Source organism: Callithrix jacchus, chromosome X (genome assembly GCF_049354715.1).
Source record: "Callithrix jacchus isolate 240 chromosome X, calJac240_pri, whole genome shotgun sequence".
NCBI classification, from domain to species: Eukaryota; Metazoa; Chordata; class Mammalia; order Primates; family Cebidae; genus Callithrix; species Callithrix jacchus.
This window is the reverse complement of record NC_133524.1, coordinates 145,987,777-146,059,301: the sequence shown is the minus strand read 5'-3', so window position 1 is coordinate 146,059,301 and position 71,525 is coordinate 145,987,777. Positions and strand designations below refer to the sequence as shown.

The 71,525-nt window shown below is 44.6% G+C and overlaps 2 protein-coding genes across 12 annotated transcripts in view; both read left to right on the top strand.

Moving 5' to 3' along the window:
• Positions 1-5,282, top strand: part of LOC118150577 (uncharacterized) — a 16,148-nt gene extending 10,866 nt beyond the window's left edge. For 6 of the 10 annotated variants that reach the window (XR_013531778.1, XR_013531780.1, XR_013531788.1 and 3 more), the window contains one exon: positions 1-2,126. This exon is cut by the window's left edge and continues 2,406 nt beyond it. The gene's annotated coding sequence lies outside the window, so the exon portion shown is untranslated. Of the gene's footprint in view, positions 2,127-2,165; positions 2,228-5,049 lie in introns of those variants that run through there. The other 4 variants (XR_013531779.1, XR_013531783.1, XR_013531781.1 and 1 more) reach the window with 2 other exon arrangements.
• A 22,970-nt stretch (positions 5,283-28,252) lies between these two features.
• Positions 28,253-52,254, top strand: IDS (iduronate 2-sulfatase). Of its 2 annotated transcripts, none has more exons than XM_002763356.5 (9): positions 28,253-28,524; positions 29,202-29,338; positions 30,044-30,221; positions 32,814-32,902; positions 34,903-35,103; positions 36,693-36,863; positions 42,290-42,416; positions 45,625-45,798; positions 48,210-52,254. In XM_002763356.5, the coding sequence occupies exons 1-9, from the start codon at positions 28,422-28,424 to the stop codon at positions 48,680-48,682; spliced, it is 1,653 nt and encodes a 550-aa protein (XP_002763402.2). In that variant the 5' UTR covers positions 28,253-28,421; the 3' UTR covers positions 48,683-52,254. The 2 variants fall into 2 exon arrangements, with proteins under 2 accessions (XP_002763402.2, XP_078220282.1); XM_078364156.1 differs by having other exon boundaries at positions 47,113-52,254.
• Positions 52,255-71,525: the final 19,271 nt, after the last annotated feature.

Sequence of the window (71,525 nt, the reverse complement as noted above, 5' to 3'; positions counted from 1 at the left end):
CCATATGTTAGAAACTATTTCCTCTCTTCTTTCCCTCCTCTAACCATTCCTGCCTTCTTCATCTTTCTAACTTTCCCAAGGCATTTTACATCAGATTTCCGATATAGAACAATGGATGTTAAAACAAACCCAAATTCCTAATGCTTGTTATCGTGAAAACGTGGCAACACAGTTCACATTTTCTTTTGAAATGGCCTATACGGGTCAGCACAGGCATTAACATAGGAGCTCATTGTTTGCATCCTCTGGGTCCTTGTAGTTCATATGCTGGGCCAATGTATAGAGGCATACAGAAGGGCTGAGAATGTGGCCATGAGGTATGTAACAACAAGGCCCAAAGCCTGGGCTTTGGTGTCTAGCAGACCTGGGTTTGAATGTTTGTCTTCCTGTGTGACCTTGTCAGCTACTCGTCTCTCTGTGTCTCCCTCTCCTCTCCTGTAAACCAGGAGGCACAAATGCCACTCATGTCACAGGGCTGTTGCTGGCACACACCCTTGCACCTTGTGTTCTCTTTCTGGGATTCAGATTCTCAATAGTTGCTTCTACATTTACAGGTTGGAGATTATTCCAGAAACACAGATGAAAGTTTTTTTTTTGGGGGGTGGTGTTTCTCAGCTTTGAAAATTTCAGAGATTTCCAGCAGTGTTCAAGGGACTGTGATATGATCTTGGCAAAATCTCATATACTCTTTGAAGGATCTCAGTTATGCTACCTTGAAAATGAATTGGTTAGTCTGGAACATGGTTTGCGAGCCTATGTGGACAGAGAATGTCATTTTGGAGAGATACTTTCACAGGATGTAAGAGTATGAGTTGAAAGTTGGGTTTTTTTTTTTTTTTTTGAGACAGAGTCTCTCACTCTGTGGCCCAGGCTTGAGTTCAGTAGGACAATCTCGGCTTACTGCAATCTTCACCTGGTTTCAAGCATTTCTCCTGCCTCAGCCTCCCAAGTAGCTAGGTTTACAGATGCGTGCCACCATACACAGCTAATTTTTGTGTTTTTAGTGGAGATGGGTTTTCACCATGTTGGGCAGGCTGCTCTTGAATTCCTAACCTCAGGCGATCTGCCCCCCTCAGCCTCCCAAAGTGCTGGGATTACAGGTATGAGCCACCACACCCAGCTGAAAGCTATTTTCTTCAAGCCCTTGAAAACAGTTGTGCCGCTTCCTTTTGGTATCCATTGTTTCTGATGAGTAATCCCCTTTTTTGAATCATTTTGTCCGTATAGGTAAGGTGTCATTTCTCTCTCATTGCTTCCAAGATTTATTATTATTATTATTATTGTCCTTATGCTTTTAAAGTCAAGATCTCACTTCATTGCTCAGGCTACGGAGCAGTGTTGCAATTATAGCTCACTATAACCTTGAACTTCTGGGCTCAAGGAATCCCCCTGCCTCAGTCTCCCAGGTAGCTAGGACTACAGGTATGAGCTGCCATGCCTAGCTATTTTTGTTTGTTTGTTTTTATTTAATAGTTCTCAAAACTTTAACTCAAATGTTTTAATGTAGATTTCTTTGGATTTATTCTGTTTGGGGTTTGCTCAGCTTCCGAAGTCTGTAGGCTATGTCTTTTGTTAAATTTGGGAAATTTTCAGGCATTATTTCTTTGAATGATTTTTCAGTCTCATGCTTTTTTTCATCTCCCCTGGAACCCTTATGACACAGATGTGAGATCTTTGTTCATAGTCCCACAGGTCCCCAAATCTCAGTCCATTTTGTTTTCCCGTGTATTTTCTATTTGTTTTTCAGACTGGGAAATTTCTGTTCTGCCTTCAGGTTGACTGGTTCTTTACTCTGTTCTGTCTATTCTGGCAGTGATTCCTTTATAGCATTTTAAAAATTTTAGTTATGGTATTTTTCAGTTCCAGAATTTCCATTTGGTTCTTCATTATATCTTCTATTTTTTCTTTTTTGGCTGAGACTATTTTTAATTTGTTTCAAATGTCTTCTTCATTGCTCAATGAAGCATTTATATAATGGTTGTTTTCAATTTGTTTTGCAGATGAATCTGACATGTTTGTCATCAGTGTTGATATCTATTGATTGTGTGGTGTTATTCCATTTGAGATCTTCCTGGTTCTGGGTATGATGTGTGACTTTAGATTAAAATCTCGACATTTTCATTTTATATTACTAGGCTTGAGGTATTATTTAAACTTTGTTTTAGCTGACATCCTCTGACATCACTCCAGCAGAAGAAAGGGGAGGATTGCGCTATATTACTGCATGGTGAGTGTAGTAGTCTACCTTTCCCACATGGCCTCCATTGATCCCTGAAATGGGTGGTGGGGGCCCTTGTTTCTTCTGGGTAGGAGTGAACTTTTTAGATCTGATCTTGGGCAATTGTAATACCTCTGTGGCTGGGAGGGTTTGATATTATTCAGCACTGTATCCACCATTACCTGCACAGACACCTTGGGGGATGGGGACTTGCTATTGCCTAGCAGGGATGAAAGTGCCAGCTCCCTAATTGGCCACCTCCAACAGCACCAAGGTAGACAGGAGGGATGTTACAGGTTAGCAAGGATGTTACACTGAGCCCCCTAGTTGGCATTTACTGATATGTATGGAAGTGGGGATCAAACTATATTTCTGTGGTGTTTAACTAGAGTAAAGAAGTTTGCTGTCTAAAAGTTTCCTATTACAACTTTCCTGGTCCTTTGGCTTTGGTCCTTCTTTCTTCCCTCCGTTCCTGCCCCCCTTTCCTCCCTCTTTTCCTTCATTCCTTCTTTCTTCTTTTTTCTGTGCCTGCTGACATTTCTGGATCTCAGCTTCTTCAGTTCCATGCCTGGTATATATAGGCAAAGAAAGAAAAAAGAAAGAGAGAGGGAGACAGAGAGAAAGGGAAGAATGGAAAAGGAGAGGAGAGAAGAGGGAAAGAGAGAGAAAGAGAGAAGGAAAGAGAGGGAGGGAAGAAGGGAAATGGAGACGATAGGGAAAGAGACAAAGAAGGGAAGGGAGGAAGGGGAAAAGAGGAGAGGGAAAGAGATGGAGAGAGAGAAAAGGAAGAACAGAGGAAGGGCAGAAGGAGAGGAGCCGGGAGGGAAAGAGTGAGGGGGGGGAAGGGAGGAAGAGGAAAGGAGAGGAGAGGAAAGGGAAACAGAGTGTGTGTGTATGCCCCCGAGTCTGATACAATGGGAGATATACAACTGCCCATGTAGTACAGGTGTCAAAAATGTTTACCCTGAACGAAGTCATGCAAGAAGAAACCAGGCTGTGGGACGCTGTATAAGACACCTGGCTTGGATACTTATAAAAACATGAGGTCAGGGAGATAATGGAGCCAGAACACGTAAGGCCACTGTGACGACTTCTACTCAGACCGAGAAGGAAACATAAGAGGCTCCTGGTGCCAGGCTGTGACATGACTCCACTTGGGTTTTAATGGGATCACTGTGGCTGCTCTGAGGAGGAAAACCTAAAGGGGATCGAGGGCACAAGCAAGGAGACTGTTTAGCAAGCTGTTATGGTACTTCAGCACAAGATAGTGGCAGTCTGGACCAAGGCGGTGGCAGGGGAAGTGGTGGGAAGTGGTACACACAGAGTCTGAATGGAGTGACAGGCTTGCTCACAGCCTGACTATTGCGTACGGAGTAAGAGAAAAACAGGTGTTGAGATGATTCCAGGATATTTTTGGCATGAGCAAGGAGTCCCATTTCTTGAGGACGAGAAGAGTGTTGAAGGAAAGGCTGAAGATGCAAGATGGGAAGTGTAGCTCCGGACATGTTAGACTGGCCAAGCGGGAAAGGCTGTTGGAAACAAAAGTCTGAAGTTCAGGGAAAAGATGCAGGCTAGAGATAAAATTTGGAAATAAACTGAAAGGCAGTACAGTTACACGAATTTCTGAATTGCTGAACACTTCCCAACAAAAGTTGTAGAAAAGATTCTCAACCAATCAGAAGATCTTTCCTAGCAAACAAAGGGCTAACATCATGCTTTGAAACTGTTAACCTTTCTGTCAATGACGTGAAAGAAGACACGGGCATGAAGTGCACACATACCAACTGTGCAGAAAGTAAAACTGGGCAGTATAAAGCAAGTTCAGAAAGCTCCAGGAGGCCAGAATGATGGTCCAGAACCAAGACAAATTTAAATAGGAATCAGTACACAGTACAGGATTTAGATGTTAAGGATGGATCAAATGCCTAAGTCCAGAAAGGGGGCAGCCTGGTTTAGTGTAGTTCATAGAAGAGGCACTCCAGAAAGAGCAAACGTCATACATCATGTCAGAGAGAGTACACAGCTTGTCTCTGAAATGCACTGGGAAGATCGAGTCGGGATAGAACTCACAAGAACCCACACAGGTTGCCCGCACATCCAGGAAGGGTATCTGGTCCAAGTGATATTCTGGAAGGGCTTTCTCACACGGAAACTTTTTGGGAGACAGAGACCAGGACAACCACGGGTCTAAATACTACCTTGTGACGAACAGGTGAAGGACTGGGGATTTCAGCCTGGAGAAGAGAAGGTATTGGTGGAGGGATGGGGTAGGGGTCATCACTGCTGTTTTCAAAGCTTTGAAGGACTGGCACATGGAAGTCAAAGTAAACTTGTCCTTCACTGCTGGGGAGGGCAGAGTAGAATCACCTAGTAGATTTCACAGATCTAGCGGTTCACCAGATTGACGAGCTATCAAAATGGAAAATGTACCCCCCACAAAGAAGGCTGAGTCCCTACCAAAAGGGTGTAGCCAGGAAATGGGTTCTGTTCATCTGTTATGGGGGCAGCCCCTTCCTCTAAGCTCTGGAGCAGACTCCTGTAGACTATACCAAGCCCTCCCCATCTTGGAGATGCACCTGATCCTTTGTCCATCATCATCCCACAAGGCTCCTTGTGGACAGGGACCATACTTGTCAGTTCTAGTTCTGTCACTCTGTCCTCACCCAGAGCATGAGAGATGCTCAGGAAGCATGTGCTGACCACAAAATATTGAGAAGAAATTCCAACACAAGGCAGGAAGGGGGGTCTGTGTAACCCCTCAGCCTGTGAGTCGATAAAGTGGTTCGCATATAAAGTAAAGGCACTCTTGCTGTCAAGCACTATCATTTCAGCATATTTGATACCTGGCTCCATCAACTCTGAGGCGGAACGAAAAGGGTCGACATAAGGGAAAAGCTTCTCATCTGCCTCCGGAAGTGAAGCCGTCCTTCCAGGAACGTAGAACATCAGCGGAACACGGGTAGCAACGTCAAAATTGCTGTACTTGGCCCATTCTCCGTGTTCGCCTAGAGCCCACCCTAGTTCATAAAAAGCACAGAATCATAGAAAATGAATAATCATCATACCACAGCTTGTTTATTTTAGAAACCATTTCACTTCCTGTTGTAAAAACAAGAGGAAGTAGAAACTCATCACCTAGAAGAAAAAAATTCACTTGGAATTACCACAGAAAGGGTAATTTCAACTGAATGCTGCTTTACTCAAAATCAGCTATTTGTCCTCAGTGAGGAAACTTTTAAAAAAGAAAACATGATTAAATTCCCAAACCCAAATATCTTAACAAACTACTGGCAATGAATGCATAACGCTGGTCTCTCAGGTGGTCCCCACACAGATGTGCCCCCGCTGCTGAGACACCCTCATTCTTGACCGGGTGGGAACCCTGAAACCTGTAGTGTCACCACCGCCCTGCCCTGTACCTACCGATCTTTTGACTCCTGCCCTATGAGGTCAGGTTTTCAGTTTTGGGTATGTGCCACCTAAAACTGAGCTGCGGAACTGCAACACAAGCATCAAACTCAAAGCGGCCAAGGACATCTTGGTTGATTTGTAAGACATACCATAGATAAAGTAAACCAAAACCTCTGATTCCAGATCCTTAACCCCGATTGAAAACAACTCTTCCGGCCTATTTAAAACATCCCTTGCAAAAGATGGTTTGAATACTCCAAGTTGGAAATGCCCAGTCTTTTAAAGTTACAGCACCCTTTTTGATACAAAAAATGTGCTTGACAGAAATTGGACACTGAGCAGTGTTATAAAAATAACCAAACACACCAATGGCCGCCACGGGTAAATTAGAGAAAGTGTTGAAATATACCGTTGCTGGCTCTGAGTAACAGATGACACTGGGGCTGCAAATGGTGTCCCAGCCTCCCAGGGTCTGTGGTCTCCAGAACAGCGCTAAAACCTGTTCTGAGTTGACAGTGCTCTCCTAAGAAGACCCCAATTTGAGAGGAAGCTCTTACCTACCAATCAATAATCAAAGCAGACTTGACACCCGTCAGAGATGCCCAGTGATTGTGGTGAATGCTTCCTCCCTCTGACTGTCAGTACTGGGGAGTGCAGCGGGAACTTTCGGATAGCTCGGTGGAGCTCAGGGAGAGAAGGAGTTCCCCCCCACCCCGCCCCAGTCAGTCAGCCCCGTGGGCCTAGGAGTAGCCCCACTGCTCGACCTCTCCACTCTCTCCGGGAGGACGAGGCAGCCTTGACCCACGAGGGCTGATGAACGGGTAGGTTATCGGCAGGCTCCTAGGGCACCAGCCTGGAGGTCACATTGTCCCTTTTAGATTCAGTGTGGCGGGAATCTAAAAGGTCGAGGATTGAGAAGCCTGCAGGATGGCAAAGTGAGGGACCCCAGCGGTGGGACCTCAGGAATCCACCCCCAGAAGTCTGACTGGGGTACCCGTGGAGGCTCTGAAGGTACAGCATTCAGGCACTCTTTGGCACTCTGAATACCGGCACACAGCCTTCGGCCTCTGCCAGCTATTGTGAGCTACCCCGCGCCAGGCAGAAGTGGCCCCTAGGCCCGGCACAGAGCCTAGCACATGGCACATGCTCCAGAAATAGCTGTGGACTGCCTGACTGCAAGATCGCATTGACCTATCTCGTGCCGGGCCTCAGCCTGTGCTGCTGCAGCCAGGAGCAAATACAGGGAAAAGTCTGGCTAAGGAGAACATGTGTGTGTGTGGGCCCCAAGGATCCATCTTGAGATCAGGAGGGACAAGAGCCCGATGACCTTGACAGGCAGCTCAGGAGGTTTCTGGCTCCTGCCCCAGAGGCCCGAGATGAGGATGTGCCAACACAGGGAGGCCCAGGGAACGGTGAGCTTGAGGAGAGGTGGCCAGACCACCGGAGACACTTGTTAAAGTGTATTATCCCGTGCCCAGACCTCTGAGCTCCTGGGAGCAGGTGCAGAAAGCAGATTATACTCACCATTCTGACCTAATTCACAGAGTGGGCAGCAGCCCTCACCTGAGCAACAAGTCAGCAACTGAAATGCTGGCCATATGGGAGGCCCTCAGATGTCCTCACCTTTCCCCTAGGTTTGCTGACAGGTACCCTGCAGAAAGGAGGGTGGGGCCCTGAGCTGGACTCCACCCAACACTGCCACCTCCCCAGTCTGTGTCCTTTCTACCACCCCAGGAGCTGAAGGACAGAATAGCACACCTCAGTGGTTTATGAAAGGAAATAAAACTCTTTTTTGAGATGGAGTCTTTTTCTGTCACCAGGCTGAAGTGCAGTGGTGTGATCTCAGCTCACTGCAGCCTCTGCTTCCTGGGTTCAATCGATTCTCCTGCCTCAGCCTCCTGAGTATCTGGGATTACAGGCGTCTGCCACCACACTCATCTAATTTTTGTATTTTTAGTAGAGACAGGGTTTCACCGTGTTGGCCAGGATGGTCTTGATCTCGTGATATGTCCACTTCTGCCTCCCAAAGTGCTGGGATTACAGGTGTGAGCCAGGACACCCAGCCAGAAGAAAAGCTGTTTCTACCCTTTTTCACTTTGGGTGAGAACTTGTGGCTGAGTTGACAAGTCTGTTTTTCAGAAAGGAAGCACTGAATAACAAGGTGCTCCCAAAGCCAGAAGAGGCTCTGCAAAGACAACCCCCATTCCCAGGAAGATTCAGGCACCACGGAACAAGAGAAGCCAGACTCTGGACATGGAGCAGTACCAGGACTAAAGACTCTTCCCACCGACATGGTCACATAGCCATTGTTCTTGAAGTACTGGGGGATGGTAGAGAAGTTTCCAGTGTGTACCCTCCGGTAGGAGTTGAAGTCATACAGGCAGGCGGTGTCTGGTCTCTTGCTGGTGAGAAAGGACACGTGGCTCGGGAGCACACTGCTTGCTGTTAGGGAGCAGAAGCAGAGGTAAATGTCTTCACAGCAAAACAAGTCTGCCACCTCTTAGGTAACCAAGCAACTGCCCTCCTGAGGCCCCTGGCAAACAGCTTGGTAGCTGAGTCATGCAGCTCTCAAACCAGCCACTGGGATTTGGTTGTTGCCTGGCAACAGAGTCTTCCCGGAGAGAGAAAGGGAAGCAATCAGCCCCTCAATCCAGCAGATGCTTGTATCCTCCTACGCAATGACCTCCCCAGGCTCTTATCATCCTACACAATGATCTCCCCAGGCTTTTATCCTCCTACGCGATGGCCTCCACAGGTTTTTATCCTCCTACGTGATGGCCTCCACAGGAACACAGAGTAGTCAGTGTTGCTGGGGGCAGACTCATGAGGAAGTTTAGGGAGCAGAGCCACCGTGTCTGGCTCTCACCTGAGGCTGGGTCGGTAGACCTGTGGGTGGCCTTCAGCAGCACCCCTTCCTTCTGAGCACCAGGCAAGTCCCTGTTCTGGAAGAAAGCTGGCCAGGGCTGCTGTGAGCACATTAGGGCCAGGGCACCCTTGGAGGTCAAGCTTTCCTATGAGTGGACGACCAGATGTTCTCGACCACCATTTTCCAGACTATGCTTCCCTCTAACAAGGAGATGTCCCACACAGTCCTCGCCACCTAACAATAGCTGAACCTCCCCAACTGTCAGCGCATGAGGAGGCGCACACCCACACCTACAGGTTCTCAGACATACCTGCGCAAAGGCATTCTGGAAGAGGAGGCTGTGGGATTCCTTCACTAGTTTTTCCCTGCAACTTGAAAGGATAGGGCATGTGCTCTTGAAAATAACACTTGTAACAGAGTGAGGTAAGTAAGAGTTGGGAAGAAAGTGGAGTTGTGGAGTTGTGGAGTTGTGGAGTTGTGGAGTTGTTCTATGACGGTTGAATCAGAAGTCTCAGTCAATTCCTCAGGGAGTTCTGTGGTTGGGAAGATGCTGTAGAGATATTGCGAGTAGAGGCTGGAGTCCAGGTGATGGTACTCTGCACCTTTTATTGACCCATTGACTGATATTCGGAGAGACTTAGCTGTGTACCATCATCAAGCAACACCTTTGGCAACCAGGAGAATGATTACCTCAGCCATCAGGCAGAGCTGTGGAACTATCACAGCATCTACTACAGCCCATGCCTTGCAGGCCTCAGATGGACTTGCTTCACACAAGATGCTCCCCTCATTTGGGAATAACTTCTCCAGGATTTGGCTTGGCCCTTCTCTATGGAGGTGGTTATGAGGCAGGGTAGTGGGAAGGTGTATGGCCTGCATGACGGCAACTGGCTTTGAAGCCACAACTGATGCTCATGGTGTTCCTCATCTATGCATCCTAGAGTACCCTCAGTCTCAGCCACTATGTCTGCTGTTCTCAGTGACTTGCCTGGTTGAGTAACACAGATCTTTATCCCTGAGGGTTGATTCTGAGCCTGTGGTCCCCATGCCCTTCTCAGACTGGAAATTACATATGTTCATTTACCATAAAAATTGGGCAAGGAATGATTAGGAAACATTCAAATGGATCACCTGGGTGCCAATATATTCTACTCTGTTCACAGCGTATAAGAGCCACCCTGCCTTCTCCTGATAATCAGAGCCAATACCCCTGACAGGATGGCTACTCTTCTTTATGCCTGCTAGTCCCACAGCATGAGGAACCCAAGGTTCCCATGACTTGTAATTCAGTTATCAGCCATGGCTCATAGTTCAATGGGACTCCTACTGTGTCTACTGGTGGAAGAATTCCCATTTAAATAGCTAGGATGCACTGTTGAATAAGGTAGCCACTAGCCACATATGGCTACTGAGTACTTGAAATGTACCTGATGTGTCTGAGGAATTGAATTTTCATTATCTAAACTTCAGATAATATATAAACTAGTTTTATCTTAATTTAAACTTAAATAGATGAATTTGGCTAGTGGTGACTGTATTGAAGGGACAGGAAGTACAAATTCCCATGTGGATCACTAGGAGAGATAATAAGTGGAATCATTCACCCCTTGGTCCCCTGCTTCCAGACCCAAAGAGGCCTACATGGCATTGTGCTTCCTTCTTAGTGGTAGGAAGTGTGAGATACAGTCTTTTGCCTCTGACTTTGGAGAAATAGTCCTACCATGCCCCTGACCAGTAGCCCCTTAAATACTTCATTGATATAGCAGTCCTCTCAATCTTTGCAGGCTTAATCTACCACCCTCTGAAGTGCTAGTGTCTTTGAAAGGCCTCTAACATCCCTACCATGTCTTGCTCATCCAGTTGTTAACATGTCATTGATACAGTGGACTTTGGAACCTAAGTAGGGACACACTTCTAAGTGATCAATTGCTTCACCTGTGGTATGCAGGCCAGATCAGTAAGCCTCTACCATATCAGGGGTGGGATGCCCAGGCTCCTGGTTGTTGGAAGGGCTCTACCTTGAGTACAGAAATCCATACCAACTCACTTCCTTCTCCAAGGGGACCCTCACCCTGAGGAATTTAACTGGGCCTTGCTAACTGGGAAACTGTCCCTGAGAAAAAGAGCAGTGAAAGCACACATGAATTTCGTGTTGCATCCCTACAGTGTGCTGGAAACAAGACCATTGGATTTTTACCTCGTACTTTTGATGTTTGGCTGGCATTGATTCCAGTTTTTGGGTGAGAGAGGTGACACATGTATTGCAACCTTTCTTGGGGATTGCTAGTCTCAGGGACAAACTGCCAAAATCAAGCTAGGCAATGGTGACCAGAGCTATGGGATGGAGAGCGAGGGACAGGACATAGAAGCTGACAGCAGGAGGCCCAGGCAGTACCCATATTAGAGTGGTTGGGGACAAAATAAGAAACCAGAGTACGTGTAACAGGAGCAGATCACAGAGTCTGCAGAAAGAACCTATGGCTCCTAGGAGAGCTTACAGGGGAAGCACTCCTTGAGTACTCAGATGCCAAAGAGATTGGCAGAGGCAGGAAGAACATCTTCCCAAGCAAAAAGTAATAGCAGCTAATTTTGATTTCATGGAAGGTGCAAGCCCAGCTGTGAGTCAGAATAGGGAGACAGGCAGTGAACAGAGTACAGAATGATGACCTGCAGTGCTGGGAAACAGGCCTATCCGTGACTTGGTCCTCAGTCCCTGCAGCGAGGGTAAAAAGAGCTAAGTACCCAATTTCTGCAAAAGGGCCCCTGCCCCAGGCCAGGCCTGGGAAAGGGCATATAGACAATCCCTACCCCCAGTTCTCTTACAAACACATCTGCCTCAAAACTGACATATTCTCAGCTGATGGAAGCATCCAGGAAAGATAACACATGGCCCCATGTGCAGCTGCAGGGCACTGGGGGTGCCACTCTGGAGACACAGAACTTGGACAATGTTCCCCAGCTTCTATTCTTTTTTAAAACTGTGGTAAAATATATATCATATAAAAGTCACTATCTTAACTATTTTTAAGTGTCCAGTTCGGTGGCATCCAGATGCCACCATTGATGCCCCACTAGCCCCTATTATTTTTTTAAAACATTTAACTTTTATTCGTATTTTAGATTTAGAGGGTACATTTGTGGGTTTGTTACAGGATATATTGCATGGTGCTGAGGTTTGGGGTTTGATTGAACCTGTCACCGAGGTAGTGAGCATAGTATCTAACAGGTAGCTTTTTAACCCACATCCTCCCTCCCTCTCCTCTCTTGCAGTTCCCAGTGTCTGTTATTCCCTTCTTTATGTCCATGTGTACCCAGTGATTAGCTCCCACTTATAAGCAAGCACATGTGGTATCTGATCTTGTGTTAGTCTGCTTAGGATAATGACTTCCAGGTCCATCCATGTTGCTGCAAAGGACATGGTATCATCCTTTTTATGGCTGTGTAGTACTGATGGCATAGATGCACCATATTTCTTTATCCAGTCCATCACAGATGGGAACCTTAGGTTGATTCCATGTCTTTGCTATTGTGAATAGTGCTACAGTAAACATACCAGTGCATGTGTCTTTTTGGTAGAACAATTTATTTTCTTTTGGATATATACCCAGTAATGGGATTGCTGAGTTAAATGATAATTCTGTTTTACGTTCTTTGAGAAATCTCCAAATTGCTTTCCACAGTGGCTGAACTAATTTACAATCCCACCAACTGTGTGTAAGTATTTTCTTTTCTCCACAGCCTCACCAGCATCTGTTGTTCTTTTGACTTTTTAATAATAGCCATTCTAACTGGTGTGAGATAGCGTCTCATTGTGGTTTTGATTTGCATTTTTCTCATGTGATATTAAGCATTTTCTCATGGTTGCTGGCTGCTTGTATGTTTTCTTTTGAGAAGTGTCTGTTCGTGTCCTTTGCCCAATTTTTAATGGGGTTATTTGTTTTTAGCTTGTTGATTTAAATTCCTTGTAGATTCTGGATATTAGACCTTTGTTGGAAGCACAGTTTGCAAATATTTTCTCTTGTTCTGTAGATTGTCTGTTTACTCTGTTGATAGTTTATTTTGCTGTGCAGAAGCTAGTTAGTTTAACTAGCTTCCTACTCATCAATTTTTGTTTGTGTTGCAACTGTTTTGAGGATTTAGTCATGAATTCTTTGCAAAAGCTGATGTCCAGAACAGTATTTACTAGGTTTTCTTATAGGATTTTCGTAGTTTTAGGTCTTACATTTAAATATTTAACCCATCTTGAGTTAATTTTTCTACATGGTGTTAGGTAAGGATCCAGTTTCATTCTTCTGTATATGGTTAGCCACCTTTCCCAGAACCATTTATTGAATAGTAATTCCTTTCACTATTACTTATTTTTGTTGACATTGTCAAAGACTTTGTTGTAGGTGTGCCTCATTATTCCTGGGCTCTCTCATCTGTTCTATTGATGTATGTGTCTGTTTTTGTTCTAGTACTATGCTGTTTTGGCTACTATAGCCTTGCAGTATAGCATAAAGTTAGATAATGTGTTGCTTCTGGCTTTATTCTTTTTGCTTAGGATTCTTTTGGAATTCTGTCTTTTCTTCTTCTTCTTTTTTTTGTTTCATACAAATTTTAGGATAGTTTTATCTAATTCTGTGAAAAATGGCATTGGTAGTTGGATAGGAATAATTTTGAATCTATAGATTGTGCATATATGTACATTTTAGTGATACTGAGTCTTTCAATCTGTGACCATGGAATGATTTTTCATATCTGATCTACAGTTTCTTTCATCACTGTTTGCAGTTCTCCTTGGAAATATCTTTCACTTCCTTGGTTAGATATGTTCCTAGGTATTTTAAAATTTTGTGGCTATTATAAATGGGACTGTGTTCTTGATTTGGCTCCCAGCTTGAACATTTTTGGTGTATAAAAATGCTATTGACCTTTGTACATTGATTTTGTATATTGAAACTTTACTGAATTCATTTATCAAGTCTAGGTGCCTTTTGGCTGAGTCTTTAAGGTTTTCTAAGTAGATAATTATCTCATCAACAAAGAAAGATAATTTGACTTCTTTTCCTTTTTTTTTGAGGCAGAGTCTTGCTTTGTCACCCAGGCTGGAGTGCAGTGGCATGATATCGGCTCTTTGCAACCTCTGCCTCCTAGGTTCAAGCAATTCTCCTGCCTCAGCCTCCCGAGTAGCTGGAATCACAGTTGCCCACCACCATGCCCAGCTAATTTTTTGTATTTTTAGTAGAGACAGAGTTTCACCATGTTGGCCAGGCTGGTCATGAACTCCTGATCTCAGGTGATCTGCCTGCCTCGGCCTCCCAAACTGCTGGGATTACAGGCATGAGCCACCTCGCCCAGCCCTTCTTTTCCTAATTAGATGCCTTGCATTTCTTTATCTTGCCTGACTGCTGGCTAGGACTACGAGTACTATGTTGAATAGGACTGGTGAGAGTGGGCGTCCTTGTCTTGTTCCAGTTCTTAAGAGGAGTGCTTCCAGCTTTTGCTCATCATGAAGAGATGTTAGATTTTTATCAAAAGCTTTTTCTGCATCTGATGAGATGACATGGTTTTTGCTTTTACTTCTGTTTATGTGGCGAATCACATTTATCGATTAGTGTATGTTGAACCAATCTTGCATCCCAGGAACAAAGCCTACTTGATTATGGGCAATTAACTTTTTGATGTATTGCTGGATTCCGTTTGGTAATGTTTTTTGAGTATATTTGTGTCTACATTCATCAGGGATATGATGAACATGTCTTTCTTTTTTTTTTTTTTGAGACAGAGTCTCACTCTGTCGCTCAGGCTGGAATGCAGTGGTGCAAGGCACAATCTTGGCTCACTGTAACCTCTGCATCCTGGGTTCAAGCGATTCTCACGCCTCAGCCTTCCAAGTAGCTGGGATTACAAGAGTGAGCCACTGTGCTTGGCCTTCTTTTTTTTTTTTTCTTGTCATGACTTTGCCAGATGTTGGTATCAGGATGATTCTGGTTTTATCAAATGAGTTAAAGAGGAGTCTTTCTCAATTTTTTGGAATAGTTTTAGTAGGATGAATACCAGCTCTTTTTTATATATGTCTGGTAGTATTTGGTTGTGAATCCATTTGGTCCAGGGCTTTTTTTTGTTGGAAGATTGTTGTTTTTTCTTTTAAGACAGAATCTTGCTTTGTCACTCGGGCTGGAAGTGGTGTGAACTCAGCTTACTGCAACCTCTGCCCCACAGGCTCGAGTGATCCTCCCACTCAACTTCTCAAGTAGCTGGAACCATAGGTGCACCCCACCACGCCTGGCTAATTTTTTTTTTTTTTTGGTCTTTTTAGTAGAGACAGGGTCTCACTATGTTGCCCAGGCTGGTCTTGAACTCCTAAACTCAAGTGATTCGCCTGTCTCGGCCCTCAAAGTGCTGGGATTACAAGCATAATCCCCTGTCTCTGTTGTTAAAAAAAAAAAGAAAAAAGAATAGTCTCTGAGGATTTATTGTATTTCTGTGGGATCAGTTATAGCGTCATCTTTGTTATGTCTGATTGTATTTATTTGAATCTTTTCTTTTTCTGTTTGTTAATCTAGCTGGCAGACTATTGATCTTGTTTATCTTCAAATAATAAACTTTTTGTTTCATTTATTCTTTGTCTGGATTTTGAGCCTCAATTTCATTTAGTTCTGGTCTGATTTTATTTCTTTTCTTCTAGTTGTGGGATTAGTTTGTTCTTTTGTTCTCGTTTTTCTAGTTCCTCTAGCTGCAAGGTTAGCCTGTTAATTTGAGATCTTTCTGTTTTCTCAATATAATAAGCATTTAGTGCTATAAATGTTTCTCTTAACACTACTTTTGTTGCAGCCCAGAGATTTGGGTATGTTGTGTCTCTGTTTTCACACTTCGACATATCTGCCTGCCCCTAACTCTATCATGCCCTGTGGGCACCTTCTGTTTGGACATTTACAACCCCACCTAAGAAAATGGTGGAGGACTCAAATATCACCCCCTGCTTGAGGAATACATGGACAAAACAGAATTAGCAGGGTAGTTTACCTATGAGTAGGGAAGAGGGGTCCTGTGTCATTGTTACACTTCTCTGTTTCTCCATTCTTGACTTCCTACCACCACTTCTCATCTCAGAACTCATAAGCCCAATTCTTGTAGTCAAATGATTATTTGCTTCTACATCTTTCTACAAAGGGTAAGGCCAGAACCTGGTTAAAGGATGTATTTGCTTCATGCTGTGTCTTGCCAAATATCTCTTTTATCACCACAGCCTTTTTGTGGCTACAAGAAGAATTTGGCTCCTATGACTGAGCCTGTCCTGGAGTTGAGAGAGATGGGCTCTCTGAACAGCTCTTCCAGAAACTGCCTGGGAGATGTAGGCTCCCAATCTGTTGGAGGTGCGTGTGAGTATAGGTGTGTGTTTGTGAGTCTATATGGAGGTAAAGGAGGGATCATCCCTGAGACTGAGTTTCTAGGCTTCTCTAAGTCCTTGTCAGGTTCTTTAGCAATTTGCCTCCTGCTATTTTCATGAAAGGCAGTGGTCACTCTGACAGATGAGGTAAAAATCAACTCATGATGGAAAGGAAGATGGTGGAAGAGGGGCTCTGCTTTGATGGAGGTGCCTGCTTTTCTGCTAACCTGTGCCACAAACCTGGCACCATCAGTTCAAGTTCACTATGGGATTACTGGCAAGGGAGCTTTAGAGATTTTGGTAAACTATGAGATTTCATCCATTATCTGTAAAGGAGTGTGTGTGCGTGTGTGTGTGTGTGTGTGTGTGTGTGTGAGAGAGAGAGAGAGAGAGAGAGAGAGAGAGAAAGAAAGAAAAAGAAAGAAAGAAAGGAAGGAAGGAAGGAATCCACCCAGATAAAGGTAGTCAGGCTCCTGTCCTCCTCTACAAGGGAAGCAGGACAGGAGGCACAAGCTTTGTCTATAGTTATAAACCTGGAATTGACCCCTGGCTCCATCACTTAATGGTTGTGTGACTCTGAGAAAGTCACTATACCTCTCTGAACTACAATTGCCTCATCTGGAATATGGGTACAATATTACCCACCCACCTGCAGGAGTAATGAAACTTCTCAGGTTATCTTCTGAGGGTGATGAGATTCCGGTGGGAATGATCTGTAAACTCTAAAACACAATATTACTAATAGTGGTGAAGATACATTTCTATTTTCCCGGGAACAACCTCTGGAATAAGTGTGTGGGGGTGCTGGCCTGAGCCTTGAAGCCTGTAGATGGGAGATGGGCAGATAGTGAAATGAAAAGCCTCCAGCTTGGGACGAAGGAAGAAGGGCCGTGAGACCATAGGTTTGCAGTCCTGAAGGTCCTATAGGATATGGCCTGATTGGGGACTTAGATTCCATCCATAGATTTTGACCAAATATGTGTAGTGGCTCCTGGGGCCAATAGGAAGGCAGTGAGAACCAACTTGGGTAAACTGACAGGTTTGAAAATCGAGGGCTGTTTCAGTATCAGGAATCTATAAGGCTGGAAGCCTCTTTTTTGATCTGTGTGGAAGTTGATGCCTAGGGTAATACAGACCCATGACCTGTTATCCACAAAACCCTAATCCATAAAGCTCTGGCAAGCAAAAGGTTTTCCATAAGCTGTTCTAAATTCTCTTGGTAGTAAAACCTAAAATGGATGATACCAAACCATTTATAGAATACTGAATTTTCTTCATTTATCATATTTTTATGAATATTCATACATCTCACTGCTTAAATGTCAATGTGTTTGCTAGACTCAGTGAGGGTGTTACTGATCTGCATACCTCATCCTCTTTCTGAATTCTGAAAACTATCTGTGCATAAGTGATATTACCATCAGTAAGAGCCAACATTTGTTGAGGGCTGGAGTTCCTGGGTATGTGTTTTTTTCGCCAGCCTTTATCTCATGAGGATGCCCTTCCCAGGACAGGTAAGAATGAGGCCCTGCCCCAGGTCAACCTGGATGACTGGTTACTCCACCCTCTGGCTAAATTGCACCAAGTGGGTAAAATTTCATTTAGTTCCATCCACAGTTTTCCCTGGAGGAAATTGACTGAACATAGGGCTAAAAAAATAGGAAGAGCCCTAGGCGAGCATGTGTGTACATTTACAGCAGTCATTTCAGGTAACTGAAATCTGCCCATGAAGTCTTCTGTCAGGAAATCTTGTACTCTGTGTGGTCTCCCAGTGCAATCATAGGGAGCCTGGGGCTACCCACACAATTCTGGGGTGTTACTTGCTTTAAGAGTCTGATTTTGAAATGTGATCATGACACACACTTGGTACTGTCATAAAGTGTTCTTCACAGGTGCCGAGTGGGAGGCACAATTAATTGCAGGAGGTGAAGTCACAGAGTGCCGTGCGGTAGCCTTCTCAATATTACTCTGCTGGCAGCTCTTCCTGTCCTTAGGAAGCTTCTGGTTAATTTTTGGCAGGATGGAAAGATGCCTGAAAGCAGCTTTTTAAGGGAAGTCTTGCTTATCTTGTTTTTGTGATCTCCATTTTTTTCCCTGAGAGGAGTCCAAATGGAGACCTTACCATGACTAGCAACTGACTTGGGTGAACATTAAGGAGGCAAGGTGGCTAGGTGACACCAGTTGGCCTCAAAGCTGAAATAGTTAGCACAGGGTCTGTCTTGTAGCAAGTGCATGGCCCAGGGTCTCTTTATGGTGCTTATTGTGGTGATACATTCTGTTGTTTCCTTCTTTACCAAATCTGTGTAGAACACAGGGGATAAGTGAGGTGGCTTTTCACTAGCTGGGACTGGGTTTGAGTCTTGCTTTTGTCACTTACTAGCTGTGTGACCTTATACAGCTTACCTTCACTTTCTCATTATGTAACATAAGGATGGTAGAACCCACATCCCAGCATTGTGGGGCCATAAAGTCCTTTAGACAATGGTGCTCAGGGCTTACTCACTCAGACTTTGTAGCTAACAGTAATAACTTAGAACTAATCTGGACCCTGAATTATAAAATGCACTTTTCCCCCGTGTGAAATTGGGGTTTTCTGACAGAGTATGATCTGTAAATTCTCTTGCCTGTCCATCCCCGCTCTCAGCCTTGTGACCTTCCATGTCCCCTGGTTGCCTATGAGAATGTATCATGGTTACCCTTACAGCACAGGGACTAGTAGCCTAGACCGGTGCCTTGGCTTGTGGCAGTGTTGCACAGTGGTTAAGTGAGATATTGATTACTACTTGTGGAGGTCTGTCTTGCAGACTTAACTTAGCGGTGGATGAATAAATACACTCAAACATACAGAGTACGATGATTGAGTGGGTTAGGGAGGTCGTCAGCTCTCTGAGAGGGCCATTGCAGCTAACTGAACTGACTTTTTTTTTTTTAGAATTTATTAAGCAGTAATCTCAATGTTTATCTTTACAACGTTCTGCCCCACAGCAGATTCTACATACATCTGAATTTTCAGTTGATTTCACCTTGCAATAGGAAAACGTTCCATTTAAAAATTGTAACTAACTAGGGAGGCTGAGGTAGACGGCTTGACCCTGGGAAATTGAGGCTGCAATGAGCTTAGATTGTGCCACTGCACTCCATCCTGGGCAATGGAAGACCCTGACTCTAAATAAATAAAGTATAGGTATGTATATATTTATAACAAAAATGAACTTAAATGATTCAAGCTCCATCTTAGTCACAATTCAGGAAAATTATCTGAAAATTAACTGACTGACTATTAGTTGTTTCTCCTCACTTTTAATCTGTATATATTTAGTAATAGAGGTTCTAAGTCAGCGTGCTTGTGAATAATTAACATGGTTAAAAGAGTGGTTTTACAAATGATAAATGCTTTTGGTTTGGGGCTTAGAACAAACACTGCTGAGCACCTGCTGTGACGATCATGTCAGGTCTCACACCGAGGCACTAGCTGTGGTGTTGGTCACGTGGGGATCACCTCCTGAGATGTTGATTATTACTTGCAGAGGTCTGTCCTGCACTTTGACTCAGCAGCAGATGAATAAGTACGCTCAAACACACAGTACAGTGATCGAGTGAGCTAGGGAGGTTGTCAGCTGCTCTTAGAGGGTGATTGCAGCTAACTGACTTTTTATTAGCTGTTTCTCCTCACATTTATTCTGTATAAATTTAATAACAGGTTCTAAGTCAACACGCTGTGGATAATTAACATGGTTAAAAGAGTGGTTTTACCAATGATAAAAGCTTTTGGTTTGGGAGCTTAGAACAAAACTTTTAACAAACAGGTAATCTTCTTTTGACCTCCCCTCAGAAGGCTATCTAGCACAAAGTTTGCATGAGTAAACAGAGTAGAGACAAAAGAATGTGAGATAAACAGACTTAACTGGGGAAGCTTCTATTATCTTTAATCTTCACTTTATGACTTAATGCTTTAAGGTGAAGAATAGCTACCTTCAGCCTGACCTATTAAAACTTTTCAGCTTTCTAAACAGCTTGAAACTATAATCTTAGAACTTTCATTACTATTTCCTTTAATATTTTGCTAACTGCCTCAAGTGAATCTCAACAGTTAAGAAGCCAGGGGCTAAGTTCCAGCTCTGCTGGCTATGAGACCTTGGGCTAGTGATGACCCTCTCCCAGCCTCAATTTGTACATTGGTACTCTGGAGAGAAAAATAGTGCATGGTCCCTTGGGCAGCAGCAAGGATTCAATAAGTTGAAAAGTCTGGGATGAATTTGATCCACACAGGTGTTGTAGGAAAAAAGAGACAAAACATTCTTGGTGTTGGGGTGTTTTGTGTGACTTTGGACCCTACTATGGACTGACAGTGGTATGAGGAGTGCTAATGTCACCCTGCTTCCAGCCTGCTATTGTATCCCAATGAGAACCTAATTTTTTTTTTTTTTTGAGAAGTGCCTCACTTGGTCACTCAGGCTGGAGTGCAGTGGTGTGATCTTGGTTCACTGTAACCTCTGCCTCCCAGGTTCAAGCGATTCTTCCTTCTCAGCCTCCCAAGTAGCTGGGATTACCAATGTGCACCACCACACCTCAATAATTTTTGTATTTTTAGTAGAGACAGGGTTTCACCATGTTGGCCAGGCTGGTCTCAAAAGAGAACTTATTCTTTAAGCAGCTCATTGTCGATGTTGAAAACAAGTTATGTTGCATGATAGTAGCCATAGATGGGGTCCTCATGAAAATGTTCACAGAGCCCTGGAGCCTAGCCAGATGCATCACCTGAGTGCAGGCTGAAAACCCCACATGCCATAGGCTGTGGTGTCAGAACTGAAAATGTTTCACTGGCCTTTTGCATCTCTCTGAAGTTCACAAACCATGACATGAGCCATGTGGGGCTCCGGAGAGCCAGCAATTGCTGCAGCTTTGCCCCAGCTGGGCTGGAGCTGAATCAGACTGAGAAGGCTGGGACTGGAACTCCACAAGCTAGCCTCTGGCCAGGCAGGCAGAACCTGCTTCCCAAAGCCTCAGTTGATTGGGTACCTACTGGAGGCTGGGAATGGGTCCCTCCACTGGCTGTTTGTGGGATTCACATTTCCTGATGGGGTCCAGGGAAGTTTAGCAGTGGCTCAGGGTCACACAGGAGCCAGGGTTTAAATCAGGTCTGTCTGATTCTGAGTTGATATTCTTTGTTGTTGTTTTTGATACAGAGTTTTGCTCTTGTTGCCCAGGCTGGAGTGCACTGGGGAGATCTTGGCTCATTGCAACCTCTACCTCCTGGGTTCAAGCAATTCTCCCACCTCAGCCTCCTAAGTAGCTGGAATTACAGGTGCCCACCACCATGCCCGGCTAATTTTTTTGTATTTAGTAGAGATTGGGTTTTACCATGTTGGTCAGGCTGGTCTAGAACTCCTGATTTCAGGTGATCTGCCCCCCTCAGCTTCCCAAAGTGCTGGGATTACAGGTGTAAGCCACTGTGCCCACAGAGTTCATACTTTTTAGAGTGCTCTATCATATGACTGCTTAACCACCATCAGTCAGAAAGTTGGGACCAGGCAGCCAGCTGGGGGCAAGCTGGTGGTTTCTGCATTGGTATACAAAGTAAGGGTTAAGACTGGGGATCTCAAGGCTTTGCTTCTGCCCAGGATTTAATGGCAATGCTTAGGCTCCAAGATTCAGTGGAAGGAAATTCCAGCTGTGGGCTCTGAGGACTTTGGGAAACTGCGTTTCATATGTGAATACTCTTGCCCTTTCGCAAGAATCTCTGCTGATAAGCCTTCCTCCTGTGTTTTTATTGGTCCCTTAGAGAATGGTAGAGAAGTTCCCCATTTTGATAGACTTTTTAATGATGTTACAAAAATATCAATTCACACCGATTCCACAAGGGGTGAGTGACATCTGCTGCTTCCAAAATGCCACATTTCTTCAAATAAAAAGCCGAAGATAACATGCAGCACCTAAGGAACTCATGTCTCAGTAAAGACAAAATTGAAATAATTAGTCTCATGTCATAGAAAAGAAGACTGATTTTCCTTACCCAGCAAGTTTGCTCTTCTGGCTGTACTTGTTTGGCATAAACTACTGACTTCCTGTGAGCACTGATCTGAAGAGGGCCATGAAGAGCCTCCTACACTTCTATTTGTTCCCTTGAAGGTGTCATATTTCAGGCTGTGTTTAGTTGTTCCTTTGTTGATGTGTCCGTTCATGCCTGAGAAATGTCTCATAACACACTTGTGAGAGGGGGCCTTGGAGGAACATCACCAAAGGCTGAGGAGCAATGTCTTTGCAGTGTTTCCCAGTCCATCTTGTCCTCTGGCTTTTACTTAAGAAGGGACACTCCTGTCTTGCTGGCAAGAGGGAATGGGTTCTGCCTTGGATTCCAGCCGTGGACTCTGCTTTGCAAGATATCTGCTTGTCAGAACCTGAGACTGCAGGTGTTCAGGGTCTGCTCTGTATGACCATGGGACAGGTCCCAGGTATATGACTGACAGGCCAAAGGGACCAGAAGCTCTTCCCCTTACCCTAGCCCAGTACCCCTTCCCCTTCCCCTTCCCCTAGCCCTTACCCTAGCTGTGAGAGCACTCCTTTATTCCCAAACAGCTATCATTGTTTCCCTTCACGAGACACTTTATAAAGACATCTAGGGGAGTAAGCATAAATCCTTTCTAGATCAAACAGAAACACCAAAAACCGGGAGAAAAGGGGATGACCAATGTATCCACTCCATTGAGATGAATGCAATCCAAAAGGAAAAAGAGCCAGTCATGCCTCACTCAGTGACAGTACAATGCAATACTTCCAAAGATCTGATTAGGTGCTTCTGTTTTTCTTATTTTGTTTCAAGTTTATGCTTTACAAAGTAAGGGTTTTTTGTTGTTTGTGTGTGTCTGTGTGTGTTTTGTTTTGTTTTGAAGAAATGAATCGCCTTTAAAGTAGAGGGGGTAAAACACCAGAGCTTAGTGACCCCTGGTGGAGGCTTTTATAATTCCTCTACTTTCTGGCTCTGATAGCACTAACTACTAGGTTACCTGCTCTAAGCCTGGTCTGTCCGCCCACCCAGAGCTGAAGTGGCTGAATCACTCCCTGACATGACGGGAAAGTCTGAACTTGGGGGAAGAAAAGGAGAGAGGAGAAGAGAAGGAAGAAGGAACAGGGAAGAGGGTGGGGCAAGAACTGGAAAGAAGAGGAAGGAAGGGAAAGATGGTTCAGAGGATGATGCAAGATGTGCGTTGGCATATGGGACTGGGACTAACCTCTTCCATAATAAGAGAATATCTCCACTTACAAAGTTCATGACATAGTATGTGACCCAGGGTAGGAACCCAGCAAATGTCAAGGCTTCTGTGATGCCCAGCCCCTTGGCTGCCCCCTCATACTCCATGGGGCTTCATTTCTACTTCCTGGGAAGTAAAACAGAATCAGATTCTGGTTTTGTTGAAATTACTTTTCACTCCTCTGGAACCCCAGGGAGCCTAGGGCTGCTACTGCTGCACCTTAATCCTCAGGGCAGTCCAGACGTCGCTATAGAGCTTAGATGCCTCTGGATGACCGTCTGTACTCTCCAGACAGCTTGAGAGCAGCATTCTAGCATGCTTCCTCATGCATCTTGAGATAGTCTCTTCTGGGAACAGTGCCCTCTGTGCCCAGCACATTTGGTGACATTCACAGCCCACGTTAGGCTCCTGCTTAGAATACCATTTCATGTGCCCACAGAGTCCAAGGCCCTGCTTGTGAATCTAGGGGAGAGAGCCCTCAGTGGCACTGGGCTGAGGACAGCCTAGGACACTCTCCTTTCTCATCCGGGTAATTCTCATCATGGTTCTCATCCCAAGTCCTTGAAACCCCATGAAGGTACTAGCCCTGGAGATACAGTAGTAAATAGACAGGACAAAGCTTGCCCTTGAGGAGTGCCCATCCAATGATCCCTAGACTTGGAAATGAGAAACAAATTTTGATTTCTCCCCTGAATTCTCATCCTACCATTGTGTGGGAATATATACCAATTTGCCAATGTGCTTTGTCCCCTTCTCCTAGAGTTGGGCTCAAAGGTGGGGGTAGAGTAGAAGCCCAGGAGCAAGGGGACTCCCTTTGCTGCATGGTACCCTAAAAGGTCTAGAGTCCTAGAACTCCCCTCATACCAAATCCACATATCTTAGCTGCAGAAGTGTCTAGGGCAGTCCCCTGAGCTTTCTGTCACACTAACGTGGCATGGGAAAGCAGCTGAATTTTCCTGTGCCTCCAAGGAGATAAGAGAGGAAGGGAGAGGGAGAGAGGGGAAGAGAAAGAGGGAGGGAAGGAGTGAGAGAGAAGGAGAGGGAAAGGGGGAGAGAAAGAGTGAGAGAGAGCATGCCTCCAAAAAATGTCACAATAGAAAGTGGCATGGACTGTGCAGCTAGGAACCAGGTTAGAATGATGACACCACATTGGAATACAGCATGAAGGTATGCCATCTCTGAGGGCTGGATAAGATTGTACATTGGAGTGGATGCTGGCATGGATAAGTTGCCAATTTCTTTCTTTCGTACTCATGCTCGCTCGCTCTCTCTCTCTCTCCCTGAATTTAAGAGCCTTACAGAATTTAGGCTATAGGCTGTGGCAAAGGAGACAATCCTGAATTGCTTGGTAACAATAATTGATAATTAGTAAGGCAATCCTGAAGTAACTGGGAAAATGTGGAATTGACTAGATTAAATTTTCTGTTATCTGTTGGAATTGAAACTCAAGATAGGGCTCTTTTGTGGTAGATGCAATTCTAGGTGGCCCCCCAAGTTTCCTGCCCCCTATTGTATGTGACCTCTTGCGTATGGGTAGAATGTACTATGATCAGCACTCCTTATCCTTGTGTTCCACATCTGTGGATTCAGCCAACTGGTGAATTTGAAAAAGATGGATGGTTGCCTCTGCAGTGAACATGTACAGACTTTTATTTTCCCTTGTCATTATTTCATAAATAATGCAGGATAACAACTGTTTACATGGCACTTACATTGTATTAGGAATTATAAGTAATCTAGAGATAATGTAAAGTATATGGAAGGATGAATGTATGCAATCCATAATCCCGAGCTTTAAAAAGTGAGAATGCAGTCCTTCACTGCAGCCTTTTGAGACCCTGAACATAAGACCCAGCTTAGCTGTGCCTGGACTTCTGACCCACAGAAACTAGGAGGTGATAGATGAGTGGTAATAAGTAATGAGTGATAAGCTTGTAGTCGTTTGTTACATAACATTGACTATGTAACTTATCCCTCATTCACTGAAGACTCAGGTACCAGGTGCACAGGCTGCCTTGGTACCCTGTGTCCTGTAGTCATTCTGGGGGACTGCGGTGTATTCATCAGCAGCCTGTGCCACTCACAGACTCTTGACTTCTTCCTCCCCACCTCAGCCTCCCACCTTCAAGGCCACATCCTTGACCTTTAAATCACCAGGATCTGTTATACCTCAGAAATCTCAAATTTTAGGATCCCATTCTGGGACTAAAACCAGTTCTCTCACACCTGTACTGTCTCTCTACCTGCTTACCCATCTCCTAGAGCTTTGTCCTCAATCCACCAGTCTTCTCAACCACTGTCAGTCACCTGAACTCCTCTCTCACTGGCTCTCTCCACTTGCTCCCACGCTAGTCCTTCTGTTGCTATGAGCCCCAGCAAAACATCGAGCTTACACCAGAGCAAACAAACAACAAACACACACACAGTTGTGCCAAATGGCATATGTAATTTTCTATCCCAGATGAGCTTCTCTGTAGCCCATCAATCTTGTTAAATTTTGAATTGTTTATAGGTAGTGTTAGGTTTCTAGGGCTGCTGTAACAAAGTACTACAAACTACGTGGCTTAGAACAACAGTACAGTTCTGGAGGCTAGAAGTCTTAAATCAAGGTGCCAGCATGGCCATGCATCTGCTGAAACCTACAGAAGAAGAATGTTTCCTTGCCTCTTCCTAGCTTCTTGTGGTTTGCTGGCAATCATTGGCATCCACTGGCTTGTAGATGCATCACTTCAATCCTCTGTCTTCACGTGGTTGTCTTCCCTCTGTGTGTTTGTGTCTGTGTCCAAATTTTTTCTTTTGATAAGGACACCTGTCATATTGGATTAGGGCCCAACTCAATTAGCTCATTTTAACTTGATTACCTTGGGGAAGACCCTGTTTCCAAATAAGATCACATTCTGAGGTACAGGGTGTTAGGACTCCAACATATAAGTTTTGGGAGAGGACACTATCTAATACTTAACAAGTCAAAAAAGACCAAAAAACATGTCATACAAAGCAAAGGCCCTCTGCCCTATACTTTCCCTCTTCTGTTCTCATTTTAAATGTTTCTACTTTCATTTCTTTTGATAGATTGTCCCCGTTTCTCTAAATACTGTGCTATTTCTATAGTAGCTTTCTAATGTCATTTTCAACTTTAGACATTGCTGACTTCTTCCTATGATAGATGAGATCACTTATACCTTCCTCTTTTTACTTACATATACATTTTTAACCTCAGATTTTGGAAATAAATCCCAGGTGCTCATCAATGAACTTCATTGGTAATCAACTCATGGAAAATTTTGTTTCATCTCTCCCTACCATTTTCCCTTCTGTTTTTTTTTTTTTTTTTTTTTTTGAGACAGATTTTCACTCTATCACCAAGGCTGGTGTTCAGTGACATGATCTTGACTCACTGCAACCTACACCTCCCGGGTTCAAGCGAGCAATTCTTCTGCTTCAGCAGATTAGCTGGGACTACAGGTGCACACCACCACAGCCGACTAATTTTTGTATTTTTTTAGTAGAGACAGGTTTCACTATATTGGCCAGGCTGGCCTCAAACTCCTGACTTCATGATCCTCCTGCCTTGGCCTCCCAAAGTGCTGGGATTACAGGCGTGAGCCACCACACTTATCACCCCCCTTCTCCTTTTAATATATAGATTTATTGCTATTTTTAAGTTTTCTATTGGTTACTTTCGTATCTTTAATATCCCTAAATCAGTATTTCTCTTTCTATGAACTGGAGACGACAACTATTGATATAATTTTTTTACTTTGTGATCAGGATATTAATGTGCCTGCACTTCCTGCCATCTTCCTTCCTCCTTCCAGCTTTCTGTTAAGTGTTGTTCCAGGTGAGGTTCCCAAGGAAGCCGACTAAGATGGAGAGTAATGTACAGGAAGTTTCTTAGGGAGTACTCTTAGGATTAACACCTGTGGAAGGGGAGGATTGGGGAGGGGAGGGAAGAAATCAGAATTCAGCAAATGGAGAAAGTGGGCAGTCTCAAAAAGGCTTCAGTTAACCCCACAGGGAGCTCTGAGGCTGGTATGGCCTTTCAGAGATGTCCCAAGTTGGGGTAAGAAGCTGGACCTCTATACCTTCAAGTTGAATCATTGATGTGGGCTTCCTAAGAACAGGGGTGACCTTGGTTGAGGGGCCTATGTTTTTCTAAGACAATTTCTGAGGAGGGCTAACGATAGCTAACAGCTCTCAAGCCAGCTAGGGAAACAGAATTTTTGGTCTTGAAGGGAGATCTGGGCAGTGCATTACAGCACCATCATGGCTGTATTTGTACCTTCCCATTGTCCATTGTTGTTTAGTCATGATTAAGTCATCTGGGCTTTGTTACAGGTTGATTCTCAAAGCTGAAAATCAAACTGCGTTTGCAGTATTAGAATGGTATAATAGCATTTAATACAGTACAGTGTAGGGCTAAGATTCCATCTCCACAATTGCTGATCTGTTTGGTGCACCCTTCTTGCAGATCTCAACGAGGCTTGCTCCCTCACTTCCTTCAAAATTTTGTTCAAATGTCACTTCACTAGTGAGGCCCCGCCTGATCATCCCATAGAAAATAACAAGCATGCCCCCATACCCACGCTTTATTTTTCTTCAGACTGGGTATGCCCGCCGACATTCTATTTGTTATTCTTTTATTTATTGTTTTAAGCTCCACCAAGGCAGGGACATAGAGCCCCAGTGCCACCAACAGCGCCTGTTATACATATTTGTGATGCTTAATAAGAATTAGTTGAAGAAATGAATAGGAAAGGGAGTCCTTTTAGATGGAGAAAGAGACTTTCTCAAACCGCCTCATCGAAGGAGTATGGCATTGGGGCTGGAATGCAAGAAGTGTGTCTTTTTTATAAAGATAAGAGGGAAGGGCAGGGCTTCCAGGTGAAAGTCATAGCACAAGCGAAGGCAAAAAGACGGGTAACTGCATTATTAAGGGCAGTGACTGAATCGCAATACCCTCAGCAGTTCTCCACCTAGGGGCCTACGGGCCGCTAAGTCTGTGAAACTCGCCAAGTAGCTGGCCCGCCCCAGCTCTGCGCTGGTCCCTCGGCCACGCCCATTGCCGCAGGATGACGCGCACCCCAAGGCCCCGCCCCCTAGGGGAGGGACGCAGGGAAGAGACGCACAGACGCATTCCTGCTGCGGCCAGCGCCCGGGCCTCTGGGCCCGGGCGGCGGCTGTGTTGCGCAGTCTTCGTGGGTTCCCGACGTGGAAGTCTCTGTGGCTGCGGCGGCGGCTGCTGAGCGCGCCGCCTGCTGCAGCCTGTCACCACTGCTCGGGAGCGGTCGAGTCGAAGCCGAAATGCCACCGCCCCGGACCAGCCGATGCCTTCTCTTGCTAGGTCTGGTCCTGGGCTCCGTCTGCGTCACCCTGGGATCCCAGGCACAGGCCAGTTCGACCACAGGTGACACTCACGCCTCCTCTGCCATTTCGTCTCCATCCATCCTTTCTTCCTTGATTATATTCATTCTTTTTACCCTCTCTCTCTCCTACCATTCCTTCTTTCATCCATCCATCATTCCTTCCCTCCCTCCATTTTTCACTCCTTCCTCTCCTCCATCCCTCCCTTCCCTCCTTCCATCCGTTCATTCATCCTCCTGTCCCACAAGACTTCTCTTCCTCTTTCTCTTCATCTTTTCCTTCTGTATCAATTTTCCCCCTCCCCTTTCCTCCCTCCATTAGTTTATCCTTCCTTTTCACCTTCTACCCATTCATATTTCTCTCTCCTCCCCTCCTCTCCATCTTTTCTTCCCTTCAGCTATTTCATCTTTTCCTCCTTTTCTTCCTCTATCCAGCCATCTGTCCTTCCCTCCATACATCATTCTCTTTCTTCCTAAATTCTTTCCTTTCCATCATCTTTCATTCACCATCTCACTCCCTCACCCAGGTTTGAAGCCATGGCCAAAGCATAACCCTGCCACCCAGCACTCAGGCTTCCTCCTGGAGCCCCATTCCCACCCTTGCTGAGGCACAGCTCCCTCCCTGGCTGGGCTGTTCAGGGGCAGGGTCCAGCCTTGGGCCTCTTAGTACCCTGGCGGTGTCAGTGCAGGTACCTCACCAAAGCCCCTCCCTCCTGTGTAGATGCTCTGAATGTTCTTCTCATCATTGTGGATGACCTGCGCCCCTCCCTGGGATGTTATGGGGATAAGCTGGTGAGGTCCCCAAATATTGACCAACTGGCATCCCACAGCCTTCTCTTCCAGAATGCCTTTGCACAGGTATGTCTGAGAACCTCTAGGTGTGTGTGTGTGCCTCTTCATGCTCTGACGGTTGGGGAGGTTCAGCTATTGTTAGATGGCGAGGATTGTTTGGGACATCTTGTTAGAGGGAAGCATCGTCTGGAAAATGGTGATCTAGAACATCTGGTTGTCCACTCACAGGAAAGCTTGAGCTCCAAGGGTGGCCTTCCCCTTGGGTGGAAGGTGTGCCCTGGCCCTAATGTGCTCATGGCAGCCCTGGCCAGCTTTCTCCCAGAACAGGGGCTTGCCTGGTGCTCAGAAGGAAGGGGTGCTGCTGAAGGCTACCTACAGGTCTGCAGACGCAGCCTCAGGTGAGAGCCAGACACGGTGGCTCTGCTCCCTAAATCCCGTCATGAGTCTGCCCCCAGCAACACTGGCCACTCTGTGTTCCTGTGGAGGCCATGGCGTAGGAGGATGAAAGCCTGGGGAGGTCATTGTGTAGGAAGATAAAAGCCTGGGGAGGTCATTGCGTAGGAGGATACAAGCATCTGCTGGGTTGAGGGACTGATTGCTTCCCTTTCTCTCTCCGGGAAGACTCTGTCTGTTGCCAGGTAACGCCCAAATCCCAGTGGCTGATTTGAGAGCTGCATGACTCAGCTACCAAGCTGTTTGCCAGGGGCCTCAGGAGGGCAGTTGCTTGGTTTTGCTGTGAGGACATTAACCTCTGCTTCTGCTCCCTAACAGCAAGCAGTGTGTGCCCCGAGCCGCGTGTCCTTTCTCACTGGCAGGAGACCTGACACCACCCGCCTGTACGACTTCAACTCCTACTGGAGGGTACACGCTGGAAACTTCTCCACCATCCCCCAGTACTTCAAGGACAATGGCTATGTGACCATGTCGGTGGGAAAAGTCTTTCATCCTGGTACTGCTCCACGTCAATAGTCTGGCTTCTCTTGTTTCGTGGTGCCTGAATCTGGGAATCCCCTCCTGGGCATGGGGCTGTCTTTGCAGAGCCTCTTCTGGCCGAGCAAGTGCCCCGCTATTCAGTGCTTCCTTTCTAAAAAACCGACTTCTCAATTTGGCTTCATGTTCTCACCCGAAGTGAAAAGGGTAGAAAGAACTTTCCTTCCTTTCATAAACCACTGAGGGTGTGCTGTTAGGTCCTTCAGCTCCTGGGGTGGTAGGAAAGACGCCAGCTGGGGAGGTGGCAGTGTTGAGTGCAGTCCAGCTCGGGTCCCCAACCTCTTCCCTGAAGGGTACCTGTCAGTAAACCTAGGGGTGGGGTGAAGACACCTGAGGGCTTCACATGTGGCCAGTGATGCTGACTTGATGCCCAGTGAGGGGGCTGTGCTTAGGCAGAGGCTGCTGCCCACTCTGGAAATTAGGTCAGAAAAATGAGTGTAATCTGGTACCCAGGATGTATAGGGTGCCAGAGACTTACATCCCTGACCTCGAATGCTGCCTGATAAACTGGCTCTCTTGAATGCCAATATGGGGATAGTGAGAAGCAAACAAACTTTAAAACTTTTTATTTATAGAAGTAATACATGAGAATTTGAGGAAAAAAATGGAGAAAAAAGTATTGGAAGACAAGAGCCCCATAAAGACGATGATGCTTATCATTTGGGATGATGATTTGAATGTTTTCAGTAGCTTTTGCTGAGCTCAGTGGTTCACTGGCAGGCATGGCAGCCTTCTACAGGAACTTAGCTGGCTAGCCCAGGTTGAGACTCACATTTAGCTCCACTAAGTCAGGCCAGTTTTGGAGGTGAACCTGTCAGGAGTCTTATTGCACAGCCAAAAGCCCAGTGTCAGGAGAACTTTCTGCAGTTTGGTGTTCTCATTACCACACCCTCTGCCTGAGTGCAGCTGGAGGGAAGTGATGATTTTGGAGAGGAGGAAGCACAGCAGAGAGAGGAGATTGTGCTTTGGGAGGGGAAGCCAGGCAAGGACTGTGTGATGTTGCTTGACCTCCTCCCTCTTGATGATTCGATTTTGGCATCATGCTCTAAGCACCATGTCCTTCCCAGAGAACAAACCTTTCCCTGCAGCCCTTTTGGGAACACAATTTTTGGCTGAGTTTTTGTTCTCAGGACCTTTTTCTGTTAGCATTGGGCCTGCCCCAAGATGGCAGTAGCCAGCACTGAGTGCCAGGTATGTGCCAATTACCATGCTGGCCACTCCTTTCATCCTCCCAACAGCAAGCAAGGTGGGTTTTTATTATCATCATCATTTCCCAAGGAAGACATGGAGGCTCATGGAAGTCACATAGCTTACAGAGGTTGCAGGGATGCTAAGAGGCAACATCAGAATTTGGAGCTGTGGTTATTGGCCTCTTGTGTGCTCTTTCCACTGTGCTTGCTCTGCTCATAGGCCCTCTTTCTGTTTATTCGTGCCTCTTCTGGTGCTCCCTGTTGGAGTCCCACTCTATGACTGCTGCTGATGCTGTTCCTCCCGAGGTTCTGCCTGTGATCCCTTTTACTCCTGGCTAACTGCTACAGGCAGCACTTCCCTTCAGATGCCTCACAGGCCTCACTGGCTCCTAGAAGTCCTCTCTGCCTGTCCTCACGTGACTCACAATAACCTCTGTGATTGGAGGATCCCCCACTTGGCACTTTGATGCTTTTGAAAGCTGGCAGTCCTTCTTTGGTTTCAAGTGCTGTTATATTGTCTTCCCAAATAAACTATAAACTATTAAGCTTAAGGGTGGGTTTCTGCTTCATGAGTGAACACTTTTTTTTTTTTGAGATGGAGTTTCACTCTTGTTACCCAGGCTGGAGTGCAATGGCACGATCTCTGCTCACCGCAACCTCCGCCTCCTGGGTTCAGGCAATTCTCCTGCCTCAGCATCCTGAGTAGCTGGGATTACAGGCACGTGCCACCATGCCCAGCTAATTTTTTGTATTTTTAGTAGAGACAGGGTTTCACCATGTTGACCAGGATGGTCTCGATCTCTTGACCTCGTGATCCATCCGCCTCGGGCTCCCAAAGTGCTGGGATTACAAGCTTGAGCCACCGTGCCCGGCTGAGTGAACACTTGAACTTAGAATTCTAAGACATGGTTTTGAGTCCTGGCTCCCTCATCTAATATCTGGTTAGCATCGGGTAAGGCACAGACCTTGCCTAAGCTTCCCTCCCCTTCCCCCATCAGCTACCTGGTAGTGCCGATGCCTCTGCTGCCTCCTTCATAGGGTGGGAGATAGGTTTCAGCATGGGCTGTAAGGAGATGGCTGATCTTGTCCTTGTGGGTCCCTTCCACAGAGCCTAGCACAAATTATCAGGGCTTAGGGACCAGGAAGTCAGATACTAAGTTCTCAAATAGAAACTAGAGAGTTTGGCTTTAGAGGAGACTTTTTATCATCTGGCCTAAGGTCCCGATTTTGTAGATGAGGAAACTGAGCCCCAAAGAAGGGGAGGTTCCACTTGTCCATTTGTTTACAGAGTTTTAATTATGGCGACTGGGGTGTTGAAAGACTTGTCATGTTTTATTTAACAACTTTTTTTTTCTTTCAAGGTATATCTTCTAATCATAGTGATGATTCTCCATATAGCTGGTCTTTTCCACCTTATCATCCCTCCTCTGAGAAGTATGAAAACACTAAGGTAAGGCTGTGAAAGTGACATTTCTGAAGAGGAACCACTTTTTTCTTTGTCAAATAAACTACTGGGTATGCTGCATGTTCTGTGCAGCTGGTTATATACCATGAAGTTGTGGGTTTCATTTGTGATGATGTCTTGACCGAGGTAAGTGTTGGGATCTTTAGCATTAGGCCCAACAGGTGTGGTGGGTACCACTGGTTCTACAACCTTGAGCATTAATGTGTCAGATTCATTTAATGGCTCCCTGGTGCTCACTCTGGGTAAGGCTGAGAGTTGTAGGAGATGCTGAGACACAGAAGGGAGAAAAGAGGCCTGAGCTCTAGGAGCCTCTGCCCAGAATGGGAGAAAGGCATGCCGTGTGTCTGTCTGACCTAATGTGTATGTTCAGCAGTTGAGACTCTGACAGGGTTTTAAATTTTTAGAGCATTATGAAAAAAAAGGAAGCTACAAAGAAAATCTTGGTTTGGAGGAATCCCAAATGTATAAATGAAACTAAAACCTACATTTAAGAAACTCAGAAAAGCTGCTGGAGAACTGAGAAGTGACGCATAGTTCTGAGGTTTTAGTAAACATTGTGTTGGGAAGGGTGAGGGTTTGGAGGTGAGGTGGAAGGTATTGTTCTAAATTCATGACAGCTTTGCATTTTAGAACTCAGTGAAAACTGTGGGCTCTGGCCTTTGGCTTGTGGCTTGAGTAGGGAAGATCCCATCTTAATTCCCTGAAGCCATCTTGCTCCTTTTCAGTGGCCTCATGTACAAATGCCCAGTCCCTGCTGTAATTGCCCCCCTTACCCATTTTTTCTCAAAGTGGCTGGTCTGACAATACTAAATCCCCCTTGAGTGCTGCAAATCATGTATATCTAGATGAACAAGTGGTCTGAGGTGGGTGCTGGGCTGTCCTGCCCAAGGGTGGGGTCAGCAAGGCAGGGCTGTGAAAGGGCATTTTTGAGATGGAGTTTCGCACTTGTTGCCCAGGCTAGAGTGTAATGGCACAATCTTAGCTCACCACAACCTCAGTCTCCTGAGTTCAAGCAATTCTCCTATCTCAGCCTCCCAGGTAGCTGGGATTACAGGCATGTGCCACCACACCCAGCTAATTTTTTATATTTTTAGTAGAGATGGGGTTTCTCCATGTTGACAAGGCTGGTCTTGAAGTCCTGACTTCAGGCAGTCCACCTGCCTCAGCCTCCCAAAGTGCTGGGATTAGAGGCATGAGCCACTGTGCCTGGCCTTTCATTCCTTTTTATGGCTGTGTAATTGTCTATTGTACCACATTCTGTTTATCAGTTCATCACTTGATTGATATTTGGGTTGTTTCTATTTTTTGACTATTAGGAATAATACTGCCATCAACATTTTTGTACAGGTATTCTTATGGGCATATATTTTTAATTTTGGGGGCATAATAACTATGTTTAACTCTTTGAGGAATTACCAGACTGTTTTTCAAAGTGGCTCCACTATTTTACATTCCTGCCAGCAATGTAAGAGAGTTCTAATTTTTCTGCATCCTCGTCAACACTTGTTATGTTCCATCTTAAAAAATTATAACCATCCTGTTGGGTGTGAAGTGGTTTTGATTTGCATTTCTGTAATGACTAATGATGTTAACCACATTTCCATGTGCAATTGGCCATTTATATGTCTCCTTTGGAGAAATGTCTATCCGAATCATTTGCTCATTTTAACTGGCATATTTATCTTTTCATTGTTGAATTAGAGATGGATTTTTTTGATAATTAGTCTACTGGGGTTTCTTTTAATTAGTTGTGATCTAGAGAAAGAGTATTAATAGCAAGAAACTAAGTGCTAGTGGATTTCTGACCCCTGCCTGGAAAACAAGCTGCATTTTTCTGTTATAGTTCTGCTTCCAATGTCTCTGTTCAGTCTGAATGACTAACATGGGAGGGGCTGGTTATGTGAACATTAAGTCAGTGTGTATAGCCTTCATGACTTCCATTTCTTGCATTTAAAAAGCTGATGTTATGTATTTTGTTTTGAAAGACATGTCGGGGGCCAGATGGAGAACTCCATGCCAACCTGCTTTGCCCTGTGGATGTGGTGGATGTGCCCGAGGGCACCTTGCCTGACAAACAGAGCACTGAGGAAGCCATACGGTTGTTGGAAAAGATGAAAACATCAGCCAGTCCTTTCTTCCTGGCTGTTGGGTATCATAAGCCGCACATTCCCTTCAGATACCCCAAGGTGAAGAGCTGGCTGAGGGCTGATCCAGCATAGCTGCCACAGCTATGTTGTTTGTTGAGGGAGGGATTTGCACAGGGAAGATGGCAACATCCTGCCATCCCCAGGCACCATGGATGCCTGATGGTCCCTAGTGTACTCAGTGGGGTGAAGATGGGATTTAGAGGTCAAAGCCAAGAACATGTAAGAATCTTGTAAGAAGTGCTTGACTTTCCATTTCCTCCACTGGAGGATTTGCTTTCCTTTCCTTGAATTTATTGAGCACATATTGGGTTGGATGGTGAGATCATCACAGAGAAGTGAATCGGAGCTGGCTGCCAAAGCCTGTAATAAGGGATAGCCCTTGCAAAACAGTCCCAGGGAAGGTGAAGCCCTCTTTAAAAACTGCCTGTCCACCTGAGCTTGTCAGGTTAGATCCTCTAAACACAATACACTGCATTGCTTCTTGGAACCTCGAATCCTGTACTTGCTTGTATGTCATTTAGAGTATATAGTCTTTTCTGTTTTGGAATCTTTTTCCATTTTTCCCTATCATGTTTTATGTGGGCCTGAGCATACCATCCTTTTGACTTTGTAGAGAGTGCCCGTCACTTGTAATGAGAGTAGAGACCAGCAGTATGCTCTTTGATGCTGCAAGTATTTTGCTTTGATTGGCCCAGGGGATCTTGCCTTCCTAGCAGGGGGTGTCAGCCCCCTTGATAGAAGAAGGCTGTGAGGTTCACCTCTCCTGACTCTTTGCAGAAAACAGTTAACAAAGCTGTCTTGCCTGTGATTCTTTGAAAGGCCTGCTTATAAGTCTAGCCCTCGGCTGGCATCTGGAAACTTTGACTTCTGAAGTGTTTCTACTATTCCCAGAATTGGCTTACTATGCTTAAACGTTTAGACAAACATGGTTGATGCTAAACCCCTGGGTTTTTTTTGTTGTTGTTCTGGGAGCCTGGAATTGTGGTATGTTTCAGACAGACAGTGCCTACCTGACCAGCCCCAAATAAAAACTGGATGATGAGGCTTTAATGAGCTTCCCTAGTTAGCAGCATTTTACATGTATTGTCACACAACTCATTGCTGGGAGAAGTAAGTGTATCCTGCGTGACTTCCCCGGAAGAAGACTTGAAGCTTGTGCCTAGTTTCCTTTAGACTTTGCCTCATGTGCATTCTTTCTTTGCTGAGTGTATTTCACTGTGATAAATCATAGCTGTGAGTGAGGCTAAATGCTGAATCCTATGAGTTCTTCTAGTGAATTACTGAACCTGAGAGTGGTTTTGGGATCCCAACACTTCACCATACTTTTTCTAGTCAGGCATGAGGTGGGGATGGGAACAGAAGGGCATCTGTTTGTATGAAGGAAGAGAGTGGTTGCTGCTCAGTTTGTAGGAAACAGAAGTTGTATATTTCGTTGCCATTGGCATCTCATGAGAGTAACTTAAGGCTGCACTATCCACGTCAGGGACGAATACATGGGGAATGTGAGTGGGCCACCATGTAAATGCATCACAGGCTTAGAGAAAAGGCAGTAGAGACACTACTAGAGCCACAGTCTTGTGCTTTTGCCAGAAGAGTGGCAACCTTGCGGCTTTGTGTTTTTCCCCAAGGAATTTCAGAAGTTGTATCCCTTGGAGAACATCACCCTGGCCCCCGATCCTGAGGTCCCTGATGGCCTGCCCCCTGTGGCCTACAACCCCTGGATGGACATCAGGCAACGGGAAGACATCCAAGCCTTAAACATCAGTGTGCCCTATGGCCCAATTCCTGTGGACTTTCAGGTATCAAGGACATAGTTTGGGGATGTATTGAACACTGATGACATAGTGTCATAGGTGAAACCACTTTTCTTAGTAGACACAACTCCATCTGTAATGTCTTATTAAGACCGTTCTTTGTGTGAGTTATCGTGCAAAGTGCTGGGGTTGGGGTGTCCTATAGGTATTTAGGACAAAGGCAGTGCTGGGTGGATCAGGACTCTCTCAGCCAGTGTCTTACCTTCCAAATAAGGGAATGTCCAGAGATTTGGTGACTTGTTGCATGTGGACACAGGGGTGGGGAAGCAACCTGGGTGACTGTTCCTAACCCAGGGGGATACTGTTTAATTCAGGTGACAGCTCATTAATTGTAGAGTGATGGGTAACTCTCAAGCTTGGTTTGCTGGTACTTGCAGGTTCTCTCTGTGGGAAAGCCTACCCTGGCTAGTTGTCACTCTCAGGGGGTGGCTTGGTGAGCAGGGCCTTGGTGCAGAGAGAACTGGGACCCCATCATGGCCAGTGCCATCTAGCTGTGATGTCTGCCATTCCTTTGCCATGGTTTAGGGACAGAGCAGCCACACAATTAGAATCCTCACATTGACTCATCAGTCACCCTTTCTCCCTGGAGAGAGCAGAATACATATTGACTAATGTTCTTTCTGGAATATTCCACACAGAACGCTCCCCTTCTCTTCTCACATGAATGCTATGGCAGGCAAGCTATAGTGAATGGAAGATGGCAGTGTTTTCAAAGTGTGCTTCCTGGACTGCCTGCCCCAGAACTGCTGGGAGAGCTTGTTGGAAATGCAGAGTCTTGGCTCACTCCGATTTACACAATTGGAAACCAGAGGTGTGGAGCCTGACCTGACAACTGACATTAAAAAAAAAAAAAAGCACACCAGGTGATTCTGATGCACTCAGAAGTTTGAGAGCCACAGCTATCGTGTATTGTTTAAAACGAACACAGAACAAAACCACCACATACAGATATCCCTTGCTTTATTAGTGACAGTCACTTAAAATGACCCTTCAGAATGGACCATGTGCCAGTAAGGGTGCCGATTCGTTTGTGCTATAATGGGGACTTAGTGGAGTACCTGCTCTGTCATCTAGGTGAGGAAACTCAAGGCATGAGAGGTGTGCTGACTTGTCTGACAGCACAAAATTAGTGCTGGGTGGAGCTGATTCATCCCCAGGGACTGTAACTCCGAAGCCCCGTGGTTAGATTTGTTGGTTCCCAGAAGTGTGGGTTTTAATTCATGTGCTACCTCACACCAGCTGCCTAACCTCTGCCAAGTCATGTTACTTCCCTGAATCTCCCTGAGTTTTCTGCTCTATAAAACCAAAACAAGGTGGGTAAAGATTTCCCATGATAACATCTACTTCAGAGATTTTCAGCATGAAGCAAAGAGCGCACATAGAAGTGTGTAGAACCATGTCAGCTGCACAGAGCAGTCTCTTTCAAGTTCTCTTAGTCCCCTCCTTACTTGGTGGATAGCATGACCCAGAGGGCCTCGCTGATGCATGCACATGCTGGTCCCAGCCCTGTATTCCCCTTGAACTCAGGCCTGCTCACTGTCCTCTTGCAGCTTTGGATGTCTGCATCTAAGCCCATTTCACCGCACTCTTGAGCCTCTCAGTTCTGGGCCCTCTCCAGCTCCAACCTTCTAACTCAGCTCCACAGGAGCCAGTGACCTCAGAGGCCACACTCAGGAGTTTGTTGCCTGCTCCTTCTGAGTCACCGTACTAACCACACCCTCTTCTAGTACTTTTCTTGCTCCACCTCATGGGGATCACCAGAGTGTGGATTTCTGTCTCTGCCTTGTGTCCAGGGCCTGTTGGCTTTGTTGCTTCCCTAAATTGCTAAGGCCTGGTAGCAGGTGACTTACTGTTGTTCCCAGACACTCAGCTCAGCATTCTTGTCCATTTATCCTTGCCCCTCCTGTAATACCCTTATCATTAGACAGTCCAGCAACACCCTCCACTCTCCAGTCCAAGTCCTGAAAGCTGCTGGAGGAAAGCCATGCCCCCATGAAGCAGGGAGGCCCTCAGATGCCCTGCCTCCAGTCCCAGCAGCCCAGGCAAGCTCTGCTCAGCTCGGCTCATCTCACTGGTCCTCTGCAGCTGCTCTGTTTGCTTGACTTCTTCTCTACTCCCTTTCTCCTCCCCTCCATGCCTTTGCCACCCTTATGCCTATTTCTCAGTGGACAGCACCTTTCTCTTGTAGAAATGGAGGCTGGTGGACAGCTACAGGGAGGGGATCGGATGGGATGGGATGGATGTGGGTATGCTTCCTGGCTGTTCCCCTTATCAGCTTTGTGACTCTGGGCAAGTTAATAGCTTTTCTGAGTCTTGGAGTCCTTAATGTGCCATTCAAAGGATCAGATGCCACCTAGCATGTACTTGGTGATTGGGCTCCAGTTATAATCTCTGTCACCGAGATCTGCAATTTTGCATGTGCATGTTCTGGGCTCAAGGCCTCTTCCCTAGACTCCCCACACTGTCCCTCCTTCCCACGTCTGCAAGCAGAATGAGCAAAGTCTTCTCACCCACCTTCCCTGCAGCCTCTCCGTCTGCTCTCATACCTCCCAGCTGCAAAAGTGCCACCCCTATTGCCTGTGCCTGTTTCTTCTTCCCACTCCATCACCTGACCTCCAAGGCAGAACGAGGGCATACTGGGCTGTTCCGGCTGTGTCTGTGGCCTCACTGTCTGTTTGTTCTTCACCCTTCTCTACGCACGCTTCCGCCTCCCCAACCCATTAAACTCTCTGACCTCAGCACTGACCTTAGTGGCCAATAAAATCCATCTGTGTGAGTCCTTACCTTCCTTAAGCTCCATATCACTTTCTCACTGTTGGCCAGCTCCACCCCTTCTGGAACTGTTGGCCTCCCAGGCTTCCTTTTTAGACTTCTGGCCCCCGTCTGCTCCAGGCTCCCTAACAGTCCCCTCTTTCTGTGTCTGCTACTTAGGTGCCGCTTCCCAGGCCCCCCACTGTGTCCTTTCCACCCCTTCTTCCCCAGCTGGGCTCAGTTGAGCCTTGGCAGGTGACTCCAGAACTATTTCTTCAGCCCAGGCCCCACTCCTGATTTTCAGATATGTGTGTTCACCTGCCTGCAAGAGCCATTCCTAGGCAGATGACCCTGGGGACCTCAAATCCATAGACTTCCACATGGCCAGGCCACTACCCCTGCCCTGTTTTTTCTCCTTCCTTCCTCCTCCTCTTGTGCGCCCTGCCCCCACATGCCAGCGAATGTGTCACCAGCTGAATGTGAAACCTGGAGCCACCCTTGAGTTCCTCAGCACCTCCTCCTGCTCTGCTCCCTGCCCCCATGTCTACTTGCTCCCCCTAAATTCCTCTCACATCCACACAGTCATCTGGATCCTTCAGCACATGCTTCTGGACCGCTTCAGTGGGTCTTGCTTTCTTTTATTCATTCAGCAAGTGTGGTGGGCACCTCTTACATACCCAGCAGTGGTCTAGTACCATTTTGTCTAAAGCGTCTGGAATCTGTGTCTATGTCCTGTTGCAGCAGAACTCTTAATAACTTGTAGCCCAGATCACATCAACTTCTCATTTTGAGAGACCTCAGTGACTCCATTGACCTAGAACTTGGAGTCTTCACTCACTGGATAGACATACCAGGTCCATATTATCTGGCCTGGACCTAACTTTCTAGTCTGCCCTCCCATTTGATTCTCCAGTCACAAGGGCCTACTCATTGGCCCCAAACATGACCTGCTATGTCACAACTCCACACCGTTCTGTACACCACAGCCCCTGCTTGGAGCATCTGAGCCCCATTTGTCTGACTGCAGTGCCTCTCAACAAATGCTAACTCCTCTGTGAAGCCTTCCCTAAAACTCCCAGTCAGATTTGAGGGCTTATTCTCCTGTATCAACTGTGGGCCTCACCGATTATTATGTATTTTTCTGTCTCCATGATTGTGTCCTCACTGGATGGGTGACTCATTAAGGGTGAGGACCTTGTCTGCTTACTGCCTTATGTCCTGGGGCTAGCATAGGAAGGAGGGAATACCTTTGTATAGGACACAGCCATCCCGACAGGTATCTTTTGTCCCCAGGAGGACCAAAGTTCCACAGGTTTCACACTAAAGACTTCGTCTCCCAGAAAGTATAAGTAGGCCAGGATTCAGTGTCATTCTGCTAGGAGGCTAGATGTAGATCTTTTTTCTTGACTGCAAGTGACAAGGGGTGGTGAGAAGCTGCTGGATCCAGCTGATAAGGCAAGGGCTGGTCTGAGAAGTCACGGCTCTCTTCTCACCACTTGTTGGGGTGGAGGATTAATCTTTGTCCTTAGCATTTGTGAACCAGGCTGGGGATGAGAGCCCAGGAGGGACCAGTGACTCTATTTCAGGACATGACCTGGTTGTTCCCAAAGCCCCTCTTGGGTTCAGGGACTATGAAAGATGTGCTGCTCTCTGGGCTTTCCCTTACTCTTTTCCTGCCTGCTGAGAGTTTGTTAGAAATGAGCTCCATGTAACAGCCATGGTCTATGAAGATAAGCAGATGTATCCTGCTGTTGGGTTAGAAAGTGATCAGAGGAAAAGGCTCAGTCAGCATTGTTGTTATTTGTTAATTTATGATTTTTTTTCCCTGAAAAGAGCTGTTGAAGTCCTAACCCCCCACCCCCAGTACCTCAGAATGTAACCATATTTGGAATTAGGGTTATTGCAGATGTAATTAGTTGAGATCAGGTCATATTGGAGTAAGGTAGGCTCCTAATCCAGTATGTTCAGCGTCCTTATAAGAAGAGAGGAGAGAGACACACGGGAAGAATACATGAAGATGGAGACACAGAGTGATGCAGCTGCAAGCCAAGGAGTGCCAGAGACTTACGGCCACCCAGCAGCAGGGAGAGGCAAGATTCTTCTACTTAGAGCCTTCAGAAAGAGAATGGCCCTCCCATCACCTTGATCTCGGACTTCTAGCCTCCAGAGCTGGGAGACGATACATTCTCTTGTTTTCAGCCACCCAGTTTGTGATACTTGGTTATGGCAGCCACAGGAGATTAACAAAGCTGAGCTGGATCTTTGTGACCTTTACCAGAGCATGTGTGGGCCTGTGTTTCCAGGACTGAAGGGATTAGTTTCTGTGTACATGTTTATCTCTTGGAGTCTATCAGAATATGTGAAGGAGACAGAAGGGAACAGTAAGTGACACATTAATCCACTGTGATCTGTGCCGTAAAATGAAATCTGATTTGCTTAGAAATTGATCTTATTTTTAGACCTAGAGATGTTGCTGTGACTCTCTGGGCGAAGTGATACAGATGATAGGAAAAGGAGTGTTATGTCTTGACTGAGAAAATCATTAAGGACATCAACTAAGTGGTTGGGATTGAGAGAGATGCTCAGGCAAGCATTATCTCTGTATGCCACAGCAATTTAAATTGCAGTCACTGTCATTATTTTATCGTTTTAATTTGCAGCGGAAAATCCGCCAGAGCTACTTTGCCTCTGTGTCGTATTTGGATACACAGGTTGGTCACCTCTTGAGTGCTTTGGACGATCTTCAGCTGGCCAACAGCACCATCGTTGCATTTACCTCGGATCATGGTAAGCAGTTTGAAATTCCATGGTGACTCAAAGTATCTGAACTTTCCTGTGAAACATCCTTTTCAAAATTGCTATTGCCATAAACATGGGTGTGTTCTCTTTTGTGAACCAGTGGTGCCTTGAGTCCGGGATCCTGGGGCATTTTTGTGATAAACTTGTTAGTCCCGCCTGACACCCCTACCTTAGATGCTTGAGGGATAGATGTGGGTGGGCCAGGGACGGGCTTGTAGAAATTTTTTTTTCTTGGTGAATGTAGCAAGAACCCTCCATTTGTGTGGCAGAGCTCTTATAACCCCCATTTTTAACCTGGAGGGTTTGAAAACTTTTAGTTTGAGTGGAGAGGATCCAGAATAATCCTGGCAGAGCCCAGCAAGCTCTTCAGGCCTGGCTCCAGCCCTCCCACCCCTGTTCCCACTGTCTTCTCTGCTGAGAGCCTAGGCTTTTCAAGTCTTTATCTCCTCTAAGGCTATTTCCTTCTTTTCCAAAAATGGAGCTATCTTTTTAAAAGCATTTTTTAATTCTTCCACATTCCAAGAGCAGAGAATAAAACAGTAGCTCCCTGGTTTCCCACTCACATAGTCTTGTTCCTCTTATCTTCACCCACTTCCCCATCTCCCAGTTGTTTTGAAGCAAATCCCAGATGGTTCCATTTTCTGATCGCTATCTCTGAAAAACATTGCCTCTTTTGAAGTATAACCATAATACTGATATCATACTTAGAAAAAGGAAAATAATTCTTTTATTTCATCAAATACGAAATAGGATTCCAGTAAATCATAACATGTGCTTACATAAAAAGAAAAAAGGAGACAGATCATATAATCCAGGTCAGAACACCCTGCCCTTTTCTCCCACCTGCTCAACACTAACATGTGCCAACGAATTAGGTCTCCATTTGCCAGCCATCAGTCGTGCACTTGTGCACACAGGGATATATATGCGTTATACATGTGTATGTTTGTAACATGTATATCACAAAATGTGATTGCTGGTGCTGCGTGTACTGTTAACGTTCCCTGGTTTTGGACACTTAATGTCATAGACAATCTCTGTATCATTTCTCAGAAACCTGCTTTTTCCTTGTAAAGGTCTACAGTATTTTATTATATATGGAGGTGGCATAATTTTTCACATATTCCTGATGATCCGCCATCTGCTTCTGACCCCTCAGTGCCCAGTTTCCTTTTCTCCATGAACAGATTCTAGTTGTGAGGCAGCTGCCGTAGATTACAAATAGCCCACCTCCAAGTCCCCTCCTGGGACATACTCCATCAGAACTGCCTGGGAGGTAGTAAAACGTGCTGGTTTCTGCACCTGGTCTCAGAAGCTCACACTTCTGAGCACAGGAAAATGCACTTTAACAAGTGTCTCCAGTGGTCTGGCCACCTCTCCTCAAGCTCACCATTCCCTGGGCCTCCCTGTGTTGCCACGTCCTCATCTTGGGCCTCTGGGGCAGGAGCCAGAAACCTCCTGAGCTGCCTGTCAAGGTCATCGGGCTCTTGTCCCTCCTGATCTCAAGATGGATCCTTGGGGCCCACACACACACATGTTCTCCTTAGCCAGACTTTTCCCTGTATTTGCTCCTGGCTGCAGCAGCACAGGCTGAGGCCCGGCACGAGATAGGTCAATGCGATCTTGCAGTCAGGCAGTCCACAGCTATTTCTGGAGCATGTGCCATGTGCTAGGCTCTGTGCCGGGCCTAGGGGCCACTTCTGCCTGGCGCGGGGCAGCTCACAATAGCTGGCAGAGGCCGAAGGCTGTGTGCCGGTATTCAGAGTGCCAAAGAGTGCCTGAATGCTGTACCTTCAGAGCCTCCACGGGTACCCCAGTCAGACTTCTGGGGGTGGATTCCTGAGGTCCCACCGCTGGGGTCCCTCACTTTGCCATCCTGCAGGCTTCTCAATCCTCGACCTTTTAGATTCCCGCCACACTGAATCTAAAAGGGACAATGTGACCTCCAGGCTGGTGCCCTAGGAGCCTGCCGATAACCTACCCGTTCATCAGCCCTCGTGGGTCAAGGCTGCCTCGTCCTCCCGGAGAGAGTGGAGAGGTCGAGCAGTGGGGCTACTCCTAGGCCCACGGGGCTGACTGACTGGGGCGGGGTGGGGGGAAACTCCTTCTCTCCCTGAGCTCCACCGAGCTATCCGAAAGTTCCCGCTGCACTCCCCAGTACTGACAGTCAGAGGGAGGAAGCGTTCACCACAATCACTGGGCATCTCTGACGGGTGTCAAGTCTGCTTTGATTATTGATTGGTAGGTAAGAGCTTCCTCTCAAATTGGGGTCTTCTTAGGAGAGCACTGTCAACTCAGAACAGGTTTTAGCGCTGTTCTGGAGACCACAGACCCTGGGAGGCTGGGACACCATTTGCAGCCCCAGTGTCATCTGTTACTCAGAGCCAGCAACGGTATATTTCAACACTTTCTCTAATTTACCCGTGGCGGCCATTGGTGTGTTTGGTTATTTTTATAACACTGCTCAGTGTCCAATTTCTGTCAAGCACATTTTTTGTATCAAAAAGGGTGCTGTAACTTTAAAAGACTGGGCATTTCCAACTTGGAGTATTCAAACCATCTTTTGCAAGGGATGTTTTAAATAGGCCGGAAGAGTTGTTTTCAATCGGGGTTAAGGATCTGGAATCAGAGGTTTTGGTTTACTTTATCTATGGTATGTCTTACAAATCAACCAAGATGTCCTTGGCCGCTTTGAGTTTGATGCTTGTGTTGCAGTTCCGCAGCTCAGTTTTAGGTGGCACATACCCAAAACTGAAAACCTGACCTCATAGGGCAGGAGTCAAAAGATCGGTAGGTACAGGGCAGGGCGGTGGTGACACTACAGGTTTCAGGGTTCCCACCCGGTCAAGAATGAGGGTGTCTCAGCAGCGGGGGCACATCTGTGTGGGGACCACCTGAGAGACCAGCGTTATGCATTCATTGCCAGTAGTTTGTTAAGATATTTGGGTTTGGGAATTTAATCATGTTTTCTTTTTTAAAAGTTTCCTCATTGAGGACAAATAGCTGATTTTGAGTAAAGCAGCATTCAGTTGAAATTACCCTTTCTGTGGTAATTCCAAGTGAATTTTTTTCTTCTAGGTGATGAGTTTCTACTTCCTCTTGTTTTTACAACAGGAAGTGAAATGGTTTCTAAAATAAACAAGCTGTGGTATGATGATTATTCATTTTCTATGATTCTGTGCTTTTTATGAACTAGGGTGGGCTCTAGGCGAACACGGAGAATGGGCCAAGTACAGCAATTTTGACGTTGCTACCCGTGTTCCGCTGATGTTCTACGTTCCTGGAAGGACGGCTTCACTTCCGGAGGCAGATGAGAAGCTTTTCCCTTATGTCGACCCTTTTCATTCCGCCTCAGAGTTGATGGAGCCAGGTATCAAATATGCTGAAATGATAGTGCTTGACAGCAAGAGTGCCTTTACTTTATATGCGAACCACTTTATCGACTCACAGGCTGAGGGGTTACACAGACCCCCCTTCCTGCCTTGTGTTGGAATTTCTTCTCAATATTTTGTGGTCAGCACATGCTTCCTGAGCATCTCTCATGCTCTGGGTGAGGACAGAGTGACAGAACTAGAACTGACAAGTATGGTCCCTGTCCACAAGGAGCCTTGTGGGGTGATGATGGACAAAGGATCAGGTGCATCTTCAAGATGGGGAGGGCTTGGTATAGTCTACAGGAGTCTGCTCCAGAGCTTAGAGGAAGGGGCTGCCCCCATAACAGATGAACAGAACCCATTTCCTGGCTACACCCTTTTGGTAGGGACTCAGCCTTCTTTGTGGGGGGTACATTTTCCATTTTGATAGCTCGTCAATCTGGTGAACCGCTAGATCTGTGAAATCTACTAGGTGATTCTACTCTGCCCTCCCCAGCAGTGAAGGACAAGTTTACTTTGACTTCCATGTGCCAGTCCTTCAAAGCTTTGAAAACAGCAGTGATGACCCCTACCCCATCCCTCCACCAATACCTTCTCTTCTCCAGGCTGAAATCCCCAGTCCTTCACCTGTTCGTCACAAGGTAGTATTTAGACCCGTGGTTGTCCTGGTCTCTGTCTCCCAAAAAGTTTCCGTGTGAGAAAGCCCTTCCAGAATATCACTTGGACCAGATACCCTTCCTGGATGTGCGGGCAACCTGTGTGGGTTCTTGTGAGTTCTATCCCGACTCGATCTTCCCAGTGCATTTCAGAGACAAGCTGTGTACTCTCTCTGACATGATGTATGACGTTTGCTCTTTCTGGAGTGCCTCTTCTATGAACTACACTAAACCAGGCTGCCCCCTTTCTGGACTTAGGCATTTGATCCATCCTTAACATCTAAATCCTGTACTGTGTACTGATTCCTATTTAAATTTGTCTTGGTTCTGGACCATCATTCTGGCCTCCTGGAGCTTTCTGAACTTGCTTTATACTGCCCAGTTTTACTTTCTGCACAGTTGGTATGTGTGCACTTCATGCCCGTGTCTTCTTTCACGTCATTGACAGAAAGGTTAACAGTTTCAAAGCATGATGTTAGCCCTTTGTTTGCTAGGAAAGATCTTCTGATTGGTTGAGAATCTTTTCTACAACTTTTGTTGGGAAGTGTTCAGCAATTCAGAAATTCGTGTAACTGTACTGCCTTTCAGTTTATTTCCAAATTTTATCTCTAGCCTGCATCTTTTCCCTGAACTTCAGACTTTTGTTTCCAACAGCCTTTCCCGCTTGGCCAGTCTAACATGTCCGGAGCTACACTTCCCATCTTGCATCTTCAGCCTTTCCTTCAACACTCTTCTCGTCCTCAAGAAATGGGACTCCTTGCTCATGCCAAAAATATCCTGGAATCATCTCAACACCTGTTTTTCTCTTACTCCGTACGCAATAGTCAGGCTGTGAGCAAGCCTGTCACTCCATTCAGACTCTGTGTGTACCACTTCCCACCACTTCCCCTGCCACCGCCTTGGTCCAGACTGCCACTATCTTGTGCTGAAGTACCATAACAGCTTGCTAAACGGTCTCCTTGCTTGTGCCCTTGATCCCCTTTAGGTTTTCCTCCTCAGAGCAGCCACAGTGATCCCATTAAAACCCAAGTGGAGTCATGTCACAGCCTGGCACCAGGAGCCTCTTATGTTTCCTTCTCGGTCTGAGTAGAAGTCGTCACAGTGGCCTTACGTGTTCTGGCTCCATTATCTCCCTGACCTCATGTTTTTATAAGTATCCAAGCCAGGTGTCTTATACAGCGTCCCACAGCCTGGTTTCTTCTTGCATGACTTCGTTCAGGGTAAACATTTTTGACACCTGTACTACATGGGCTGTTGTATTCTCCCATTGTATCAGATTGGGGGACACTTCATGGCTACAATGGTAAATTTTGTGTGTGTGTATTTGACCATTATAAAAAGAGAAGATGAATCTAATGCAGACATCCAGAAGGGAGTAATGTGTGGGGTGTTCCTTTGGATTCAGAATATCCTGTTCCTCAACATACTTTTCTACCCAGTGGTTTTAGCCTTAATTGATGATCCTTGCCTGAATCAGTTCCGACATTAGTGGTTCCAAAATTCACGTTGTTTTTAAAAATGCCAGCACACTGTGGGAGCTTAATTTTGCATCCTGCTATTTGATTGGATGAGTATTCAATGCAGGGTGTGGTGCTGAGGTGGTGGTGTTTCTAAACATCTGTTGGTAAAAGTAAATTTCTAAATTAAACAAAGAAAACATGTGGCACCCAGACAGTTCCTTTACTGATCCTGGCTCGCCAGGGCATGCTTTTATAATGTGACCCACTCTGCTGTGTCACTTTTTGTTTCAGGCAGGCAATCCATGGACCTTGTGGAACTCGTGTCTCTTTTTCCCACGCTGGCTGGACTTGCGGGACTGCAGGTTCCACCTCGCTGCCCGGTTCCTTCATTTCATGTTGAGCTGTGCAGAGAAGGCAAGAGCCTTCTGAAGCATTTTCGATTCCATGGCTTGGAAGAGGATCCATACCTCCCTGGTAATCCCCATGAACTGATTGCCTATAGCCAGTATCCCCGGCCTGCAGACTTCCCTCAGTGGAATTCTGACAAGCCAAGTTTAAAATATATAAAGATCATGGGTTATTCCATACGCACTGTAGACTATAGGTATACTGTGTGGGTTGGCTTCAATCCTGATGAATTTCTGGCTAACTTTTCTGACATCCATGCAGGGGAACTGTATTTTGTGGATTCTGACCCACTGCAGGATCACAATATGTATAACGATTCCCAAGGTGGAGAACTTTTCCAATCCTTGATGCCTTGAGTTTTGCCAACCATGGATGGCAAATGTAATGTGCTCCCTTCCAGCTGGTGAGAGGAGGAGTTAGAGCTGGTTGTTTTGTGATTACCCATAATATTGGAAGCAGCCTGAGAGCTGGTTAATCCAAACATGCACGAACAATTTGGCCTGAGAATATGTAACAGCCAAACCTTTTCATTTAGTCTTTCTTAATTTATGCTTGGTAATTGGACCAGTTTTTTTAAATTTCCCTCTTTTTAAAACAGTTACAGCTTATTTATTGAATAAATACAAAGTAAACAAACTCAAATTATGTCATTTATACCTTTGAATACCAAGACCATATGTAATAAGCAAACATAGCATTATACACAAAGAATACTTTGATTGTTTGTGGAATTGAGTGCATTTCAAAAAGTAACCATATATCAAACTAGGCACCAAAATAAGTTCCTGATTATTTTATTTATAATTTAATAATATATCTTATGTAGCCCAATATATTCAAAATATTATGTTAACATGTAATCCATGTTTCTTTTTCAAATCTAAAGTTAAAGCCAATGTCTTAAAGTCTATCTTTTATTTTTGTTTTTAAGACCATGGGACTTCAAAATGTCGAGATAAAATATGTATGATGTAATTAGTGTAGAATTTGTACATCAAATAATAAATAATGCTTAATAAACTAGAGATATGAGATGTGTAGGAAATTTGGTTAAACTTTTTTCAGATACTTTCTGGCCCAAATAATAATTTGTTAGCAAATAATATGACCCTTGAACTCAATGGCCATCTATTAAAAGACTGTTGTTCACAGTGGAAAACATTTGAAGATGTAACTATATCCATGGATGGATTGAGTCACTCAAAACAGTATTCTTCTTTAGGGATGGTTGGTTGCAGACGTGTTTATTCTGGAGGCAGAAAAGATCCTACTTTTAATTGCTTATTTAAGAAAACATTAAATTCTAAATTATTTTGAGGACTGTTAGACTTTTCATTAGTGTAATATTAGGTAATTTTCAACCTGTCAGAATGTAGTTCTATATTCTTTAAATATGAAAGCATCCAGAAAGGCCAGTGGCAGTAAAAAGCTTAGTGTATATAATCTTAAAAGGGATGGAATATTTACAATTCATTAACATGTTTAAGCTTATCAGTTATCAGTAGTCATCGGAAGTGTCAACAGCTTTCTAAATAAATATTAAATATCTAATGTCCTGTAGTGAAGAAGTAATTTTTAGTAATTTTCTCTTTACAGAGTCTTCAGTGTTTCAAGGTAAATGTTGGTGAAACAAATTACAGCAAACTATATTAAGTTACTGCAGTGTATTAATTGTTACCAAAAATGACAAGATATTATATTAAATCAGTAAATTTTAGATTTAAAAAATTAATTAGCCTATAATAGAGGTGTACATGGTAAGTGACTGACTATTCTGGCAACAATATCTCCATGACTGAAGGGCCCTGTTCATCTCCTGATCCTGAAGCTTGTGTCTCTTTTAGAAGCCTCGACTTTCTTTGGACGATGGTCTCCCTCAGCTTTTTCTTTGTTGTTCTTCATCCTAGTGATTGCTGTTACCGTGTTCAGTGTGACTTTTACAATACAGTTTGTAAGTTCCTAATGACATATTTCAGTGCATTTGGCTTTATCGCCTACTCCATAGTTCCTTACCTTGGCTTGGCTTAGAGAAACCATATCTTTGTGGCTTCATATAACCTTTCCCCAACCCCACTGAGCTGTACATAACTTTTTATTGTACTTTATTTGTACAAATTTCTGTTTCATTTGAGCAGGGGTTCTTTTGTATGGTTTAGCTGACAGCAGAACTAGAGACATTTTGAATGGCCCTCTTTCAGTGGCTTACAAACATGAGGGAGCATCAGAACTACTTCTTTGAGGGGCTTGTTAAAACCCAGTATGTATGAGGCCAGGCATGGTGGGTCATGCCTGTAATCCTAGCACTTTGGGAGGCCGAAGCAGGCAGATCACTTGAGGTTAGGAGTTTGAGACCAGCCTGGCCAACATGGTGAAACCCTGTCCCTACTAAAAATACAAAAATTAGCCGGGCATGGTGGCGCACGCCTGTAATCCCAGCTACTTGGGAGGCCAATGCAGGAGAATCGCTTGAACCAGGAGGTGGAGGTTGCAGTGAACCAAGATCATGCCACTGCATGCCAGCCTCGGTGATGCAGTGGGACTCTGTGATTTTCTTTGGAGACTCCTAGATTTTCTTTGGATTTGACCTGAATTTGTTGACTCCTGGCAAGTTCCTCCTATGAGCTGTTTCTTTACTTTTCATTTGCCCCACAAAGACTTACCTGGGGATGAGCAAAGTATGTTTGGTATGGAAGTCACTAAGGCAGTCAGCCCCTTCCTCCCCACTTCCATTGCCATCTTCTCAGTCCTTTTCCCTTTCTTTCCAAGTAGTTGACCCACCCCTCCTCTTTCCTCCCCTGTCCCTAAAAGAATCCATGTGTCTTCCTAAAATCTCTCTTTGATCCTGTCCTTTTAATAACACCGTCAGTGCCTACTACTGGGTCTAGACAGACCTCTGCTGAGCAGTCAGAGTCTTCCCTGACTCCACAATGCCCCTTTCCTTGGCCGACCAGTGTGACAACTGGTCCCCACCTTTCCCTTGCCTATCCCTGCCTCCCTCCTACTAGATTGTCCCTTCCCTCTCTTCACCCATTCATTCATGACCATTCTTCACTACCGGGCTTCCTCCCCACCCACTCCAAAGGAGGCTGAGGTTTTTGTGACTCTCTAGACTGTATTGTGGGATGGAATGAATGTTGCTAGAGAATCTTGTGTTCACTTTACTTTAAATAAGTATTTTTTTCCTAATTAGAAAATTGATGTGTCAGTTATGGAAAAATTAAAAAATAGAAATGCAGGACAAATACATGAATATCATCAGTAAATATCTTGTCTTTTTTGGGGGTGTGAATTTCTTGCCTTGTTGTGATCATATTATGTTCTTTATCATGCAATTTATGTTCTTTTCTCACTATTACATGTGGTTATTACAGATTTTCACAAAGATACTTTATATTGCTGGTAATATATTTTATTGTGTAGACTTACAATTTACTTAACTTTCTTTCAGTTATTAGAAATTTAGGTATTTCCAGATTTTCCATATTGTAAATAATGCTGTGTTGATCAATTTTGTGAATGAAATGTTTTTGTGTATTTCAGTTTATTCTCTTAGGATAGTCTCTCAGTGCCAAGTTGTCAAAACATCTCTATTTTGCTTCTCTTCCTGCTCTCTTGCTGCCTTAGTGGGTAGTAAACTGAAATATAGAGTAAGCTCGATACAAATAAAGAAACAGAAATAAGTACCCTGATGGTAATAGTTGAAAGTGGTAACCTGTTTTAACTTCTCATTCTTTGTGTATTAGTGACCTTGATCATAGTTCTCTTTGTACGATGCTTGGGCATTTGTATTTCCACTTTTGTGAATTTGCCTTTAAATTTTGGTTATGGGTTTCACCTTTGAATGTAATCAAACAAATAGATATTTTCCTGTTATATACACAGACCCCTCCCCATCTGGAGATTGAATAAATATTCATTTTTCTTTGCATTGTTTGTGGTTTGGTCTTATAGTTACTGTGTCTCTCCACCCCATTATCAGAGTAACATATGCTTATTGCATAAAATCTGGAACATGTGAAAAATGAAGATGAAAAGCCCACCGTTTGAGACATAGCCACTGTTGACATTGGTGTATTTCCTTTCACTCTTTTACCTGCCTACAGATATATACCAGATGTGGACATATTAAGCTTTACATAGCTGCAGTCTACTCATATAATCTATATCTTGCTTTTTTGATCTAACATAAAAGCAAGATATGGTTAGCTTGTTTTTTTATGTCATTGACAGTTCTTGGTTAACAGCTGTAATGGCTGCACAGCCCTACTTCATCTTTTTTTTTTTTTTTGGACCACCTTCTCCTTATCCATTCATCCGCCAGTGGCCACTTGGGTAATTTCTACCTTTTGGCTCTTGCAATAATGCTACTGTCAACAAGAATGTACAAATATCTGTTCGAGTCCCTGCTCTTAATTGTTTTGGGTATACACCCAGCCTACCATGCTCTTGAATTACTTAAAATGTTGGGGTTTGTGCTGGGAGGTAAGCCAGGTGACTCTGGAGCAGCCTGACCTTGGCTACAGAGGGAAACTGACTGTTCTCTCTCTGCCTAATCTTACTGCCATCTGTCAGGTTCCCAAGCTGTTCATCCCTCACTGTGTGTGTGAAGGGCTTTGGGTGTAAACTACCAAATAGAGGCTCAGCTCCTTTTCCTTTCCCAAGTCCATCCTGCATGTTAGAGTTCTTCAAAGGAATCTCTTGAATTCTGGCCTGGGATCTGGGGTTAAACTAGAACCCAGGTTCTCCCTTTGGCATCTGCCATTGTCCCTTTGGGCCTTAGGGATAGCCCATTGTGGTGGAAGCTGCCATCAGCCTCACTGCACTCAGTGGCCCCTTGGTTCTCCAGAACAGTTTCTCTCTTCTGCACATGAGAACTTGAACCAGAGAGGACTGTCATTAATTGGTGCCTTCATATCACCTATCATTTGGCCATAATGAGCGAGAGTTCTCACTGCTCTTGGGTCTTGCCTTTCCACCTGTTACTGAAAGCTCCTGTTGGTGTCCCTGTCCGCCAACTCACCTGATGGGGCAGATGGCGCTTTCCTCTGAGTGATAAAACAGTCTGATGTGGGGAGCCCACACTCAAGGGTTTTCTTTGGGATCACAGTTTCCTCGCTGTTACTCCTGGCCCTGCCTGAGATCACTGTCATGTGTGGTGCTAATCACCAAAGAATGTCCTGGTTTGATTCCGGATTCTAAGTGATAGTCCTTATCCTCTGATGGCGGAAGAGTTTGGGTGGGAGAGAACAAATGTGACAGGTTGGCTCCAGATGATGTGGTGGATAGGAGCCAACCCCCAGGTACTTGGCTCCGAGTAATGTGATGGCCAAGACAGGAGGGGTCCCACTGCCAATGAGGAACAAAAGCTTGAGGTCTAGTAATGCATTCCACACAGGCTAGGAAGCAAGAGTTTGGATGAGGACAAGAAGCAAAGGCCAGAGCTTAACTGCTTTTTGTTTTTCCTCTATAAAAGTTGGACTATGATTTATGTGGGTAAGAAGGTTTGGAGCAGGACTAAAGCTGCCATTTACAAAATCTTGCCCTAATTCATTGTAGTTTTGGGTGTGTTTCCGAAAGAACCTTTTGCAGGTGATTTTTATTCAGTACTCATTAGCTTAACAGATTTTATGAATTCATTATCTTCTGCATTATTGAAAAACATACCTTTGTATTTGTGTTAAGTACAACATGAGTTATTATGTGAACAAATCACATTAAATTAACCATTATCATTGTGTGTGCAATTCTTGCTGCTGTTTTGGGACCACTTGATGCTGCTTTAAAACAAATGAAACCATTTAACAGATCTTGATACTGCAGTACAGGTTTGCCCCCCTTAAAGTATCCCACCTATTCCTCCTCATGTGAGGCCAAGGCAGCTGTGGTGTGGGTTTTTGGAAAGGAGTTGAATTCTTGAGGGTAGATGGTAAGTTGCACTTGACCGTAGACACACTTTTCTGGGCAGTGATATGTCTCTTAGCTTGCCCTGCAGTTATAGTACAGAGACTCCGCAGAAAGAGGAAGTGGGCTGACCAATTAGATATGCTTAGAGAAACCATATGTGCAATAGCAACAAGGTAAAGAAATTAAATTAGTGGGTTCTTGGGGTCCCAACTGGAAATTTGGGACCCCAAGCAAACCACTGGCCTGCTTAGTGGTCTTGGCCTAGTGCCTTCTGAGCTTTAGTTTATCTTTTTCTACCTATCCTATTGGTTTTGACTAAAGATTTGGAAGGCAGTCCCTCTTATATTGGTGAGGACATTGGAAGACATATATTTCCAAGTAGATCAGGGAAGGCTGGAGTAATTGAGTAGATCTCAGAAGGTGAAGTAACATCAATGTATTCATTTACTGGCTTGTTTATTGTGTAAGGTACGAAGTTTAAAAGGCACAAACATATGGGAGGATTGCTTGAGGCCGGAAGCTCTTAGACTAGCCAGGGCAGCATAACAAGACCTCCATCTTTACAAAAAATAATTTTTTTTTAATTAGCTGGGTGTGGTGGCATGGCACCTCTAGTCCCAGCTACTCGTGAGTCAGAGTCAGGTGGATCCCTTAAGCTTGGGAGTTCAAGGCTGCAGTGAGCTCTGGTCATGCCACTGCGTTCTGGCCTGGGTGACAGAATGGGACCCTGTCTCAAACAAAAAAAGGCACAAACATGTATACAACGAAGAGTCATTTTCTCTTCCATTTTGTTCCCCAGCTACTCTATTACCTTCAGAGGCAAGCATGCTTACCAATTCTTGGGAACTGCTGAAGTTTGAAAAGGATAAATGGAGGCCTAACAGGCAGGTTCCAGGACCAAGGTGCTAGGGAGGGGTGACCCAAGGGAGCAGTATTGCACATGCAACCCTTCACATTGTGGCCAACAGCTCAGGATGTGGGTGTCGTGTGATGTGGCTGCCAGGAAGTGAAATACATTTCAGGCTACATAAATGGGTATTCAGGAGGAAGGAGGAGGTAAGCTGCTCTGCCTATGTGCCACCGTCAGCCAGCACCTGGAGAATTGTGTTCAGTGGTGAACACGGAGCTGTCATGGAAATGTGGACAAACAGGAGCATGTTTAGAGGACAGCCCTAAGATGGATGAGACCCAGCATGTCATGCGAGGAACAGTTGGAGTGTTCGAATGGGGAGCGAAAAGACTCTGGGGTGGGTAAAGGTAGCGCGGGTTGCGGGGGAGAGCATGGCACTATCCTGAAATTTCTGAAGAACCATCAGAGGCAAGAGAGATTAAACACACTATCTAGATCCCCAAGGGAAGACCCAGTGCTGGACCCTGCAGGGAGACAGATGTCATTCAGTGGTTGAACTTTCTAACATAGCAGATTACCATTAGAGGAGCCTGCTCCTAAGTGTGGTGAGCTGTCATCTGAGGTATGTAAGCATCACTTAGGCAAGAGGTTCTCAATAGGGAGCAATTCTTCTCTTGGGACATTTGTCAGTGTCTAGGGTCATATTTGGTTATCACAACTGGGGAAAGGCCGCTACTAGCATCTAGTGTGTAGAGGCCAGGGATGATAGGAATCACATACAGAGAGCACCCCACCTTCGACAATACAGGACTATCTGGCCTAAATGGCAGTAGTTCCAAGTCTGAGAAACCCTAACATTGGCAACCATTTGCCAGAGAAACAAAAACGACTAAAATCTCCCCTTTCTCCGAGACTTTTATGATTGGGGAATGCACGCTCAATTTTTAAAATAGCTGGCTGACTATATAAGGTGAGTGGCCCTTTGCATGTAGCCTTGAAAACATTTTTAAAGATTGCAAGGAGCTTTCAAATAAAGATGAATATTTAAAAACAAACCATTTTATGTAGTGGTAGTAGATTGCATTTCTCTTTCTTTCTGTTTCGTGGAGAGACTCTCCCATCTCAGTTTCCTCTCCTATAAAAGAGAAGTTAATTAGGAGATTTCTTTTAAAAACTAATATTGCATTTTTTCCTTTGCTGAAAAAGTATTACATATTCATCACAAAAAAATAGAAAAATACACAAAAGCAAAGAAAATTACCTGACACCAGTGGCATAGGGATCCTTCCCCTGAATAATATACATATAAAAATGGATCATACTCTATATCCTATTCGTTCTTCTACATCCTGTTTTACAACCTGGCTGTGTGGTGGTACAGCACCTCTAGTCTGCTTTTCACACTGCATGATTTCCCGAATTCCAAATTTCTATGGCACACAAATTGGAAGAATTTCCATACGAACATGTGAGGCCATTTCCTGGAGGAAAAAAGCAGAAACCTGAGTTTCCTTCCTCTCCCATGACGTCTAATGAATGTGAATGTTTCCACAAAAGTTAATACTGAGGCTGCTGCTTTTCCTAGCCTTGACTTTCGTGACTCTTTGCTTACAGCGGGGCTTGGATAGCTCAGAAACTCTATGGGATAGAGATATCCACCACCAGGCCTGTGGATTTTACCTCTTTGTGTATCCATATATCTGTGTGATCCATGGATCCACTGACACTCTGTGTATCAGTGTCCATCCAGGTTTCTCCCTGCTCCGAGTACCATTCTGAAGCCATCTCCTGTCACTTGGACATGCAACCACTTCCTAACTGGTCTCCTCCTCTTGCTACACTGCAAACAAGTTCACACAGTTCTGAATATGATCTTTGCAAAATGGAAACCTGATTGTGTCACTGCCTACCACTTGTACCACCGTCCTCTCCCTCCTCCCAAACATCACAATGGCTTACCAGTACTATGAGGACAAGCAGAAAACTCCTGAACCTGCCCTTTGTGTAGACCCTTTGTGGTTTGGCCCCTGCTGACCTGGCATGCCTCCTTATTTTAACTCCTACTCCATCTCCAGGGCCAACTTAACCGTTTCTTCCCAAGGACATCCTTCCCTGATGCCTTTGACTAGGTCGCATAGCAGCTTGCATCACACACATACCACTTCTTCAAAGTCCTCAGCTTGGTTATACTTTTACATTGGTTTGTGTAATTATTTCATTTGTTTCTGTTTCCCCAGTAAGCTCCATGGAGGCATAGAGTGTCTATTTTTGCGTCATTGTCTCCTAGTGCCTAGTACACAGTAACACACACAACGGATGTTTGTGGAATGAATGAGTACAGGTTTTATAATGGCCGCTTTGTTTTCTGTCATTTTCCTAAGCTTCTATTGCTGACTCTTTAGGTTGTTTCCAGGGTCATTGCTATTACAAAGTACGATGCAGAGAACATCACCATGTAGCCATCTTTGTGTACTTGTGTATTAATGTACCTCTAAAGGATAAAACTGTAGAAATAGAATTCTCAAATCAAAGGCATATGAAGAGGTCATTTGACATGATGTTGGACACCAGCATCATAAGTGTCTTTCTCTACTTGGGAAATTCTGCACTCAATTATTTTGAGTGACAGGCAGAGCCCACTTGCCACTGCAGAGGTGAAAAATGCCAGCTCATTTTCCTATGACTTCCTTGTGGCTAGAGAGCAGGCATGTGACTTTGACTCAACTCAGCAAGATGCTTTCCTCCTTGAGTTGGAAAAGCAGGAACCAGGGTGAATTCATCTCCCCCCAGAGGAAGGCTCCACGGTGACAGTAAACAGCGTCCAGCACAGGCAGTGGCACTATAGTTATGGCAGCTTGCCTGGTCACCATGGTTCTTATCTGTTTTTTTAGGTTTGAGACTTTAGCCTTCCCTGGGATTCTATGAGCTACTCAAGCCTTTCAAAAACAAACAGACAAAAAAAACCAAACACCTTTTTTCTGCTTACATTAACCAGTCAGTAAAACAACCAGGGCTCCCGACTGATGAAGTGTATGCATTTGAAAATCTGGAAGCTAGTGCCAAATTGCTCCAAAGAGGTAGCACAAATTCACACTCCCATCAGCAAGATGCCCAGAATCTGAGTTCCTGTCTTCCCTCTAGTACTTCTTATGTTGCTTTGCAATGACCTATTTCTAGGGAAGGGGGCATTTCTTATTCATTTTTTCTAGACTAAGCCTCTAACCTAGGGCCTGGCAATTTTAGGCACTTACATGCATGCTAAATGAATGAACGAAAAGAACTGTCTTTAAAGAGTTTGAGAAACACCAAACAAAGGTACTGTAGCTTGAATCAGAGACTGGGAGTTGGAAGGACACCCATCTGTCTCCTTATTCGTCTTTTTCCCTTTGTTTTTTTAGAGGCAGAGTCTCCCTATGTTGCCCAAACTAGCCTTGATTTCCTGGGCTTAAGTGATTCTCCTGCCTCAGCCTCCCACGTAGCAGGGACTATAGGCATACACCACTGCAGCTCCTTATTCTGAGGTGGGAGCTAAAAGTCCAGAGGAGGCAAGCAGCTCCACCAAGGAGACACAGCTAGCCAAGTGGAAGCAGTCTTAGATCCAAGTCCACCAAGTCTGTTTTCAGCCCACCTTCAAGTCCACTCCTCTGCAAGGACTGCTGCTTCCACAGCGTTTCTCTTCTTTGGGTCTCCTGATCCAGGGAGTAGATTTCAGCTGAAATGATGTGCAAAGGAGCCACCTCGAACCTATGAAACCGCCAGAAAATCACCGTGTGAAAGGCAGAAGGCTGGCGACCACCCGTTTGGAAAATTGCCTCTGTAGTAACTGGAGGGCACGCATATGTGTGGAAGGATCAAGCGTCAGCCTTGCTGTGGCCACAGTTTTGATTTTCCTTTATTCTTTGTATTGCTTTCAAATCAAAGGGAAGCCGTAGCAGAGAACCTCTTGCCCTGAGCTACACATATGAAAATGAACAAGGTTATAGGAGTCGCGTGTTTTCAATAATGGATCGCTGGTGCCGCCCTTTCTAGTAAATGAAGCGAGACTGTTGCTAGGTTGGCAGTAAGAGGCACTGGGCCGGGGTAGGGGTTCTTAATTCCAGTGGTTTTACCTTTCCCACATCCCCCCACTATTCATTCCAGTCCAACCAATTGGTAGAATAAGAATTCTGAGCAGAACAGTGTCTCATTCTATTTCAAGCACCCCCACCCACTTTTTAACATTTCTATCACCACGGCTTGATAGAGAAAAATATTCACAAAGCCGAGTCCGTTTTGAAGAGAACATCTGTAAAATTGGGTCAGCAGATACATTACACGTTGGCGTGGAAGATGAAATAGAACCCTGTCTGGTCTGAGCTTCACAGCAACAGGGAAGGGCTTTGTTTCCATGGTGGCGCGCGCTTGGACTTGTGCCTTAAGGCTCTGATCCTGCCACACAGCCCAGGCCCCTGGGCAGCCACAGGGCGCCGCCGCCCTTTGCCCTGGCTTTAGGAACAGGCTGGATCTTGGCTGTAGAGACAGCGTGTGGTTCCTCAGAGAACCACTGGAGGCCGCTGTGGCACCAAGAACGCAAGAAGGGCGCCCGGCTGGTGGAGTGGGTGTCTCCACGGAGTAATGACTGTCGCACACACTGACTGTTCTCAAATTCTAGCCCAGGATTTTAAAGACACTGTTATGAATTAACGAGAATAAAATACTTGGCAGATGAAGCTCGCGTCTCGGATCCCCTGGGGTTGTTTTCTAACTGCTTTCTAACTCATTTCCACCCCCCTCTGGAACTGGGTCTCATTTGCAATCCACGAGGCACAGGCTTTATATATGGTGGAAACGTCCTCCCAAAATGACACAAATGTTACCCTTGCAGCCTATAGTATTCATTCCCAAATACTACTGCAAAATAGGATATTATGCTATTTTCAGTCAAGCAGTATCGGCGGCAGGTGGCAACCACCATGTGGGCTGCAGGAGTACGGCTGCCGGATAAAATGCAGGATGCCCTGTTAAATATGAATTTCAGATGAACAATAGATAATTGCTTAATATAAGTATGTCCTACGTAGTGCATGGATCATACTTATACTACATAAATATTCACTGTTTATCTCAAATTCAAATGTAAGTGGGCGTCCGGTATTTTTATTGGTTAAATCTGGCCTTCCTTCACAGGAAGGTTCACTCAGGTGAGGTAGCAAGGAGGTGACCTGGTGCCCTGCGGGCACTTAGAGCTGGGAGGTTGTGAGAACTGAAGCTGAGCACAAAGAGTTCTATTCCAACGTGGGCGGTAATATGTGTCACACGTTCTCACAGAGAACAAATACACTCAGACCTCCCTGGTGAAAAGGGGTCTTGGAGGAAGAGATTTGCACGGTAACTGGAGATAATGTTCCATTTTCCACTTTTTGGTTATTGCCTTTACCATAATACCTACATAGGCATACCAGCTTCGAGTAGCATTATTCCAAGTCCCCCTGAAAGGCAGAGTTCAGTTCCACTGAGTTCAACCAAGGGCCATCATACCCTGGCTCTGGAAGGTCGAGCGCACACACACTCCGCTGATGTAAGCCTTGCCCCTGGTGTGATCGTTTCAGGTCCCAGAGTGAACCTGGGTCTGCTGGTAGATTTTATAGACTATTGGGCAGCCAGAGAAGGAAGTGGAAGGCAGCAGGGGAGAATTTGCATTATACTACAGGAGGCACATCAGGCATTTAGAACCTGGGGGTCCTTAACTCCCCAAGGTCACAACATACTAATGTTCACCTCCCCCAACTCCTCAAAAGGCTCTCCCCTCTGGGTGGAGATCTCCATGAGTTAGTGGTGACATGTGTCCCTGGAATTTTTATTTTATGGCTTGGTGGATAAACAAGAGCAACTTAAGAACCTCCAATCTCTGGCTCCCTTTTGGTGGTCTGCTTAGCAATTCAGGCAGCCCAGAAAAAAAAATGTTGGTGGATCTCAAGAGCAACAGCAAGAGAAGCGCCCTCGTGGCCTCAGATTGATCCTGTTCTGCCTCTTGAGAGCCGGACAACCTTGGGCAAGCCACTTCCCTTCTGTGGGCCTGTTTGCTCGGTGGACTGGGGAAAGTAAGCACGCCTCTCGAGTAGGTTTGTGAGCCCTCAGTGAGGGGGTCTTGAGGACATACAATGCCTGAGCAGTGTCTGGCATCCATTCCATAAATGTGCCTTCTGTTTTTCCTTTCATGAGCCCTGGAGAAGGGTGGGATCCACCTGAAAATGACACTGATCCTGACCCTGACACATGAGTGACCATGGATAAGTCTCAGTCTCCTTCTTGGGTTTGGGTCTCTCCATCTAGGGACATCTTCCCAGTTGTCATACTCTACAGTTCTGTGAGAAGCCAGCTGTTCTGTACATAGGAGCTGTGTTCATTGTGAGTGGAAATATACATCCTACACATTTACTTTCTTTCTTTTTGTAGACACTAGGCTTTGAAGGACCTCCCACCTCCAACCTCACACACATATACATTTACTAACTTCCTCGGGAGCACAGAATCCCAGACATATATTATACCAGGGCAAACTGTAGCTTGACAGCCATTTCCAGGGTGATGAGGACCAGGCCTGGGGAAATGTTTCCTGGCAGAAGGCATGGAGATGTGGCGTCATCCCACAGGTTATCACCTTCAGAGGCCAGATGTTGATCTGGACAGCTAGACCTGCCCTTACACACACACATACACAGCCTAGGGGAACTGGATTTCCTCCATAGATGCTGGGTCATAGAAAGCACCATCTGCCGCATTCCCTGGCCACCCAGTCTTGAGACCTGCCACATCTCCCTCTGATAACCTTGCTTCATTTTCTTCATAGCATCCACCATTTTCTGAACTTGAGTTCTGTTCTTCTTAATGGGTTATGGTACATTTCCCTGCTAGAACGTCAAATGCAGAGAGCAAGGACCTTGTGGCATCTTATTTACCACTGTATTCTCAACACTTCGAATAGGTCCTGACAAATGTTTGAAAAATATGTATTGCATCACTTTTTAATGTTTATTTGAAAGCTTGTAAGAGAAACGGTAGCATATATAAGAATGTCCCCTGAATTTGGAGTGTGAATTCTGACTCCATCCCTGACTGGCTATGTGGCTTTAGGTAAGTGCATGAATCTCTCTGAGCCTTAATCAGTTTCCTCATTGTAAAAGGGCATGATAGTACTACCTATCTTAGTGAGTTGTTGTTAGGATATGATCAGACTATGTGAACTGTTCAGTCTGTCGAAGTCCAGAGCATTAGAACGGTTATGCTATTGCAATATTGTCATGCATTTGGATAGCTCTTGACCTTGAATTAGGCACTTAGGGGTCAGTGGTGATGCTGACACTGGGAATCTGGTCCCCTCATTCCTCACCCAGATGACTTTTGATTCACAGTTCATGGCCCCATCTGAGTGACCTTGGAAAACTGTCTGTACTCATGTGGCAGAAAAGCTGGATTCGGATTTCCTAGTTCCCAGCATCCTTGCTTCCCCAGCTGGCCCTGGGCCGCTCTTCTCACAGGATGATGGGTCAAAGGTGGGGGTGAGGGAGCAAAGGCCAGGACTTGTTTGCTAAAACATTTCCTCTGTTGAAGGCTCTACTGTCTCTGTCATCATTCCCCACTCAACATGCAGCCCAGTTCCCTTTGGTTTTCTTCCTTCCCTTGATGGGCTGCAGCTGTGTATGCTGCACACCTGCAGCATTCATGGGGATGGGGGTCCACTTTTGCTAAGGCTAAATGCAGACCCTGTCCAAGCCTCCCTCTTCTAGGAGCTGCTGAGACTGATGTAGACAGCTTTGTCCCAGGAGACAGTCCAAAGAAACCTGGCTGAGCCAGAGGTCCCTGCACCAGCTAGTTTTGCTGCTACTAAGCTGCTAGGGTTTGCCATCTTTGCCAAGCTTATCTTGCCAATCCACATTTCTAAATAAACTGCCTTAGTTAGATTCTGTAATAAGAGAAGTTGCCGCATCTGTAAGCACTTTGGCAAATATTTGAAAGAGCTCTGAGCTCATGTGTGGGGACTCAGGGATAAGCAGCATTGTGATTTTTTGTTCTTTTCTTGGCCAGTTCCCTTACAGGCCACTGGATAAGAGACTTCAAAATAATTCACTTTACCTAGAGGTGTACATTCATTCATTCAGTTATTTTCTTAATCCATCAACACAGAGTACCGCCTACTCTTGGCCATGCACACACTAGGCTGAAAGGCTTCAAAGGAGCCAGGGGAGGACCCTCAACTGTGAATGGATCATCAGATCTGGGCTTCTAGGAGTGATACTTAACTTCAAGCTCCAGTCCCTTGGGTGTGTGTTTGGGTTTTTTTTTTTTTATGGGATAGGGGTGGGGGACCTCTATCAGGAAGTGGAATAGGCTTTAATCAGCATGTAAGTGTGTGTGGGGTGGGGTAAGATAGAGCAGTCCAGAAGAGGGATGGCAAATAGATTTCTTCTTGCATGCCAAGCCCTGTTGACTGCAAAAGGTTACTGAGTGTGTATTCGGAGGATGCAACTGGGCCCAGAGGAAAAGGCCAATCCACAAAGGCTGTCATGGACCTGGGTGGGGGATCAGTAGGCAAGTGTTGGCCTACTCTTTATAGGTGGAAGCAGTGCAGGTCGAAAGATAGGGTTACTAGTCTGAGATTTTCATCTAAGTAATCTTGTGACCTCAGCAAGTCACCTTTCTGTTCTCTGCTGTGGATCTAAATCTTTATCTGTAAGATGGTATCTTAGTTCAGCTCCCCTAGCAGCAGACCCTGAAACAAGGATTCAGATATAAGTAGCTTATTTGGGAGGTTTTATTAGTCAGGATTCTCCAGAGAAACAGAATCAATAGGAAAAATATATATGTATATACATATATGTATATATAGTTGACCTTTGAACAATGCTGCAGTTAGGGGCACTGATCCTGCATACAGTCAGAAATCCATGTGTAACTTTTGACTCCCCAAAAACTCAATTACCGATAGCCTACTGTTGACTAGAAGCTTTCTGGATAACACAAACAGTCAGTTAACACATATTGCATATGTTATATGAGTTATATACCGTATTCTTACAATGGAGTAAGCTAGAGGAAAGAAAATGTTATTTAAGGAAAACATAAAGAACAGAAAATTCATTTACTATTTATTAAGTCGAAGTGGATCGTCATAAGGATTTTCATCCTCATTGTCTTCATGTTGAGTAGGCTGAAAAGGAGGGGGAAAAGGAATAGTTGACTTTGCTGTCTCAGGAGTGAAAGAGGTAGAAAAGGTGGCGGAGGTGGAAGGGGAGGCAGGCATACTTGGTGTAAATTTTATTGATGAACATCCTTGTATAAGTGGACTTGTGCACTCCAAACTCATGTTATTCAAGGGTAAACTGTGTGTGTGCATCTAGATATGCACACATAAACATACACACCACAGTATATATATACAATTATATACACACATACACACACATATATATATATGTGTGTGTATGTATGTATATGTACATATATGTGTGTATATGTGACAGAGAGAGAGTGTGCACGAGAGACAGATTTATTTTAAGGAATTGGCTTATGCAAGGCCTTAGGGGCTGGCAAATCCGAAATCTGAAGTGCAGATTAGCCAGAAACCCAGAGAAGAAATGATGTTGCAGCTCAAGTCCAAAGGCAGCTAGGAGGCAGAATTACTACTTTCTTGGGACCTCCGTTTTTTTCTCTTAAGGCCTTCAACTGATTGGATGAGGCTCACCTGCATTATGGAGGGGCATCTGCTTTACTTAAAGCCTACTGGTTTAAATGTTAATTGCATTCAAAATAAACTTTCATGGCAACATCTAGACTGGTGTTTGACCAAAAGCATCTAGACTACTGTTTGCCTAGCCAAGTTGGAATATAAAAACAACCCTTAAGAAGGTGACCTCAGGAAACACTGGTAGAAGAATGAAGAAGTGATACAGGGAAGGGAAAGTAGCCCATAAAGGGTGTGTTGTTAAGTGAGTTACCACTGTGGACAACTAGAGTTGAATCCTTGTGGAGACCTCTGGGTACTTGGTATGATTTGGCTGTTTCCCCACCCAAATCTCATCTTGAAGTGTAACTCTCACAATTCCCACATGTCATGGGAGGAAACCCTTGATTGAATTACAGGGGAGGGTCTTTCCCGTGCTGTTCTAGTGATAGTGAATGAGTCTCACCAGATCTCATGGTTTTAAAAAGGGGAGTCTCCCTGCACAAGCTCTTTTTTCTTCTCTTGTCTGCCACCATGCCTTTCACCTTTTACCATGATTGTGAGACCTTCTCAGCCACATGGAACTGTAAGTCCAATAAATATTTCTTTTGTAAGTTGCCCGGTTTCAGCAGCATGAAAATGGATGAATACAGTACCAGAGTAGAATACATGCCTCAGAGTCATCCTGCCCACAGTGTGAAGGAGTTGGGCCATTAATACACTGACTTCCATCAGTCAACATTAAAGAGCTGCTTACAGTGTGGGGGTCAATGCCTCATCCTTCAGGGATGCTATGTGAGCAGATGAAGCTAACACTAGTGGTCAGAGACAGTGTCTAAGCAGAGACTGACATACTGATAGTCAGAAATTAGGCCAGTTTGTATGGAAATGGCAAGGGCTAAGGGACATAGGTGGGACACAAAGAGTGTCTACAAAATAGAGAAAAAGCACGCATTCTCAAACTTCCTTATTGAGTATTTAATTTCCAACAGTAAGGTAAGAAAATAGATATGAAAATACTGGAATTTTAGTCTTTACAAATGAGGAATTAACCATTGAAAAAAACTATTTCAATAACTAGAATTTCAAATTAACATAACTACCCTATTTCAGGAAGATTCCATTTAATCAAAATTTTGCTGATGGATGCCATGTGAGGCTAATTCCTATTCATCTTTTCAATCTTAGTGAGGATGTCATATATTCCAGGAAGGTTCCTCTGTCACCTCTAGTCATGTCAGGTTCTATGTTATACACTCTCCAAGACCCCTGTTATTTTCTTTTCCTTCAGAACATTTCCAAGCTCCCTGAAGGAAAAGACCATACTTCTTGTTTATTAATAATTCCCCAACACCTAGCAGAGTACCTAAAACATAGTAGGTGCTCAATAAGTATTTGATTAAAAATTTAAAGAGATGTGGTCAAGAAATTTTCTTGAAATCCATAATGAATTGCTAAATACTTCAAAATAAATTCATACTATGACTCATACTACAATCAGAAAGTATCTTTAGGAACATAACTGCCTTAATGAAGAGAAAAGAATGACTTTTTATCAATATGGCAATTGTTCATAAGTAAATAAGTGCTCTTAAAGTACTTAAGGAAAAGCACTTTCTTAAGAAGATTGACCCCTGAAATCATGTTTACATTACTAATTTCAGTGGGAAACTTTTCCAACATAGTCTATCAGTCAGTTTGAGTTACATTATGCTGTGGTAACACACAACCCCACACCTTAGTGGTGTAACATAACAAAGTTCTACATCTTATTTACATGATTTCTCTAAAGTAGATCAGCAGGGGGCTGCATTTCTTACGGTCACTCAGGAATTCAGGCTGGTAGAGGCCCTCTTGTCAAAATTTGCTTTCACAATCACCATGGTGGGGACAAGGAACATGGAGAATTATGTGCTGCCTTTTCAAGTTTCTGCCAGAAAGTGACATGATCATGTGGTTATCCATACTTTACTTCTGGAGGTCAGGTTCCCAGAAGTACCAGAAATATTTAGTAAATAATCTTAATGGCATAGACCCCAAAGGTAAATTTCAGGCTAGGTTGTATCTTATATCACAAGTTCCAAAATCATAGAATATAACAAATAAGATTTGGCTGATTTCATCAGTATATCAGAGTCTCTCAATCAGAGAAAAGATCTCTTTCTGTAAGTAGATCTCATAAGAATCAACGCATGTTGGATGAACTGAGCCATCTGTAGAACTGTCCCATCCTTTCACAGGACCTGCTGCTGATAAAGGCTTCAGAAAGCACTCGGTGTAATGAGGGCAAGAAGAGTTTTTCCTTATTGCCTCATTATATTAAAAAAATACTATTTTATAAATGGAACGAGTAAAGCAACTTCTGCATTTCATCCTCTTACAGGTAATTAACAAGAGAGATTAATACACTTTGCCAGAGGTGTGGTAGAGTGCATTATTCTCTCTTCTTAATTACCTGTAAGAGGATGAAACATCCTCTACAATTGTCATGTTACCTGCAATAAACTCCTCGCCACATAGAAGGACCATATACTCCTGTCCCATGGAGGTTTAACCTGTTATGTGCATTCTTTTAGCTAAAGAATGTGAGTGGATATAACCCACTACATCCCAGCAGAAGCTTTAAGAGCCACTTTCTGCCAGCACTCTTTCTGTTTCCCTCTGCCAGAAATAAGAACGTCATCTCCCAAAGGGAGAATGCATCATTCCGGTTGGGTCCTGGAATGAGAAGACACATGGAGCAGAATTGACCCAAACCAGTGACCTATACTGTATACGAGAAATAAATGTTTGCTTTGTAAACCACTGAAATTTTGGGGTTGTTTGTTACTGCAGAAAAGCTGACCAACACACTAAGGAATGATGGCACCTCAATGAAAAATAAAAGGATCTTCGGTCTAGGAAAGCTTTTTTTTTTTTTTTTAACTTTTTATTGGATTTTAGGTTTTGGGGTACATGAGCAGAGCATGCAAGACAGTTGCATAGGTACACACATGGCAGTGTGCTTCGCATACTCTCCTGTAGTATGAACACGGAGGCCCCAGAAGCAAGATGTAATGGGAGGAGTTGAGACAAAGAAGAGTTTAATCACTACATGTAATAAAGGAACTGAAGAACTTGAGGAGATTTTTCAGTTTTCAACTTTCTCCTGGAGCACAGGTTGGTAAACCATGGCCCAAGGGCCAAATGTAGCCCATTGCTTGCTTTTGTAAATAAAGCTTTATTGAAACACAGCCATATTGATTTATTTATGCATTGTCTTTGGCTGCTTTTGCTCCATAAAAGCAGAGTTCAGGAGTGATGACAAAGATCTTATGGTTTGTAAAACATAAAATATTTACTCTTTTGTCCTTTACAGAAAAAGCTTGCTGACAAATGTCCTAGAGAGTGGGTGAGATGGGGCTCTGAAATTTGTACAAGAGGAGAGGTAGGAACATGATTGCTACAGAGAAAACAGACACCAGCAACAAGAGAGGAGATTTGGGTCCAAGAAGAAAGACACTCAAAGACAAATATTGTGTCAGGGAAACCAAGGGATTTTGAGGTGTCTAATCTTCAATTCTGCATTGTTCTCTTTTCTGTTCTGTGCAATAATTCTTCTCCACTATCCCCAAGCCTTAAGTAAGTCTGCTACATAGAGTATTCCAGTGCATGGGGGGTTTGAAGGAATGAAAAAGGGAGGGACTCTTAAAGACATTGCAAAGCAGGAGAAACTAGGATGATAGCTGTACCTTCTCACCTCTTGACAATTCCTTAACCCTCAGTTTCATCTCCTTGACAGACTGAGTTACTTGCCTTTTTTACTCTTTCTTATTCCCAGCTAATGCTTCCTGGCTTTTGCTCTCTTAAAAATTCTGTGTTATTGTTGAGGTCATCTGGGGTGCAGCTGTCCTCCTCAGTCAGGGAGGGCAGATTAGTAGTCTCTCAGCAGTCCTGAGGTCACACTCCCCCAATACCAACCATTGGTCCTTTGAGTAACTTCCTAGGATTCTTGGGGAGTGATGTAGATTTTTGCTTCCAGAAGGCTCTGGAATGGGTCAGAACTCCCATTTTTTAACAGGCAAATTAACTTCACCTCAAGACTGCCAGATAGTCAAGGATGAAAATTAACTTCCTATTTTCCATTACAAATTGTGTTCATGCATCTTAACTAGGAATGCTCTTTAGAGATTCTTCAGTGATGTCAAATGGGAAAGTAGAGATTCTGTAACAACGAAGTGCTGGCAACATTGAGATGTCCTGAATTTGGATGTAATCCTCCTCTCCCATGATCTAATTCATGGAGTGAAATTAAAGCTCACAGTTAAATCCTCTTATTTGTTAGAAGTTAAGACCTAAAGAAGTTAAGGTCCAAAACTGAAATCTCTTCTCCTTGGAAGTAAAAGTCAAAAGTTTAGAATTTCTATGTCCAAATAAATTAAAGTCCAAAATTTATTATAATGTTGTATTCCGCTCTGTCTTAGCCACAGGGATTCTCAATGTCTGGGTAGAATGCGGCCTTCTTTGGCAGCTTGTCTTATTCCTCAGAAGCCTAATTAGTGTCTCATGTGGCTATGCTGGTCTTCTACTGCCCCATAGCTGAGACTCAACCTTCAGACCATTGCCATCAGCTCCTATCACTGCACTCTGCTTCATTTCAAATCACCTTGTCTGCCCTTATTTAAGTAAATGACACCAGCATCGCACAGATGAGAGGATGGTGCCCTGCTCTGTCAACTATTGTTCACCCCCATACCCACTTCCACTCCACATAGCAATATCAGATTCTAGAACAACCACAAAAACAGAACCTCAAAAACAGACTCTGAATTGTGTTATATTTGCAAACATTAGTTGGTTTACTGCTTGTGAGAGGGGAGACTTGGCACTGATCACTCAGGTATTCCAAGTCTTCACTAAAATGATATAGATAGAAGGGATGGTGGTGTTCATTCAGGCAGGGCCTGCCTTCAGGTGGCTGATTCTCTAAGAACAGATGGCCTGTAGTAGCTTTTTAAGGACAAAAGTATAGTAACATTACTAGATGAACCATTCCTCCCCTTCAATATGCTTTGTTATCCTGTTTCTGTTAAATACACCTTTGCTTCCTCTTGTTCAGCCAGACTCCCATTTTTTAAGTGACTAAATTGGTTTCTATGTTAGCACAATGTGAAGAAAGTCACTGGATTGGCAGCCACTGACTTGTGGAATGATCTTGAACAAGTCATTTCACCTCTTTGGCCCTCATTTGCCATATATAAAATGGAGAAGGTGTTGTACTGGCTTATCTTGTAAAGTCTCTGTAGCCCTAGTGTTCTAGAGGTTGGTGATTCCTGATATTTACAAAGCAAGCAAACAAACAAACAAACAAACAAACAAAACCCTTGCTAGCCAGACTGTACTCATGGAGGCACTACAAATTCTATTTGGTCTAGAGAACTTTTAGAATAGGTGACTCTTCAAAGCCGATTTTGCTTATGATTGAAATACAACAAAGACTTCAGCCATAGATGGTATGCCTTTGTACAGATCCCATTATGGAGAGCTATCTGTTGGAGTTTTTCAATTATGGATGGAGTTTATTGATTTTTCCCAGCCTGAAGAATAGGGAGAAGATTCTAAGATTATGCTCATCTTTTTGATTTAGGTGACTAGGTAGATGATGGGGCCAATCTCTGAGACAGAGGGAAAAAAAAGAGGAGATTTAGTGGGAAGATCATATTTTGGGTACATTGAGTTTGAGTTGTCTATCAGACATCTTGATGGAGATATTCCATGTCCATTAGGAAATATTCTATTTTCAAAGAAAATCATGTTCATTTTCATAATCTTATTTCATTCTCATATCAATTATATAACATTTCTCCCATATGACAGCTAAGTTGTAAGCATCATTTCCAGGAGAGAGATCCAAGATGGCTGACCACTAGCAGGTCAGGCTTGTAGCTCCCAGTGAAAGAACAGAGAACGAGAGGACACCACACTTTCAGACGAATCTTTCTTGCACAAGGACCAGGAGATTCCCAGCGGAGGAGCCCCACGGGTCGCCAGTGCAACACTTGCAGCTGGCTCTGCGGTTTTGCCAGTGCCCCAGTGCGGCGGTTCTTGGTGCAGAGTAAACGGGACTGGTTCCCCTTTTGGCCAACATTTGGAGCTGATTGAAGAAGGGATTCAGGAGGGAAGCCAGAAGGGAGACTCCCAGGCAGAAAAGCACCAAGAATCTTGATGCCGCTGTTTTAGCCAGTGCAGTGGGTTACACACATTTTGGCCCTGGGAATTAACAAGTTGGACGTCCACTAAGAGACCTAATTTGAAAGTTGGTAATTACAAAGACAACAGGTGGATAAATTTACAATGATGGGAAGAAACCAGCATAAAAAGGCTGAGAATACTCAAAATCAGAATGCCTCTCCCTCTACAGAGGATCACAGTTCCTTATCAACAGGGGAAAAAGGCCTGATGGAAAATGAGTACATTCCAATAACAGAATTAGGCTTCAGAAGATGGATAATAAGAAATTTTGTGAGTTAAAAGAACATATTCTAGCCCAATGTAAAGAAACTAAGAACTCAAACAGATTTACAAGAAAAAAACAAACAAGCCCATCCAAAAATGGGCAAAGGATATGAACAGACACTTTACAAAAGAAGACATACATGAGGCCAACAAACATATGAAAAAATGCTCATCATCACTGGTCATTAGAGAGATGCAAATCAAAACCACACTGAGATACCATCTCACGCCAGTTAGAATGGCGATCATT

What these genes read in the sequence shown, in the direction of transcription:
- IDS (XM_002763356.5), top strand. Translation starts at nt 28,422, where the DNA reads ATGCCACCGCCCCGGACCAGCCGATGCCTTCTCTTGCTAGGTCTGGTC. An exon ending in TTCCCTTCAGATACCCCAAG is followed by an intron (nt 35,104 to 36,692) that starts GTGAAGAGCTGG and finishes TTTTTCCCCAAG; the next exon opens with GAATTTCAGAAGTTGTATCC. An exon ending in TGCATTTACCTCGGATCATG is followed by an intron (nt 42,417 to 45,624) that starts GTAAGCAGTTTG and finishes TTTATGAACTAG; the next exon opens with GGTGGGCTCTAGGCGAACAC.